At 32.3% G+C, this 59,363-nt stretch overlaps 1 protein-coding gene, 1 long non-coding RNA gene and 1 pseudogene across 2 annotated transcripts; 1 reads left to right on the top strand and 2 right to left on the bottom strand.

Annotated features, from left to right (window-relative positions):
• The first annotated feature begins 1,014 nt into the window (after positions 1-1,014).
• On the top strand, positions 1,015-8,741 carry LOC132730089 (queuine tRNA-ribosyltransferase accessory subunit 2-like). Its single transcript, XM_060715945.1, has 4 exons — positions 1,015-1,069; positions 2,259-2,373; positions 6,323-6,448; positions 8,615-8,741. The coding sequence occupies exons 1-4, from the start codon at positions 1,030-1,032 to the stop codon at positions 8,733-8,735; spliced, it is 402 nt and encodes a 133-aa protein (XP_060571928.1). The 5' UTR covers positions 1,015-1,029; the 3' UTR covers positions 8,736-8,741.
• Positions 8,742-11,987: 3,246 nt separating this feature from the next.
• Positions 11,988-30,343, bottom strand: LOC132730090 (SNARE-associated protein Snapin-like; annotated as a pseudogene).
• Positions 18,768-20,416, bottom strand: LOC132730091 (uncharacterized). Its single transcript, XR_009625715.1, has 2 exons — positions 19,667-20,416; positions 18,768-19,212 (listed from the first exon to the last, which is right to left on the bottom strand). It is a non-coding gene; the product is annotated as an uncharacterized LOC132730091 (long non-coding RNA).
• Positions 30,344-59,363: the final 29,020 nt, after the last annotated feature.

Here is a 59,363-nt window from a genome sequence, read left to right as displayed (position 1 = left end):
GGCAGTATGGAGATTATGCACGTCTTTTTCTTTTCTTCCTATGTTGAAAATTCTGGTTGCTATGGCAACAAATAGACTGAAAATATGGCAAATTTTACACATAACCCGGATCCTAGTGATAACGCAAAAAAGTACAGAAAAATATGTTTATGAAAACTTGACATATTGGTAGATGGCAGTATGGAAATTATGCACATCCTTTTCTTATCTTCCTATGTTGAAAATTCTGGTTGCTATGGCAACAAATAGACTGAATTTCAAGATTTCTGAATCCAGTATTTAAGTTTTTTCACTATAAGTTCTTTATTTCTAAAGGTATTTTCTTCAAACTTTAAATATAAGTTGCTTGTCATCAACCACATCATATGTGACAAGGTTTACAACTCTAGCACAAAATTTATCAGAATTACCTCCTTTGAACTTAAAATTTTCATGAAAAAAACATTGTTTTTTTTTTTTTTTTTAATAACTTCTTTTTCTGAATGTATCTACTTCAAACTTCATATAAATGTTTCTTATTATCACTCAACATTTGTGAGTGTTCAATACTCTAGCAAGACTATTTCCAGAATTATGCCCCTTTTGAACTTAGACTTTTTTTTTTTGAGAAATTGGTAATTTTTACTCCAAGTTCTTCAATCATGATAGGATTTTAAAAATGTTATATTTTGATAACAGGGATGTTTAAAAAATAACTTTAGAGTGTCCTTCAGTCCGTCTGTCTGTACATAAAAACTGTTTCCTGTGATCACTTTTAAAGAACTTTTTCAACAAATTTACTTAAAATAGGAACATAAGTGAATGGCCAATGGCCCTTCAGAATGTTGATTGGGCTCTTACCGGTAGGGGACTTATGGATTGCTTGCAATACTATGATAATTGCTTGTTATACTGTACTTAAAGCTATAGGGCTTGGCATTGACATGTTTGACTCATCATATCCTTTTATTATACTGTACTTAAAGCTATAGGGCTTGGCATTGACATGTTTGACTCATCATATCCTTTTATTATACTGTACTTAAAGCTATGGGGCTTGGCATTGACATGTTTGACTCATCATATCCTTTTACTATACTGTATATGTTAATGCCAGAATGGACAATTTGATCTGGTTTTAATTCTACTTTTCAGCTTTGTTGGTTGAAATTCCACTAACCAGTGCATATGAGAGAGCTATCCAGCTAGCTCTCAAAATCAGGTGCTCACTCCGGCCTGAAATATTGCACAGAGGGTCTTCTTCCAACAATAAAGCTGAAAAGCTGCTGTATTACCATAACATCGATGGTGACGTAATAACCAACCAAAACTAAATGAACTTTTTCTCTTTATTTTCAAAACCAAACTTCAAATTACACTATTAAAATCAGTTATTGAGAAGCATATGTTTTCCAATGCAGTATGTCTATTGATAAACCTAATATCTGTGTCCATTTGGGCACTAAATATATTTTTCAGTAGGTAAACTTTTCATGTTTATCAATTATAGTAACCTGCATATCTATGTCAATTTGTAAACAACATATCTGAGCCAAATATGTGTACATAGGAAAACTAAATATTTTGTCAGTTGGTAAACTAAATATCTATGTCAATTGGTAAACTGAATACCTTTGTCAATTGGTAAACTAAATATCTATGTTAATTGGTAAACTAAATACCTTTGTCAATTGGTTAACTAAATATCTATGTTAATTGGCAAACTAAATATCTTTGTCAATTGGTAAACTAAATATCTATGTCAATTGGTAAACTGAATATCTTTGTCAATTAGAAACCGAATACCTTTGTCAATTGGTAAACTAAATATCTATGTTAATTGGTAAACTAAATACCTTTGTCAATTGGTTAACTAAATATCTATGTAAATTGCTAAACTAAATATCTTTGTCAATTGGTAACTAAATATCTACTTAAATTTGTAAACTAAATATCTTTTTCAGTTGGAGAAATAAATTATAAGGTCAGAAATGTTGACAAGTTGTTTTAATTGATGTAGTTATTTGAATACAAATTGAACATCTTGACTTCTGGAACCAAAAGTGATTGGCCTAGTATAACACGATGGCGACGAGGCCAACCAGCACATTTGTTCAGTCTGAGCAGACTGTATGCTGCCAGTAGACAGTAGCTTAATTTTTGTATTTCAATATTGAAATCCCTTAAACTTAGACTGTTTCAACTTCAAAACTGGGTAAATTCATTTTACAAATTCAGGAGGAAAAAGTTAAATACCTTAACATATTGAATATATCCTTATATGGTGACGGAGAGGGGACATGCTCTTGTGTTCAAGTATGATTACAAATATAACCCAGAGGAACAGGACTGTAGCATGCCAACCAGTCTGTCAATAAATATCAATGATCAAACGTAAGTTGCTTGATTTAAGATTTTTTATGCTTCCCGAAAAATTTCGGGGGAGCATATAGTCGGCGCCTTGTCCGTCTGTCCGTCCGTTGTCTTGTCCGGAGCATAACTTGAAAACCCATGGAGATAATTTGTTGAAACTTCATACACTGGTAGAGGGCATTGAGGGGGAGTGCAGTGTCAAAAAACCATAACTGTATTTTGCCCGATTTTTGAATTATCTCCCCTTTAAGAAAAATCATGTCCTGGATATAACTCTATAACTATAAGAGATATCGACATGAAACTTTGTAGGTAAATAGATCTCAATGGGTAGATGTGCAGTGTACATGAACCATAACACTTTTCCCCCTAATTTTGGAGTTATTGCCCTTTGTTAATTTTAACACTTTGAACTTTATTCTGAACATAACTCTAAAATTATAAAAGATATCAAGATGAAACATTGTAGGAAGATAGATCTCATTGAGTAGAGGTGCAGTGCAAAAGAACCATAACTCTGTTAAGCCTCACTTTTAGCTCACCTGTAACAAAGTGACAGGGTGAGCTTTTGTGATCGCTTTTCGTCCGTCGTCCATCCGTCCGTCGTCCGTCCGTAAACTTTTACTTTAAATGACATCTCCTCATAAACCACTAAGCCAATTTCATCCAAACTTCACAGGAATGTTCCTTTGGTGGTCACCTTTAAAAATTGTTCAAAGAATTTAATTCCATGCAGAACTCTGGTTGCCGTGGCGACCGAAAGAAAAAACTTTAAATATCTTCTTTTAAAAAACCATAAGAGCTAGAGCTTAGATATTTGGCATGAAACATCTTCTAGTGAATGTCTACCAAGTTTGTTCAAATTAAAGCCCTGGGGTCAAAATTGGCCCCGCCCCGTGGGGTCATTGATTTTCTCTATTTACATATAGTAAAAACTTAAAATATCTTCTTTTAAAGGTTTTTGTTTGTTTGTTTGTTTCATTTTACGCCTTTTTCCAACAGTATTTCAGTCATATAGGCGGGTAGTTTCCTAACCATCGTTCCTGGAGAGTTACACCAGTACTAGACTACCTTCTTCCGCGCTAAACTACCAAAGCATCTCCTGGGGATCGAACCCACGCCAGAGAGGTAACTGGATTAGAAGTCATCGACTGTAACCCCTCGACCACGGAGGCGGTACTTCTTTTAAAGAACCAAAAACCAAAAGAGCTACAGCTAAGATATTTAGCATGAAACATGTTCTAATGGGTGTGTACCAAGTTTGTTCAAATAAAAGCTCTTGGGTCAAAATTGGCCCCGCCCCGGGGGGTCATTGATTTTCCCTATATGCATATAGTAAAAACTTAAAAAATCTTCTTTTAAAGAACCAAAAGAGCTAGAGCTAAGATTTTTAGCATGAAACATGTTCTAATAGGTGTCTATCAAGTTTGTTCAAATAAAAGCCCTGGGATAAAAATTGGCCCCGCCCCGTGGGGTCATTGATTTTCCGTATATGCATATAGTAAAATCATAAGAAATCTTCTTTTAAAGAACCAAAAGAGCTAGAGCTAAGATAATTTAGCATGAAACATGTTTTAATGGGTGTCTACCAAGTTTGTTCAAATAAAAGCCCTGGGGTCAAAAATGGCCCCGCCCCAGAGGGTCATTGATTTTCCCTATATGCATATAGTACAAACTCAAAAAATCTTCTTTTAAAGAACTCAAAGAGCTATGGCTAAGATATTGAGCATCAAACATGTTCTAATAGGTGTCTACCAAGTTTGTTCAAATAAAAGCCCTGGGGTCAAAATTGGCCCCACCCAAGGGGGTCATTGGTTTTCCCTATATGCATATAGTAAAAACTTAAAAAATCTTCTTTTAAAGAACCAAAAGAGTTAAAGCTAAGATATTTAGCATGAAACATTTTCTAATAAGTGTCTACCAAGTTTGTTCAAATAAAAGCCTTGGGGTCAAAATTGGCCCGGCCCCGGGGGATCATTGATTTTCCCTATATGCATATAGTAAAAACTTAAAAAATCTTCTTTTAAAGAACTCAAAGAGCTATGGCTAAGAAATTTAGCATCAAGCATTTTCTAATAGGTGTCTACCAAGTTTGTTCAAATAAAAGCCCTGGGGTCAAAATTGGCACCGCCCAGGGGGTCATTGATTTTCCTTATATGTGTATATCAAAAACTTAAAAAATCTTCTTTGAAAAAACCCAAATAGCTAGAGTTAAGATATTAAGCATGAAACATCTTTTAGTGAATGTCTACAAAGTTTGTTCAAATAAAAGACCTGGGGTCAAAATTGGCCCCGCCCCAGGGGGTCATTGATTTTCCCTCTATATGCATATAGTAAAAACTTAAAAAATCTTCTTTGAAAAAACCCAAATAGCTAGAGTTTATATATTAAGCATGAAACATCTTTAAGTAAATATCTACAAAGTTTGTTCAAATAAAAGCCCGGGGGTCAAAACTGGTCCTGCCCCAGGGGTGTCATTGTTTTTAACTATATGTGTATAGTAAAAACCTTAAAAAATCTTCTTTTAAAAAACCCAATGAGCTAGAACTTAGATGTTTAGCATGAAACATCTTCTTATGGGTGTCTACCAAGTCTGTTCAAATAAACAAATAAAAGCCCTTGGGTAAAAATTGGCCCGGGGTGGGGTGGGGCCTATATACAGGTGAGCGACCTCAGAGCCATCATGGCCCTCTTGTTATTTTATATTTTCAGATATCTGTATGATCTCTAGCTTCCCCCTGATTATTGTAAAGTTTGCTATTTGATGACCCCCACTCACCTTCCCAACACCTGTTTATCTAATATTTTCAGAAATGTTGATGATTTATCTCCCCTGTTAATTAATTATGTTAGATATTTGGATGTATTATCTACCCTGTTTATGATACATTAGACGTATGTGGATGACTTAAATGTCTTCTGCTGTTTTATATATTTTAGATATGCAAGTGATTTCTCTCCCTTGCCTATCATGTACTTAAAATATCAATTGCATCTACTTGGCCCTTTCAGTCAGTCTTAGGATAAGGACCTTGAATAGTATGAATACACAGAACAGATACGGTATTTCGGTGTAACCTACGCAAAGAAACTAGACATGTAAACAAATAGTATTTAATGCTGGTAGTTGTTAAGTTTATTTCCAATATATCAAGTAAACACCTAAAATAAGTGAATTCATAGATACAAAAGCAAACAATTCATTATTTGTATATCTATTATTGTAGAAACCGAAGTACTAAATGCCGACCTATTGACATTTACTCGCATTTGTTTAGAATTGTACACCAGTGTGCATATTTAAATTAAAAATGGTTGTCAGTCATAATTTCTATCATAATTGTACTGAAACAGACTTAATTTTCTTTTGGATGTCAATTGAATTATATGAACATTTGTTTTACATCTCTCTCTTAATGTTTACATCTGAAACCATGTGGTAGAACTACTTTCACTATGTATTGTTTCCGAGTTTATTATAGATAATAGGCGAGGCAGTTCTGAATGCTTGAATATGTGGCTAATTATCTTCCCTGTTCATTATATATTTTAGATATGTGGAGGACCTCTCTCCCTTGCATATTATGTTGTTGAAATATGTTGTTAATAATCTCCCCTGTTCATTATATATATTTCAGATATATGGATGACTTCTCTCCATTGCTTGTAAAATTCTTGAAATATGTTGTTAATTGTCTCCCCTGTTTATTATATATTTCAGATATATGGATGACTTCTCTCCCTTGCTTGTAAAATTCTTGAAATATGTTGTTAATTGTCTCTCCGGTTTATTATATATTTCAGATATATGGATGACTTCTCTCCCTTGCTTGTAAAATTCTTGAAATATGTTGTTAATTGTCTCCCCTGTTTATTATATATTTCAGATATATGGATGACTTCTCTCCCTTGCTTGTAAAATTCTTGAAATATGTTGTTAATTGTCTCCCCTGTTTATTATATATTTCAGATATGTGGAGGACTTCTCTCCCCTGTTGGCAGACTGTAAATGCTATGCATGTGAAAATTTTACCAAGGCTTACATAAATCATTTACTAAATACATCTGAACTTCTGGCATCAACATTATTAATGATGTAAGTATTAAATAGTAACATAAGTGTTATTGACTTATCTGGGTTACATACAAACTTGGTTATACTGTAACTAAAGGGGTTTCTTTCATTAATCCTTGATAAAATTTAGTGGTTAAGGGAACAAAAGTTTAATGTTTGACCTGTAACCTGATCAATTTGTGTAATTGACCCACCATTTTCTCTGCAACAAATATGACATTACTGTAAGGGGTTTAGATTTTTATTATGCTCCCCGAAAAAATTTCGGGGGAGCATATAGTCGCCGCCTTGTCCGTCCGTCCGTCCATCCGTCCGTCCGTCTTTCCGTCCGTCCGTCCGTCCCCTTTTCTTGTCCGGGACATAACTTTGAAACAACAAGAGGTATCAACATGAAACTTTGTAGGTAGATAGATCTCATTGAGTAGGTGTGCAGTGCACAAGAACCGTAACTCTGCCTTGCCTAATTTTTGAATTATCCCCCTTTGTTTATTTTTACACTTTGAAGTTTGTCCGGGACATAACTCTAAAAGTATAAGAGGTATCAACATGAAATTTTGTAGGTAGATAGATCTCATTGAGTAGGTGTGCAGTGCACAAGAACCGTAACTCTGCCTTGCCTAATTTTTGAATTATCCCCCTTTGTTTATTTTACACTTTGAAGTTTGTCCGGGACATAACTCTAAAAGTATAAGAGGTATCAACATGAAACTGTGTAGGTAGATAGAGCTCATTGAGTAGGTGTGCAGTGCACAAGAACCGTAACTCTGCCTTGCCTAATTTCTGAATTATCCCCCTTTGTTTATTTTACACTTTGAAGTTTGTCCGGGACATAACTCTAAAAGTATAAGAGGTATCAACATGAAACTGTGTAGGTAGATAGAGCTCATTGAGTAGGTGTGCAGTGCACAAGAACCGTAACTCTGCCTTGCCTAATTTTTGAATTATCCCCCTTTGTTTATTTTACACTTTGAAATTTGTCCGGGACATAACTTTGAAACAACAAGAGGTATCAACATGAAACTTTGTAGGTAGATAGATCTCATTGAGTAAGTTTGCAGTGCACAAGAACTGTAACACTGTCTTGCCTAATTTTTGAATTATCCCCTTTGTTTATTTTACACTTTGAACTTTGTCCGGGTACTCTTAAAATATAAGAGGTATCAACATGAAACTTTTTAGATAGATAGGTCTCATTGGGTGGAAGTGCAGTGCTTAAGAATCATTACTCTGCCTTGCCTTATTTTGAAGTAATTGCCCTTTGTTTATTTTTACTTTTTGATTTTTGTCTGTGACATAACTTTAAAACTATAAGAGATATCAACATGAAACTTTGTAGGTAGCTAGATATAATTTGATAGAACTGCAATGCTTAAAGAACCTAAACAAAGCCTGGTCTAATTTTGGAGTTATTGCCCTTTGTTCATTTTTACACTTTGAATTTTACCCGGGACATAACTCTGATATCATCAGGAAACTTTATAGATAGATAGATTTTATTGAATAGAAGTGCAGTGCCAAAAAACATAACTCCCCCTTGCGTAATTTTGGAGTTTTTTGCCCTTTGTTCATTTTTTTATACTTTCCTGTGTCCAGAACCTCCTCGGGGAGCATCACCCGGTTCAACCGGTTCTTGTTAGGACAATGATGAAATAATGTAACCAGTCCCTTGTGGCTGAGGGGTGGCATTTTAAGGCACCAGAATTGCAGCCACCGTTTATCCCTCCATTGTATATCATTCAGAGGGCAGGGGAAAAAAAGGTATTGAACCTTTTTTAGGGGTGGGGATGGAGGTTGGGTTTTATGATGTACCATACACAGAAACGGTCATACAGCTACTTTCCAGCTTTGGAGGAAGACCTAAGGTGCCCCTCCATGCATTAATTCAGGCATGAGTGGATACCTGAGTAGAACCACTGATGTTCCATGGTCCCTGGTGGGACTTGAACCCACAGTATTGAAGGGGCAACTGGTTTGAAGCTTGTGACCTTAGCCACACCCGTTTTTGAACAACCTTTTCTCAGTAATATCTTAAAGTTATTTGTTTATAAGTCAATTGTTCATAGACATGTATTTTCTTTTGATATTCATTCATAAGACTAGTTTTTCAATGTTGCCCCTATATTACTCTGACAACAGATGGGTCATTATGAGGGATGTAGTTTGTTTTTACTTGTCTTTTTATTTCAGACATAATTTTCACCACTATTTTCAATTCTTCAAGACAATAAGAGAAGCTCTGGCAGAGAACAGATTTCAAGACTTGCAAATATTGATTGAAAAACAGACTCCAATAAAGGAAACATCTTAAAATATATTCAGGGCTTTTTTATACTTTTTCCAACAGACATATCATAAAGAATTGTGCTAACCAAAAGTAAATTATTTTCCATATGATAACTTAACTTAATGTTTAGGTATATACTGTCACACTAAAACGTAATAGTTATTGTACTGTAACCCCCTTGTTTGAGGAAGTCAGTCTATTAGAAAGATATAAATAGCTAAAATGGCCCCAAACGGCAAAATTAGAAATGTTACAGGCTCAATTTGACTAAGCCTGTTCATGGATGGGATGAAAAGAGCAAGGTACCGTCCATGCCGCCTACATGTAGCATCAGTTTAAGTATAATTCAACATTTAACATGAAAAAGTAAATATTTTGAATATAAATATAGAAACATCCACAAATGTGTTTATATGGATTATCATGTGACACTTTTGTGCAATTTTCATGACAAGTGGCATAGGGTCTTCAAGATAAAGCACATGTGTCCTGTACAAGAAAACAATGGATGAAACTAAATAAATGAAATTTTTTGAAGAGGGTCAGATGTTAAAAAACATCAGTTGAAATTAATATTTTATTAGAATCATAGTATTACATGTATTATACAATCATGTATTTAATAATAAAAAAAGTTTCTGGAAACTTAAGACATGTATTTATCTTTACAACAGTTACAGGGGATAAAATATGTTAGTTTATGGAAACATAAGACATGCATTTATCTTTACAACAGTTACAGGGGATAAAATATGTTAGTTTATGGAAACATAAGACATGCATTTATCTTTACAACAGTTACAGGGGATAAAATATGTTAGTTTATGGAAACATAAGACATGCATTTATCTTTACAACAGTTACAGGGGATAAAATATGTTAGTTTATGGAAACATAAGACATGCATTTATCTTTACAACAGTTACAGGGGATAAAATATGTTAATGATTGAATACATTCTGAGCTTGCTTGTTTGTTCACAAAATTCATACACAATTAAAGATCCTGTATGTTGTAATTAAGGTTGTTACCACTCTTTAAGTGAAATTTTATATACAGAATGTATATAATTATGCTTCTTAAACAATTTTCAAACATCGAAGAATATGTAAAATATGTACTGCAAATATTTGTCTGCATTATCTGAGCCACCTCACGACAAAACCAACATAGTGCATGGGACCAGCATGGATCCAGACCAGTCTGATCAGGATCCATGCTGTTCACTGTCAGTTTCTCCACTTGTAATATAGTTGGTAAGCGAACAGCATGGATCCTGATCAGACTGCGCGGATGCGCAGGCTGGTCTAGATCCATGCTGGTCGCAAACCCACTAGGTTGGTTTAGACGTGACGCGGCTCATATGTAATCATATAAATACACATGTATATGCATTCATTTCTTAATTAAAATTTGACTTAGACTTTATAGAAAAGAAATTTCTAATTACCTCCCTTTATTTATTTGAAATGTAAATTCGGTGATATCTTAACAAGAACTGCTTTTTGGAACTTACAATATTGATAAATCTACACTTGGGCATTATATTTATGATATAAAACCATAAAAAAATTGAGTTACAGGATCTTTAAAAGCTCATGAATGGTGCATATTAATGTACAAATAATATGGTTCTTGTGCACTGCACACCTACTCAATGAGATCTATCTACCTACAAAGTTTCATGTTGATACCTCTTGTTGTTTCAAAGTTATGTCCCGGACAAGAAAAGCAGACAAACGGCTAAGAGGCGACTATATGCTCACCCTTTGGGGGGCATAAAAAAATAAAGCTGAAAATAATGGTACTTATAGTTACAAAATATTAGTGTGAAACAAAATTTTGTTGATTTGTATGGGGGGAGCTGTATAAATGATTTTGGTATAATTTTATATGTTTCCTAGTATTCTTGTATTCTGTATACCATTTTATTATAACAGGAAATACTTTAAGTTACACTTGATTGTAATTTGATCCCATTTAATATGTAAAATTACAGATTACAAATTGCTTCCGTCAAATTTCTGTCTGTGGTCAGGAAAAGGAAAAGTAATTACCAAATTACCTTTACTTAATAAATAGAGTTTGTTTTCGTGGATTTACAAGTCACATGGACAATATAAATGTCATATGGCGAACACTCCAGTTTTACTGATGGAGAAAGACCGCTGGTAGCTCCTTTTTCAGACACAAGCAGGCACGTGAGAAGAACCACCAACCTTCTGAAAGCTATCTGGATAGCTGTCTTGTATCAAAGAATCCAAAGACCCTAAAACAGGATTTTTAACCAGCTAGAAATGAGGAGCTGGCAATGATAACCACTTGGTCAAAGAGGTCCCACATTTATCAATTCATATTAATTTCATAGGCACTCCTTGACATTTTATCTGTGTAACTGACAGTACTTGCGCAAATTAGTTAATTACATGGGTTTTAAGGAAGAATGATTTTTGCCCGAGTTATCGCCTTTGGAGAAAAACGCGTTTTAGCTTGTTAATGATTTTTGTATCTCCTGCTACACAGTAGCTGTAACATACAATTGACTATCATGAGGCCACACATCTGATCACTGATCACTATTGTTTATTGAAGGGCCATAACTCAGCCAAAAGTCATTCAACAGGAAAACCTGTATAATATGTGCAAAAACTTGAGCTAAATATCAATCTTGTATAGTTTCTTTTAAATTTTATAAGCGGTATAGGTGAAGTGCAGACCAACTTTGAAATTAAAAATCATTAAAGGTCCATAACTCTGACAAAAATCATTGGACTGTAAATGCTGACAATAAGCACAACTAGACTTAGTCCTGATCAGTCCTGTAAAGTTTGGATGAAATTTCACCCGTGTCCAGTAGTTTCTGAGTAAAGTCCAGACAAGAGTTTCGTGACGGATATATGGACAGATGAAGAAGTGATCCCTATATGTCTCAATGCAACTACTCTGCATGTAGAGGCGGCGCAAAATCTTGGTTATCTGATAAGTGTAAGTCGGGCGGTTGTCAAAGGTCAATACCTTAAGTTCAGATTGACTTAACTTAAAAAACTTGGTATATTTATAAATTCTATTTGTAGCAAGTTATGTGAAGACCTCTCTTTGGACTCTAGGGTCAAGGTCGGTGCTACTAAAAACATAAAACTGCTTCTGGTTAGGAATAAATATTTCAATAATACTTGGTAGCTTACATGAAGACCCAGCTTGGATTTGCTTTTGTTGACCCCCACCCCCTCATCATGGATCAAGGTCAATACAACATCAATTTTTCAAACTACAAAATGCTTGCTATTGTTTATTTTTCATTTATATTGCACATAGTTATATTGTTCATTGTTTGTTTTGTACTCAAGCTAGTACAAAATCTTCTACAATGGTTTAACTTTTAATGTACACAGTAACATATACTCATATTATCTTAACAATATGTAAGAATGTGTGGTGGGTTATTGGCACAAAAATCTATATATACAATTACTGGTTATTTTTTATTATAAATAGCATTATTCATAAAACACAACACTAATTCACCACAAATAATTTAAACAAGAGGGCCATGATGGCCCTGAGGTCGCTCACCTGTATATAGCCCCCCCCCCCCCCCCGGCCCAATTTTTACCCAAGGGCTTTTATTTGTTTATTTGAACAGACTTGGTAGACACCCATAAGAAGATGTTTCATGCAAAACATCTAAGTTCTAGCTCATTGGGTTTTTTAAAAGAAGATTTTTTAAGTTTTTACTATACACATATAGTTAAAAACAATGACACCCCTCGGGCAGGGCCAGTTTTGACCCCTGGGCTTTTATTTGAACAAACTTTGTAGATATTTACTTAAAGATGTTTCATGCTTAATATCTAAACTCTAGTTATTTGGGTTTTTTCAAAGAAGATTTTTAAGTTTTTGCTATATGCATATAGGGAAAATCAATGACCCCCCGGGGCGGGGCCAATTTTGACCCCAGGGCTCTTATTTGAACAAACTTGGTAGACATTCACTAGAAGATGTTTCATGCCAAATATATTTGCTCTAGCTCTTTGGGTCCTTTAAAAGAAGATTTTTTAAGTTTTTACTTTATGCATATAGGGAAAATCAATGACCCCCTGGGGCGGGGCCAATTTGGACCCCAGGGCTTTTATTTGAAAAAACTTGGTAGACATTCACTAGAAGATGTTTCATGCCAAATATCTAAGCTCCAGCTCTTACAGTTCTTTAAAAGAAGATTTTTAAGTTTTTACTATATGCATATAGTGAAAATCAATGACCCCCTGGGGCGGGGCCAATTTTGACCCCAGGGCTTTTATTTGAACAAACTTGGTAAACATTCATTAGAAGATGTTTTATGCCAAATATCTTAGCTCTAGCTCTTACGGTTCTTTAAAAGAAGATTTTTTAAGTTTTTACTATATGCATATAGGGAAAATCAATTACCCCCCAGGGCGGGGCCAATTTTGACCCCAGGGCTTTTATTTGAACAAACTTGGTAGACATTCACTAGAAGATGTTTCATGCCAAATATCTTAGCTCTAGCTTTTTGGGTTCTTTAAAAAAAGATTTTTAAGTTTTTACTATATGCATATAGGGAAAATCAATGACCCCCTGGGGCGGGGCCAATTTTGACCCCAGGGCTTTTATTTGAACAAACTTGGTAGACATTCACTAGAAGATGTTTCATGCCAAATATCTAAGCTCTAGCTCTTACAGTTCTTTAAAAGAAGATTTTTTAAGTTTTTACTATATGCATATAGGGAAAATCAATGACCCCCCAGGGCGGGGCCAATTTTGACCCCAGGGCTTTTATTTGAACAAACTTGGTAGACACTTACTAGAAGATGTTCCATGCCAAATATCTTAGCTCTAGCTCTAACAGTTCTTTAAAAGAAGATTTTTTAAGTTTTTACTATATGCATATAGGGAAAATCAATGACCCCCCGGGGCGGGGCCAATTTTGACCCCAGGGCTTTTATTTGAACAAACTTGGTAGACACTCATTAGAAGATGTTTCATGCCAAATATCTAAGCTCTAGCTCTTAGGGTTGTTTAAAAGAAGATATTTAAAGATTTTTCTTTTGGTTGCCATGGCAACCAGAGTTCTGCATGGAATTAAATTCTTTGAACAATTTTTAAAGGTGACCACCAAAGGAACATTCCTGTGAAGTTTGGATGAAATTGGCTCAGTGGTTTATGAGGAGATGTCATTTAAAGCAAAAGTTTACGGACGGACGCCGGATGAAAAGCGATCACAAAAGCTCACCCTGTCACTTTGTGACAGGTGAGCAAAAAATAACATTGTTCCACCAAGAGTGATTTATAAAATAACATTGTTCCACCAAGAGTGATTTATAAAATAACATTGTTCCACCAAAAGTGATTTATAAAATAACATTGTTCCACCAAGAGTGATTTATAAAATAACATTGTTCCACCTAGAGTGATTTATAAAATAACATTGTTCCACCAAGAGTGATTTATAAAATAACATTGTTCCACTAAGAGTGCTTTATAAAATAACATTGTTCCACTAAGAGTGAATTATAAAATAACATTGTTCCACCAAGAGTGATTTATAAAATAACATTGTTCAACCAAGAGTGATTTATAAAATACCATTGTTCCACCAAGAGTGATTTATAAAATAACATTGTTTTGCCACAAGTGATTCATAAAATAACGTTGTTCCACCAAGAGTGATTTATAAAATAACATTGTTTTGCCACAATTGATTCATAAAATAAGGTTGTTCCACCAAGAGTGATTTATAAAATAACATTGTTTCGCCACAAGTGATTCATAAAATACATGTAACATTGATTCACCACAAGTGATTCATACAATAACATTGATTTGCCACAAGTTATTCCTAAAATAAACATTGATTCACCACAAGTTATTCATATTTTTTTTACATTGATTCGCCACAAGTTATTCATAAAATAACATTGATTCGCCACAAGCTATTCATAAAATAAAATTGATTCCCCACAAGTTATTCATAATATTACATTGATTCACCACAAGTTATTCATAAAATAACATTGATTCGCCACAAGTGATTCATAGAATAACATTGATTCACCACAAATGATTTATAATATAACATTGATTCGCCACAGGAACATTGATTCGCCACAAGTGATTTAAAAAATAACACTTATTAAGCACAAATTATTTATAAAATAACAAAACGAAATAAAAACTTGTCACTTCAGTATATATTTCTTATCATCATACACCCAGATTTTGCGACTCCGTAAATATGGTATTGCACGACTGTGCATATATTTTGACGTGACATCATTAGCGTTACACAAACATTGTGTAAAGACGCGTTAAATGTTAGCGTTATACTATAGGCGAGTCAATGAAAAAAGGCTCGCATAATATAATTTTATTCAACTCGTGCAATAAATTCAGTATTGAACTTACACTCATTCAATATCCTCTATATATTTGAAACAAAATTGATGCTAAATCCACAGTTATCAAAAATGATTAAATAAAATGTACTTATTACATGTATTATCATGTTGTTATAATTAAAAAAGATAATCTTCTCCTGTAAATTTGCCATCTCATTGTGGCCTGAAATTACAAAAATATTATTATCATTTATCATGACTTTATTATCACCTAGAGCATTTACTTTCATTATCCCCTAAAATCATGATTTGTAATATCTTAACAATACCATAATTATCACTCGGAATATACAACCTTAACAACACTTTAAGCATAAAATATCTTTACCCCTCTTAATGATAATTTGTAATTTCTTTATCAACAATAAAGAAAATTGCACATTGATAAACAGTTTCATGGAATGAATATCACATATTAATTTATAAGCATGGAAGAATGGCGTTCAATGGCTTATTTTGGTCTGCCTGCCCCTGGTGGATCTAGTAATACTTTCCGTCTAGCAGTCTCACGAGAAACATTGTTATATAATTTGGTCAATCTCTCCTACAAAAAACAAAGGATATCAAATTATGAGATTTAACATATAAGAGGTTTATATACAAAGTGTAGGACAGGAAGGTGAAAATCAGCCACCTAAATAAGTAAAGGCCTGAGGGCTTTAGCCAGAGGGTCAATATTTATTGAGGGCCAATTGTCACTTTCAGCCCAACTCTAACAAGTATCAATGTATTCAATAGTTGAAATACATTTTACAATAACTTTTGATATATACTCCAGAGCCCTCTAAAGATAAGACAGAGTTGCTTCCCTTCATAGATACAAATTCCAGTAGAATCAATTTGCAAGTGCTTTATCTCTCAAAATCAAGCCATCCTGACTATAAAGCCCACTTTTACTTTCCAGCCAGCCTGTTTTGAGGATGTCAACTTACATGTCACATTTGATTATTTTTGCACTTATTTAGCAGACTGATTATGATTTTGCAAATCATTTTTGCACTTGCCTATGTTCAGCTATGATTTTCTAGCCATTAATGCCCCAATAAACTTTTAAACCATCACTTACACTCAGAACCAATAAAAAATTTATCATTGTGAATTTTTTTTCTATATATAGTAACAAATGTATCAAGCATATATATTAATCACATGATGCTGGTTGTTTTCAATACTTATTTCTTTTTATCATATAAAACACAGCACAGGAGTGTAATAAAGCCATTAAATAAAAACGATATTACACTAGTGTAAATACTCTTTGATGTGACGTCATTTGTGCTAAATATAAACATAGCGTTTAAGCGCGCTAATGAAAGCATTACACTATAGGCGCTTTTTATCAGTTTACCATTCTTATTTTATATGTGATAAATAGAATATTTATAATATTTGTGAAGAATTGTAGATTCATACTAAATTTATTGAAAACGTTCAAAAAACTATACAATATGATTTTATTCAACTTGTTCAATAACTTTAGCATTAAACCTACACTCATTCAATATCCTCTTTATACAGTCATATTATAAATAAATATATGAAAAAGCGAAATCCCGTGTCAGAAAGCAACGGGTTGAGTTACTACTACTAGTATCTTTTATTAACTTAGGCTAAAATGCATGACAGCACTAAGGCAGTATCAAAAGTTAAAATATTCTAGAAGATTATAAGTCACTCTTACCTGAACATTTTGTAAAATATTATTGACTAACATAACACGCCTTCTTGAATTGTTTAACTTTTTTCACATGTGATTCCAAGTCTACTGATATAGTCTGGCTATCGGATATTACCTGCAAATCTGAAAAGCAACCATATAATAATTCATTAATGTCACATGCTTTAAAGCTATACAACTCTAGATAAAAATTTAAGAAAAAAACTTTAGCAGCAAATTTACATCTAGAGATACTATCTGATAGTATAAAATATACATAAATCACAAACATTTAGCAGGTATATCACCAAGCGGGAACATATCTAGTTTTGTACAACACAGGAGATATAACCAATATACAATATACAGAAACCATAAACATTCAGCAGGTATATAACCAAGTGGGAACATATTTAGTTTTGCACTACACTGAAGATATAACCAATATAAAATATACATAAACCATAAACATTCAGCAGGTATATAACCAAGTGGGAACATATTTAGTTTTGCACTACACTGAAGATATAACCAATATAAAATATACATAAACCATAAACATTCAGCAGGTATATAACCAAGTGGGAACATATCTAGTTTTGCACAACACAGGAGATATAACCAATATAAAATCATACAGAAACCATAAACATTCAGCAGGTATATAACCAAGTGGGAACATATCTAGTTTTGCACAACACAAGAGATATAACAAATATAAGCAGGGTTTTTTCAATGGGGGCCTTGAAACTGGGGCTTTTGTCTACATATCCCAACTTAGTCGAATATTTTGTTTTACTGAAAATAAAACAAAATTCAGAAAGATGGCATGCACACTTGATTATTTCAATGCTCTATTTACTTTGATCTGACTGTGATTAGTATTTTCCTATTCATATAATTAGCCAGTCACACAAATACTTTTGGAGTAGGAGTAACTTTTACATATTTTAACAAATGTGTATCAATTATTCCATGTGACAGTGTAGCATTCTGAGTGATTTGAATAGAAATTATGGATTAACTCAGGATTTCATCACTGATGAGTAGATTTCTTCCAAATAAAAAACCAGGGGTGGGGGCTTTATTATTATGGGATGGGGCATTTTTTAGGAATTTTACGGTAATTTCATTGTTTTTTAAAACTTCTGTTTAATTTTTCATCAGATATTCAGTTTATATAGTTCAAGAAACTTACTGTTTATTTTGAATCACATGTATATCAAACATACATTTTTCTTAACAGTAAGTCAGTTAGTCTACACACAGGAACTTGAAATTCTATCAATATTTAAATGATAATATCCAAAATGTACCCCCTAAACAGTATAAATTATTTATACTATATAGGGGGTATGTTTTGGATATTATCATTAACAGATTAATATTGATAGAATTTCAAGTTCCTGTGGTCTACATAGCATTCTATCTGCTATACAAAACCTATGACAGCTTTTATGTTAACTGAGATTGTTTACATATAAAATACTTAAAAAATGAAAACTTACACCCAAACATTATTACTCTTACCTCCAGCTAAGCTGTCAATTTGCTGGCGTAGTTCAACTTGGCTTTCTCTAAAAGTGAAAAGAAAATAACCTCACTTTAGTTAACTGACAATTCACTAAAAATTCTGCAATGTATGTCTATTCCATCTTTTATAAATGGGCTTCTATAGAAAATGACAAAAAATGTCCATTGTAAATATCATCTTGTATTTACATGAATTTGTTTTGAGTCCTGCAATTTTGTTTTGGAGATTCAATGATGTACACTATGATGTTACTATTAATAAAGTCAGAACCAATAATTTGCATGCGAAATTTCACATTCTGTTTGATAATTTTGATATTGAAAATGACTAAAAACAAGAGCTGTCAGTAGGACAGCAATGCTCGACTATTCTTAGTGCTTGATAGTAAACAAGAGCACCGCTAGGCGGAGCATTATATGCCCGAAAGTGTGTTTTTTTTTTAGTAAAGATGAAGCATTTGTAAGACATGGGACTAAAATAAAGTATTACCTCCTTCAAATAACAATCCTCCTTTGAAGTTTCAATATTGTGGTCCAAATGGAACTTTAAGTTATGTCCCAGAAACTGTTTTCAATTCTAAGGTAAAAGTGACCTTGACCTTTGACCTTGTGACCCCAAAATCATTAGGGGTCTTTTATCCAATATGGACAATCATACTATGAAATTTTTGAATATTGTGGGCTAAATGGAACTAAAGTTATGCTCAAGAAACTGTTTTCAATTTCTAAGTAATAGTGACCTTGACCTTTGACCTTGTGACCCCAAAATCAATAGGGGTCTTCTACCCAATATCGTCAATCATCCTATGAAGTTTGAACACTGTGGGCCAAATGGAACTTAAGTTATGCTCCGGAAACTGTTTTCAGTTTTAAGGTAATAGTGACCTTGACCTTTGACCTTATGACCCCAAAATCTAGAGGGGTCTTCTACCAAATATGGACAATCATCCTATGAAGTTTGAACACTGTAGGACAAATGGAACTTAAGTTATGCTCCGGAAACTGTTTTCAGTTTTAAGGTCATAGTGACCTTGACCTTTGACCTTGTGACCCCAAAATCAATAGGGGTCTTCTACCAAATATGGACAATCATCCTATGAAGTTTGAACACTGTGGGCCAAATGGAACTTAAGTTATGCTCCAAAAACTGTTTTCAGTTTTAAGGTCATAGTGACCTTGACCTTTGACTTTGTGACCCCAAAATCAATAGGGGTCTTCTACCCAATATGGACAATCATCCTATGGAGTTTGAATATTGTGGGCCAAATGGAACTTAAGTTATGCTCCGGAAACCAAATTGCTAACGTTTTCAGTTTTAAGGTCAAAGTGACCTTGACCTTTGACCTTATGACCCCAAAATCAATAGGGGTCTTCTACCCAATATGGACAATCATCCTATGAAGTTTGAATATTGTGGGCCAAATGGAACTTCAGTTATGCTCCGGAAACCAAATTGCTAACGGACGGACAGACGGACGGACAGACGCCAGGGGGTATAACATAATATGTCCGAAATTCTTTCGGGCATATAAAAAAGCCTTCATTAAAAGGTAAAATTTTCTCAGTAAAGAAAAAGGCAAAATATTTCTTTGATTAAAGGCCTTGGAGAGAGTCCTATTATGCTCTAAAGAAGAGTATACAATTTCAACATGTTTCAAAGCCTTATGTCAATGAACTTTGAAAATATTTGATGTATTACAAAAACTTTAAAAACTTAAATTCTAAGTCAAAAAAGGGGCATAATTCTGTCAAAATGCTTGATAGAGTTACCTCCTCCTGTTAACAGGTTGGGGTCATGACGGTCAACAAGTACATGCAAATTTTTAAGGCCATATGTCAATGGACTTTGAAAATATTTGAGGTATTACAAAAACTTTAACGTAAATTCTAAGTTGAAAAAGGGGAATAATTCTGTCAAAATGCTTGATAGAGTTACCTTCCCCTGTCTACAGGTTGGGGTCATGATGGTGAACAAGTGTGCAAAGTTTCAAAGCCATATGTCAATGGACTTTGAAAATATTTGAGGTATTACAAAACTTTAACGTATTAAGTGGTTACGCCGACGCTCGGGTGACTACAATAGCTCTACTTATTCTTATCGAATAGTCGAGCTAAAAAGGTAAGCGTTGAAATGTTTTTCACCCAATTCCAGCTATAAATAAATTAAATGAATTCCTAAAGACTCTAAACATATGATATCTATATTTGTTTTTATATCAAAAAGTACATCATCAATGGAAATCAAATGCAAATTTTTAGTTCCTATAAACACTTGGGTTCAACTTAGAAGGCCCTTTCATCTTCTATGTCTTTTCTTGATTGATAATTTGCATATTACTTTGATACAGAAATTTGGCTGCAAGCCCTTACAGATATGAGGTAAGAAAATGTGCAAATTCCAATAGATAAAATCATAATATTTTCAATATTCCAATAGCCAGTCTGGCTCCCATGTAAGATTTTATTGATTTTTCAAGGCTAATAGCAATTACTCATTGTCATATTATCCCATCCACTAATTAGCATATAATGGCTGACAGTGACTGTTGTATATCCTGATTTTGTAAATTTATAAGTAAAATACAATGCTTTTGTTATTGTTTTTGTGTGCAACAATATTTTTGCCTATCATTTTTATATTTTATGTAATTTACCTGGTACAGTTAGGTGTAGAGACTTTGATATCTTTTAAAGGCATTGCAGGTTTAACAGAACAAATATTTTCTATACAAATACAAATGTACATTTAATTGAAGAATCTAACAAAATTTCTAGCATTTATGGACAAAAGACAGAAATATACAAGTATGTTGACTGCTAAAATAGTGGGGGTGCTGACCATGCCTAGGTAAAGAATCTTCAGCAAATATGTTTTATACCGGGAAGTCAAAGGCCAGGATAGTGAAGCAGGCCCGGGCTTTGGCTTGCCCGGCTATAGACTACAAATGTATATTTAAAAGAAAATCAAATAAACAATCAATTAAAGAATATAATATAGAATTTATACTATCAGGGCCAAAAAAACAAACCTTTTGAACAGGCCGAATATAGGCTGCTTTCCCAACCAAACCTAAGCCTCTTTTTTTCCCCAGCCTGGTCCTCAATTAACTCCCTAGTTTGTTTTACTGTCCCATAGAATTTAGAACAAAATTAAATGATGGTGTTGAATAAAGGTCTTTTACTGCCTTATTAGTATTTCCCAATGCTTTTCTATTTTGAAGAATCTGTTAAAAGTTTGTGTTAAATTTGAGACCCCTTTTCCGAAAGTATGCCAAAATCACGTATATTTTCCCCAAGAATAAGGCTGAGGCCTCTTCCCCAAAAATGATGTTTTGGCCCTATCAATGAAATTTTCAGCGTCAGTCCTAGTCGGGCTTTCAATGTTAATAGGCAGGGTATTCCCAGAATGAACAATCGCAACATTTCAGATTTAAATATTAGTTGTTGAGTGTTGAGTGAAAATGAAAGCGGTGTATGAAATGACATCTTTAAAACGGACCCTCACGGCTCTGTCACTCAATGTCAAAATAAAAGGGATATTTAAAGGTACTATATATAAGCCAGTGGCTAGCCGTACCGGCCCGTATTGCTATAAAACACTTTGTTTGTTTTTTTTTGCAATTATTTTGCTGGAAGTGTTTCAATCATAAATTTGTTTCAAATGTTTCTTATTATTTAAATTACTATTTCTTTAATCCATGTCTGTTTTAAGTCCACTGCCTGTGTTTCCTAGAACTTCTTGTGGTTGTGCTCACCTTTAATAATAAAATTCATAATTAATTAAACAAATATTTTGTAATGAATTGAGCCATGTCATGACAAAACCAACATAATGGGTTTGCGACCAGCATGGATCCAGACCAGCCTGCGCATCCGCGCGGTCTCATCAGGATCCATGCTGTTCGCTTACAATCCCTATTACAAGTAGAGAAACTGATAGCGAACAGCATGGATCCTGATAAGACTGCGCTGAGGCGCAGGCTGGTCTGGATCCATGCTGGTCGCAAACCCATTATGTTGGTTTTGTCATGACATGGCTCAATTATGTTTTATTGCATAATTATATGCAGTTATATGTTATATTTTTTAATAATATCAAATTTTATGTTTCAACAGTATTAAATATTAACTATGCTTATAAAGCATAATTATTCAAAAATAGTAAAGCAACACAGAATCAGTTATTCAAGTGTACAAGTGTTTAAGAATTGCTCTGTATAAGAATTAACTGACTGCTTTATGTGTGACACTATTTAATACTGGTTATGTATTTTTCAAGGAAAGATGTTGAATAGTTAAGTATAGAGATTTAAAAATATACCTTTCCAGGATTAATACTGCACATCATTATTAAACACCTGGCATCTCACAGTCAGCACTTAGTCCCTGAGCAGCCTGCAAATTATGAGTGTAAAATGTAATTTTAGATTGTTCCATAGGAAAGACAACACAAACATGTAAAATAATAAATGATTATGATGACCCTGTTCAACTGTACAAAACTACTGATTGTACCATTTAGTCCTATTTAATCAAATTTATTTAACTTGTTTAATTTCCAGGAAATGCAAAAGATATACTTACATGCTATTTATACAATATAGATTTACACAACCATTATATTAACAAAAAAATCATTGAATAATTTTAACTTGCAAATTATACATGTATTAAAGATTTAAAACAATTATCAGAAAAAAAAACAAATGTATGAAGTTGAAAATACTAAAACAACAATGACCTCTTGTTACAAATTTTAGTTGGCTTACTAAGTATTGATAGTCGTCATATAAAATTAATGTAACTAAAAGTTAATAATTACCTGATTATGTTATACATCTCCTTGTCCCATGTTATCATACCAATTACTTTAACACTTTGAGATCTTAAACAAAACTTTACTCCAAAATTGTTAAAATATCAAGTACACCCTCCACTCTTTTTGCTGACCCAGATATCTTAGAATTCAAAATTCACAACAGTTTACTAGCTGTATAATGGACCGGTCCATCATTATGTAAAACAGGGTTAATTTACTCATCATCTTAACTTTCATTCATTGAATGTAAAAGAAAAATCAAATAACAAATAGATATATATAAGTTTTAAAAAACAATTACAAATTTTTGTACAAAAAAATTGCAATATGTCCTAGACAAATTCTACATATGCAATTTATAATGTAATCTCTCCCCAAAATAAATACATGGAACAGCCTGATCTGTTGGAATGACCAGTCATGCGTAGATGATGGGAAACTGCTGGTCAGTAGAGTTTTATCAGAGCTCTGATCTGTGTAGTGTAAAATCTGGGTGAATATAATCTCAGTGAGAATATACATTGTAGTATTTATTTTAACCTACGGTAAATAAAAGCAATTATTGGGCATATTGGTTGATCAATTTTATATAGATTAAAAGGGCATTATATATGAGATTATTTCATGCACTGTTTTGTTTTGTTTATATTTTTTATAACAAAATCATGAATTCTTAGAATTTAAAATGGCAAGCACACTTATAATCTTGTCCCTATGTGACTGCCCTATATTCTATAGTATATTCAAATTTAAAAAGCATTCTTATTTTAATGTTGCTTTTAGATGATGTCCTAAAATCATATTTAAAATTCATAATACAGTAAATGTATTATAATACAAGCTGTATGAAAAATCTTTATATTATAAACTTAAGCATTTTGGAGGTGAATGTTTTCAAATTCTACACTAAGATTATTACAGTTGTTTTTCAGTACAAAAAATATAAATTAGTCTGACAATATATTATTTAATGCCACATTTTTATCTAAAAAGAAGGCCTATTTTAATGTCTAAAAAAATAATATATTTATTCTAAAAATACACCTGTAATTATTGGTTCAGCAAAAAAAATAAGTACAGTAGGTAAAATTTCAATGTCTGCAAGTGCAAAAACAGGAGTACAATAAATTATTATGATTTGGACATCTTATATGCGAAATTCTGTTCAAGAAAAATGTTTAAGTATAGAATTCCGCCCATAGTGAAGACTATTCCTACCCAAAAAAAATTCAAAGTTGAAAATTCTGTCCAAGATCAAATGTTTAAGTATAAATTCTGCTCAAAATGAAATTCCAGCCGGAATTTTTCTAGTTTTCCGCCCAGAAAAGTGAGCAAAATATTTTTCTTGTGAGACAGAATGGCACGGATTTTGCGTTTCCGTCCCTGGTCCGCCCAGAAATCACTGATTCCGTGCCAATTCCGTGCCAATTCCTCCCAGAATCCGTGCCAAAATTTCGTACAGGCCTGAGGGCTCATCCAGGGGGAAATTTTAGGAAGAAGTGACTTCCTCGCGAAAAATATGTGAGTTACGTACAACTAGCCTATTCATACTGTTGAGGCTACCTTTATGGCATTTTTAATATAAATAACCTAAAACAATATTGAATATGCAAACTTGTGTTTCTAAATGAAGATTTTATACATTATAAAGAACAAGAGCTGTCAGAAGGACAGCGCGCTCGACTGTTTTAGTGCTTGCCTATAAAACAAAACTTTGACAGTTAAGGGCACACAAGACTTTAACTAGGAATTTCTAAGTACAAATCAAGAAACATTTTCACAGAGTTATCTTCTCTTGCTTACAGATAGGTCTCATGATGGCACATAAGAACTCCAACTTCCAAAGTAATATCTCAAATGGTTAAGTCAACAAGTGGACAAGAATGAAAATCTTAACTGAGTTTCTAAGTCAAAAAGGGCCATAATTCAAATAAAATCCTTAACAGAATTACCTTCTCCTGCCCATGTTTTGGGACCATGATGGTAAACAAGTATTCCAACTTTCAAATTAATATCTCAAACAGTTCAGTCAAAAAGTGGACTGGTACTAAAAACTTAACCAAGATTCTAAGTCGATAAAAGGCCTTAATTTTTAAAACAAATCCTTGACAGAGTTACCTTCTCTTGCGTACAGATGGGGGTAATGATGTGAAATAGCATTAAAAGTTTCAAAGCAATATCTCAAAGGGTTAAGGCAATAAGTGGATTTTACCCATATTCAATGTATTTTCTAAGTCAAAAAGGGGCATAATTCTGTCAAAAACCTTGACAGAGTTATGTCCTCTTGTCTGTTGATGAAGGTCGTGATGGTAAACAAGTATGGTCAGTTTCAAAGCAATACCTCCAATGGTTTTGAAATAAAGTGAGGTGGTACAAAAAACTTAACCAAGCTCAATACACTTTCTAAGTCAAAAAAGGGCCATAATTCTGTCAAAAACCTTGACAGAGTTATGTACTCTTGTCTGTAGATGGAGGTTATGATGGTGAACAAGTATGGTAAGTTTCAAAGCCATACTTGTAATACTTCTGAAATAAAGTGGGGTGGTACGAAAAACTTAACCAAGGTGTGACGCCAACGCCGACGCCGACGCCGGGGCGAGTAGGATAGCTCCCCTTTTCATAGAAAAGTCGAGCTAAAAACTTTATCAACAACAGTAGGTATATATTTAATTTTTAGTGTTTGATGTCATCATGTCAATAACACTTACATAATTTCAAATGGCTCAATTAGACTCTTAAATACCATAATTTTAAGTAAATTTATTTCTGGAAGATCTACCAAATATATTCATTATTGAATAAAAAAATGTCTTAGGGCTAGCTAGCCTTAACAGTGGATATCTATAGGCTAGACCAACATGACTCAGGTTTGGCTAGAATGGGACGGTATGGTATTTTAAGGTCCTTAAATGTGCCTACTTAGCAGTCATTTGTGCCTCTCAGCAGTCCTTAGCAGCCCTGTAACTTATTGAAAGCGTGAATTTTATCACGAAAATCATATATTTGATATATATATAAATAATACATTTTTTTATCACTAAACTTACTGTTATAAGAATGCCTACATGTAGGAGGTATTTTAAGCTAATAAGCCTATTTTTAGATATCATACACAACACTTAATCAGAATTGTTGGATGTCTATCACTGATAAAACAATACAGGAAGAGGGTTAATTTGCATGGCGATAGTCTAATCAGATGTTGGGGTTTAAAATAATAGTTTTTTTTAATAGTAAATAGATCGATACAACGGGGTTCCAGGCTATACCGTGCTGGTTATACCCAATTCCTTGTGATTGATGGGAAACTTTATATGGCCCACTTGACGGCAGACTTGACCCGTTTGCTCAAAAACATCCTTCTTGAGACTAGCTAAAGAAACTTCAGCGAACAGGTTTTATAGTATTGCTAGTAGACCTGTTCGCTGAAGCCAACCCCGTATCGAAAGTCAACCTGAACCGTGACATTTTTATGTCATGCTGTAATTCAATAAATTTGCGCGATCTGGACAAAAACTATTTTAATACAGGTAGTTAGATATATTTGGGACCCTTCAGTCTATATTTTTGAACACAGAATGTTAGATTGATGAAATATTGCCTCAAAGTTTATCAGCGGGTTCACATTTCATGAAATTCGCCACCATTGCTGCCCTAATTATCACGTGACCAGCGAGAATTTAGGTTTTGATACCTTTGCATGACACGTGACCCAAATGCTATTTTTAATTGAAAACATGGCTTTGCAATTATGAATAACGGTGTATTTATTCAATAACAGACATTGTACCAAAAACATGTTGAATTGATATTGTTTTGAGTGATGATTCATGAATTATTTGTTTGTTTTTATACAAAATCATACACTTACTAAAAATAGTGTATATGGTCCGTTACTAAAAATAGATGCTAGAATTTCCAAAACATGAAGTACCGCGAGATCTCATTTCAAAGCAGACTCCATATTGGTAAACATCCTCTACACATTTCTCTAAAAAATAGTTAGGTACACAATGTCATTGAAGTTTCATTTAAAAACAAAACATGAACTGGTTCAAAATTGATTTGTTTATCAAATGGTATTTTTATTTGACCCAAATTTGATTGATAAGGGTGATTTTAGTAGGTTTTTATGTACGGCGCACAAACTGTCAAATTCTGGTAGCCTTTGCAAATAGGGTTGACCCATAACTTTACTGTCGCAACGTCAAAATAAAAGCGACATATAAAGTTATGGAAGCCAGAACTATCTTGAGACAAGATGATTACAAAATGTCTCGTGTGTAGCAAATGTTCTTCTAATTTGATGAAGCGTCTGTTGACACAGATCACAATATCACGGACTAAATAAGAATTAATACGTTTGAAATATACTTTACGTCACAGTTTTAACTCTGTCATCAATCTCTTCAACTGTTGGCTTCAGAAGATCTATAATGCCATCTGATATTGCGTCTCTTCGATCATATTGGTTAGCATTTTCAGATGAATTAGGAAATGGGCCGTAACTGTCAGTCATCATGATTTTCTTGTCTAAATTCTGTTCCAATACATGGTTTGGGAACATCCCGGGATCCGGGAAGACGGAATCCTTGTTCGGCCCATTTAATTTCGCTCTATTTATCCTACGGTAAATCCATCACACCTATATAAGGCCAAATATTGGACACAGCATACCCGGTAGACGCATTTGATGGATATGACTTTTCTACAACAGTACTTTCCAACTAAAATTAGATTAGAAAATAATACATTAGTCCTTTTTCTGCAGTTTTTATTTTTGTGTAGTCACTAATAATTCAAACAACAATTGGTGTGTATTCTGGTGCATGGTGGGTAGTACTTCCTAAAACCTTCCACCCAGAAGATTTTTTAAAAAAGTTCCATTTTTTTTCAATAAATGGGGCTTCCTTCTTGTGGACCCCTCAGAATGATTAATATGATTAAAATAGCACTTTAGTTTAATAATATATTTATAATATTTTACTGCGACAATACTGTATAATTTGTAAGATATGAAAAACACAAAAACAAATGTACATATATGAGTATAGTGCAAATGGGTTAGGTTCCAACAAAGTCTAACTATTATAATATATATTTTCGGGATAGAAATGACGTTTCATCACGCACGGAGATCAATTGATGTATATTTAAATCGTACCCCTATTTGGCGACGTTTTCATGAGTCCTAAGTATCTCTATATGAATATCACATTTCGTGTTCCATATGGCCTCTATTTATATGAAATCCTTAATGATATTGTGTGTAATAATATAAACCATGTTATATGTAAGCAGCAAATATGAATCACAGCTGCTTTTTTATGTAAATTCATATGTGTTATAAATTTACCTTGAGTTATTTAAGATTATAAGTGGAGTCGACTGTAATTAAAATATTGGATTTTTTCAAAGGAAAGTAAAAGACGGGGTTCTATGAATAAATATTAGTAATACATGTAGTTACACCGTTATGTAAGTTGGGTTTTGTTGCTTGAAAAATAATCTTTGAAATATATGACAGAACGACCAGCTTTAACAAAAGAAAGACAGTAGACATTCATGATCAATTGAGTGTGCACATTAAGTTTTTTGTGTTTGTTTTTTTGTGTGTTTTGCCAAAGCAAAATAAGACACGATATTCGTCTTTAAAGGGCGATTGTTTTTCTTAATCTATTCAATGATATGCATACAATTTATAAATAAACAATTTAGTATTGTATTGTCTTAAGTTGTTTAATTTTTAATTTTCATTGGCTTACAGGTTTTACATTTTCTTTAAACCGTAAAGTGAATATAATTGAGATTACATTTATGTTTTAAAACAGATTAAATTCAAATCCGATGAGGGAATATATTTCACTTATTTGTGATACAACGGGGTTCCAGGCTATACCGTGCTGGTTATACCCAATTCCTTGTGATTGATGGGAAACTTTATATGGCCCACTTGACGGCAGACTTGACCCGTTTGCTCAAAAACATCCTTCTTGAGACTAGCTAAAGAAACTTCAGCGAACAGGTTTTATAGTATTGCTAGACCTGTTCGCTGAAGCCAACCCCGTATCGAAAGTCAACCTGAACCGTGACATTTTTATGTCATGCTGTAATTCAATAAATTTGCGCGATCTGGACAAAAACTATTTTAATACAGGTAGTTAGATATATTTGGGACCCTTCAGTCTATATTTTTGAACACAGAATGTTAGATTGATGAAATATTGCCTCAAAGTTTATCAGCGGGTTCACATTTCATGAAATTCGCCGCCATTGCTGCCCTAATTATCACGTGACCAGCGAGAATTTAGGTTCGGATACCTTTGCATGACACGTGACCCAAATGCTATTTTTAATTGAAAACATGGCTTTGCAATTATGAATAACGGTGTATTTATTCAATAACAGACATTGTACCAAAAACATGTTGAATTTATATTGTTTTGAGTGATGATTCATGAATTATTTGTTTGTTTTTATACAAAATCATACACTTACTAAAAATAGTGTATATGGTCCGTTACTAAAAATAGATGCTAGAATTTCCAAAACATGAAGTACCGCGAGATCTCATTTCAAAGCAGTCTCCATATTGGTAAACATCCTCTACACATTTCTCTAAAAAATAGTTAGGTACACAATGTCATTGAAGTTTCATTTAAAAAAAAATATGAACTGGTTCAAAATTGATTTGTTTATCAAATGGTAATTTTTATTTGACCCAAATTTGATTGATAAGGGTGATTTTTTAGTAGGTTTTTTATGTACGGCGCACAAAACTGTCAAATTCTGGTAGCCTTTGCAAATAGGGTTGACCCATAACTTTACTGTCGCAACGTCAAAATAAAAGCGACATATAAAGTTATGGAAGCCAGAACTATCGTGAGACAAGATGATTACAAAATGTCTCGTGTGTAGCAAATGTTGTTCTTCTAATTTGATGAAGCGTCTGTTGATACAGATCACAATATCACGGACTAAATAAGAATTAATACGTTTGAAATATACTTTACGTCACAGTTTTAAATCTGTCATCAATCTCTTCAACTGTTGGCTTCAGAAGATCTATAATGCCATCTGATATTGCGTCTCTTCGATCATATTGGTTAGCATTTTCAGATGAATTAGGAAATGGGCCGTCACTGTCAGCCATCATGATTTTTCTTGTCTAAATTCTGTTCCGGGAAGACGGAATCCTTGTTCGGCCCATTTAATTTCGCTCTATTTATCCTACGGTAAATCCATCACACCTATATAAGGCCAAATATTGGACACAGCATACCCGGTAGACGCATTTGATGGATATGACTTTCTACAACAGTACTTTCCAACTAAAATTAGATTAGAAAATAATACATTAGTCCTTTTTCTGCAAGTTTTTATTTTTGTGTAGTCACTAATAATTCAAACAACAATTGGTGTGTATTCTGGTGCATGGTGGGTAGTACTTCCTAAAACCTTCCACCCAGAAGATTTTTTTAAAAAAGTTCCATTTTTTTTTTCAATAAATGGGGCTTCCTTCTTGTGGACCCCTCAGAATGATTAATATGATTAAAATAGCACTTTAGTTTTAATAATATATTTTATAATATTTTACTGCGACAATACTGTATAATTTGTAAGATATGAAAAACACAAAAACAAATGTACATATTATGAGTATAGTGCAAATGGGTTTAGGTTCCAACAAAGTCTAACTATTATAATATATATTTTCGGGATAGAAATGACGTTTCATCACGCACGGAGATCAATTGATGTATATTTTTAAATCGTACCCCTATTTTGCGACGTTTTCATGAGTCCTAAGTATCTCTATATGAATATCAAATACATTTCGTGCTCCATATGGCCTCTATTTATATGAAATCCTTAATGATATTGTGTGTAATAATATAAACCATGTTATATGTAATCAGCAAATATGAATCACAGCTGCTTTTTTATGTAAATTCATATGTGTTATAAATTTACCTTGAGTTATTTAAGATAATTATGCTGAAGTCTGTACGTTCTGTTCATATTTTACAACAAACAAACATACATGCACATTATTAATATTGATTGTTATTGACTAGTTTATAACATGGAAACATATTGTTTTTGTTGTTACATAAATATAACAAAACAAACAATATTTCTTTTATTGTAACAGCTAGAAACTGAATGTAAAATTTACATTATTTCATGGATCAAATATATCAAGAAAAAACGTTATTTCAATAACATGTTAGCGTTACGCTTTAAGACGTGTAAATATAAAAAAGAGATAATCTTTACTATAAACACATTTTATCTTATGTATGTGATAAATAAAATATTATATTCGTGTAGGTTATTACTATCTTGAGCTAACTCGTTGAATAAAATGTCATAATGTTCATGAGAGGGCCGCATAATATAAATACATGTATAACTGTGTTCAATTTATTCAGTGTTGGACCTTTGTTAATTCGTATCCTTATTTAGCATTTTTATTGTATGCATGAATTATGAGGTAATTGACATGAATTTTCTTGTATTAATAAAATGTTTTTGTGAAAATTTTATTTAACTACAATTTTGGAACTTATAAGTTATTAGCATAACTTAATTTTTAAATTTGAATTTTAAAACGCTTTTAGTTCAAAGTTTATTTGATTTAATAATCCATTTTCTATGATCTTTTACAAATTTTCATTTCAGAATCAAACATTAGGCTTTTTTTTTTCATTGAATACGACCTTCAAAACAGCTTAAATTTTTAAAACCATTTATTTCGCGACATTTGAACATAACTGGTAATTACAGATGGTCCTCGGTAGAATAAAGTGAAGGACACTTGATAAGGAATCTGTAGGGGATGACTACAGCCAAAGAGGTCCTCGAAAATTGTATTATATCATCATGATTCAAGTATAATGATTAAACACAAAAAATACTATATTATCATTACCATTTTCCCTGCTGGGACCGAAAATGCATAGCTTTTGCCAGGTTAGTCTACACATCTGTACGTGTAACTTGACCGGGCTCTTTACTGTCTGTAGCGCAATATATGTAACTGTTTCAGTATTTTGATATTGAAACGAACGAACTGTTCCAAACTTAGATATTGGCAAAGCAATAATATAAAAATTCACTGACAACGAACTAAATATGTATCTTAATAAATATCAAAAATAGTCGGGGAAAAAAACTTGAAAAGAATTCGAAAAGATCGACAACTTTACAAAAAGCATGCTATATATGAACAGCGTGTCATGAAAAACTTTCTTATTAAAATTAACAAATAAATTTTCCTTTTACTTTTTTTTCTTAAAGCAATCAATTTATAAAAAAATAATTTTAAAAATTTAGTTTTCTTTTCCCTTTTTTATACTTTTACAGAAACTTTTCGTAATAATAATTCTTAAAATTTTAAAGATACAACCATTGTACATACGTATACATATGCAATAGAAAATTCACAATGATACAATTATTGATTGCGTCCCTTTAAACGGTACTAACCATTGTACGTATACATATACAATAGAATTTTCATGAATAACTCGTCAATACTAATTTCATATACTAAATATATTGCGTCCCTTTAAACGGTACTTACCATTGTTATTTTTAAACCTTTTCGTTATTTTATACATTTGGCGAGGCGTGGCGACATTAGTCATATAAATGAATCATAAAGTACTCGCTGTTTAAATTATGTTTTTAAATCATTCGAGATGACACATTTATCGTCTTTACTATTGCAAACATTATTTTAAAGAAAAATAAAACAAGAGATTAACGGCTAAAGTATCACTCTACGATATCGCATGACAGTACAGATTAAAGACTTGTCAAACGACTCATTAACCATTATGATTAAATCTTTTGTGAAAGATTTAAGTGTTTACTAGTAATTCAATGCTGAACATTACAAAAGAAAAGAATATTGTAATGAATTTTGAACGAGTGCATTATTTAAACATAAAATAGAACCATGGAGTGTTAAGATGAATAAATATAACAATTTAAATAATTTATGATGGGTTCGCATCATAAGATTCTGTTTTAGTAATAAACTGACATGTTTTTATCAAAATGTATTTTACACCACATAACTATCACGTCGTTTAATAGGGAACTGTCCAAGAAGGTAAAGAATATCACTTTCAAGGACAATATCTTGATTTAGATTTACTAAACCAAAATTAAGGAGAAAGGAAGGTTCTCTAAAATAGAAGTTTCCGTTTTATAAATCTGGCTGTTTATTGCTCTGTCTACTGACTACCTTCGCACTATATGACATACGCTTATATGAATGTTTGATTATATAGTTCATGTTTAAAAGTTATTGCTTAAATTTGTCAATTAGATTTCTTTATAAAGAGATGATATGTCAGTATTCGAAAAGTTGATTGTATCTGTACGATAAAGAGCTGTACTAATATTTGTACGCTCCGTACTTTGTGCGTGAGTAGCAAAACTAGTAATTTTGATTAATTGGAAACTCGTATTGAGATTGAAAAGAAACGGAGGACAAAATGAACATTGACGACGGCGTAATATGTTACACTTTCTTGTAAGGATTGTATAGAACTTTTCATTTTGGTTCACGGTATAGTGTATATATCCTGTCTCGTCGTTTTAGTAACTTATAACTTATAGCTTATAACTTCTGATACTCTTTTTTTTTACTTTAAGGTATCTCTTTTCATAATGAATGTTCTCTAATGTCACAGCCATATGTGCATCTTCGGAAGCTCTATTGCAAAGTTTAACCATTTTAATGTTTAATGTTTAATGTTGCTCAAGCCGATCCCAGGGGGCATAGACAGTTACTTAACTACCGTAAAGGAAAACGAATTCGCAACAGTTATCAAGTTTTATTTGTTGTATATCCTTTAGGGTTCTGTATTTTACAATTCTATTGCAATATCCCGAGGACCAGTCACAGACATGGTTCCTTTTCTAAATTGAACTTTTGATCGAAATTATTTTTAACTGTAATGTGCAAGTTCACAATCCATTTAACCAATGTACACATATTTAACCACGCACTATAGCAGACGATAATAATACAGTACTATTGTCATTTAAATTATTAGATTACATATTATGTGATATTAATAACAAAAAATACGAGAAATAGACCAAAAAAAGCAAATTATAATCTTTCAGCTTTTAATATGTTACTATTCACGGGGGGGGGGGGGATCACGTGACTTTGTATAGTAATACCCACGAGAAAATGGCTACTGCGGAGCCCCGGTAAGTACCTTATTATGTTAAATTAAGGTGACAAACGTTTCTTAAATCAACACAAAACCTAGTGTATCATATGCGCGGTAATTTTCTTCAAATGACAATACATCTTTTTTTATGCGTTTATTTAAGGTCGCCGCCGGAAAGCCCATATGGGCGACCGTACACTCAAGTCGGGTCATCCTAGAGCGTCCCGCCAAGATTTTTCGTCGATTTTTTTCCAGCTTTATTGGTGGAGGAAGACCCCAGGTGCCCCTCCGAGCATTATTTCAGGCACGAGCCGGCACCTGGGTAGAACCTCCGACCTTCCGTAAGCCAGCTGGATGGCTTCCTCACATGAAAGATTTCGACCCGAGTGAGGATCGAACCTACAGTGGTGAGGGACCTGTGATCTCAAGTCAACGACATTAACCACTCGGCCACAGAGGCCCCCTAATGACAATACAAAGTGCATTATCCTACGTTTTGTGGTTTTTGAGAATATTGTTTGAATTGTGTGAAAATTGAACATTCAGCGATAGTAATTCTCACGAAGCGATATAATTTGGTACCTAAATAAATGAAAATAAGCTTACTTTCTGCATTTAGGCCACAAAATCAATCATTTTATTGACATCTGTTATCGTAGAAGTCCATATAAAATATATTTTTGAAGGTCTGTAGCCTACAAATGTTTTTGCAAGTGTATAGTAAGTAAAACGAACAATTTCTGGATAGTAAGTTGCACGAAAACAAAATAGTAAGTTTCACGCACAGTTTCCTTTAGCATACATATACATTAAAAGAAAGGTAAAGTTCATATGTAAAGAGATAGAAAATACTTATTTCAATTATTCAAGATCAAATATTTCACTTTTTGTCTATAGGACGAATGTTTAATTGGTTGTTTTTATATTATATCAAATGAACTTTTGAAAAGATTTAATATTACACGGCTCAATGTTATTTTTCTGTTGCGATAGTAGTTCTTTGACCTCTGCAGTGTCAGGTGTGTCTTGGCCCTCATTTTAATGTAATTATAAAAAAGATGAACAAATATAATTGCTTGTTATTTGGTATGGTGGTGTTTATTAACTGAACGCTTATGTTTTTATATGGCGGTATTTGTTACATTTAGTCACTATGTATAGGTTAGTGTTTAATAATATATGCGGCAGGCTTGACCAATTATTTTTGTTAATGCATATTATTAAACATTAACCTATTTAATGATCAACATTATTTTTTCAACCAAAAACAACGCATTTCACTAAATCACCGATAGTTCCGCCCTTTCGCTATACAAGATGTCTACACCTTGTCAAGTTTCTAACATATCATATTTAGATTTAGATGTCACAGAATTTATACCTTTATCTACAGTAAGACTATCATGTCTCTATAGCATATCTGGTGGGGGGGGGGGGGTGATGCAATTAGGTTAAAACAATGGAGTTAATGAAATGTGTGCAGCCTTTATAAATAAATGGAAAATGTGAGAAAATACATAAGAATAATAATTTATACAAATTTGTTATAAGCTTTAAGATATTCACTAACATTTAAAATCCGTATTGATTTGAAAAACAGTTTTTCTGTGTGTCAGTCTAGGTTTACAGGTAGAGGGAGTTTTCCAGCCAAAAATGATATCATTGTATTCTTAATATCAAGGATTGTTAATGCAGTTCATTCCTATCAACTGAAAGAAAATTATGTTTTGGTTACTTTTTCAAAAAAAACGGAGTTTAAAACAGTCAGCAATTTATACATTTTGCTTGGAGTTAAAAGGATATAAAAAAGTTACTATGTAATCATTTGTCTCTGCATGCCCCACATGTATTATCTATGTAATAAATTAATTGATTGTATCCTTACATTTAGAAACATCTGACCTAGCTTAATTGTTTTTTACGTTGGCATTGTTTTGCTAACCTAGATATTTTACAACTCAGAGTGCAAATATCACACCTAACTCCTCCCTAATTTAATGATCAACATTATTTTTTGTTCAATCACATTGTAATATTTTTCAAATTTCTGCTAAGTCTGTGTATTAACTAAATAAAATTTACTTAATCTGTCGTCTAACCAGTCTAACAAATTTCAATAATGCATTATATTAGGGAGGAGTTTAAGGTGTGATTTGCACTCTGAATTATTGGTTGAAAAAATAATGTTGATCATTAAATAGGTTAATGTTTAATAATATGCATTAACAAAAATAATTGGTCGCCTGCCTGTGGCAGGCTTGACCAATTATTTTTGTTAATACATATTATTAAACACTAACCTATACATAATGCATTATTGAAATTTGTTAGACTGGTTAGACGACAGATTAAGTAAATTTTATTTAGTTAGTACACATTAACCAAAATTAACAAAAAAAAAACAATGATACAGTGATTCAAGTTATAATTAAAGGCACATTGTGCCTCAGAAATCCATATTGTTTTAATTCTTTAGAAATGTCAAACATGTGTTTGATAATGTTCAAATAATGGATGAAACGCATGATAGTAATTTATTACAACTGAAAACGGTAGCACTGAGCATTAAGTGATGTGTCGTAAAGGTAGCAAAATGTAAACAAAATGGTATTTTGACTTCCATACAAAATGCTTATTCACTAAAGGTATACCAATTGCGATGCAAAAGATAGTTTGAGTATCTAGTGAATGATTATTTTTTCGGAAACTGTAACAAGATACCAAAAATAAACATTTTTTTAAATGAAAATGATAGCATTTCAGAGGCATAATGGACCTTTAAAGAAAAACGAATATTTGAAATCAAACGGTCAAAGATATTTATAATTTTTAAAGTGAAGGCAAGTGGAGTAAACATATGAGTTAAAGCACAGACGTTTTGTTAGCTAGTTTGATGAAAGAATTCAAGGACTCTGGTGGGACTAGAATCCACAGCAGTGAGAAGCATGTGTATAAAAATCAGGGACTTTAACCACTCGGCCATGGAAGCCCTGAATATCTTATTTACTTATTCAATCACTAACAAAAAGTAAGAGTTTACGAGGCAACACATTTGCAGATGGTAAGAAAATAAGCGAAAAGTAATGCATAACGTTTTAACAAAACTTATTGCGTTTATTTATAAAATATGCCAGTGTATAAAGGAATAAATTTAACAAAAACTTTGTATACCAGTTCTATGATGGCATTAAATATCAATGTGATATGGCGAATGCCTTCTCCTTTGCGTTTTTGGTCCAAATTGCAAATACTGAAAAGCAAATGATGGTGTTGTAATATTTCTTTCTGCACAGTTATTTCTTTATATATCTTGTTCTACAGATAAAGGATGTGGGTCCAGTCTAAAGTGAAAAAGGGCCAAGTGTAACGTACATTGTTGAGTATCAATGTCAATGTCTCATTTTTTTTTTTAAAATTAAGTGATCTTTTATGAAATTATATGAATACATGTATTATGAAATAATATGAATTATAATTAAAATACTTTCTCGACATTTGTTTGTCTGTCAGCATAGACGGAATATACTTGCAAATTGGTAACCAAAAGAATTATAAGATAGTTTCGTCACATTTTAGTAAGCTATTGGAAACTGTGCGTGAAACTTACTATTTTGTTTTCGTGCAACTTACTATCCAGAAATTGTTCGTTTTGCTTACTAAACACTTGCAAAGAACATTTGTAGGCTACATACCTTCGAACAAAATTTTATATGGAATTCTACAAGAACAGATGTTAATAAAATGATTGATTTGGTGTCTTTAGTGGAAAAAGAAGGCTTATTTTCATTTATTTTGGTACCAAGTTATATAGCTTCGTGCGAATTACTATCGCTAAATGTGCAATTTTCACACAATTCAAACACTGCTCTCAAAAACCACAAAACGTAGGATAATGCACTTTGTATTGTCATTTGAAGAAAATTACCGCGCATATGATACGCTAGGTTTTGTTTTGATTTAAGAAACGTTTGTCACCTTAATTTAACATAATAAGGTACTTACCGGGGCTCCGCAGTAGCCATTTTCTCGTGGGTATTACTATACAAAGTCACGTGATTCCCCCCGTGCTATTGGTAACCGTTGAGCATATACATGCATGGGAGTTGGACCCATATTTGTTCATTTTTATTGTAAAGCCTCTTTAGATAAAGGAAAACAAGATATTTTGTTTATTAAATTTTATAAAATCGTATAATTTGGCAGAAATGAATAAATAAATAAATATAAATAAATTAATAAATAAATACAAATAAATAAATTTAAATAAATAGATAAATAAATAAATAAATAAATAAATATGCGACCTGCTTAAGGTTTCTTTAAAATATTTCTTTTGTTCACTCAATATCTAAATTATTACAAAACTAATAATTTAAACGATAACGTTTGCAAAACAAGGTTATATTTTAAGTCGTGTGTATTTTAAATATAAGAGTGGAACAAAGCAATTTGAAGAAAATGAACCATTTACACGATTAATGCATTTGATCAATTGAAGTATTAAATTATGTTCAATTAATACATGTGTCTTACAGCAATCATAATACGTTAAATCAGGTGTTTTATTTTCTAAATGACTTAAGGAAAAATGATCGCATACCAGTATAATTACAAAATCGATTGACTTAATATTCAACCTTGTGAATACACTCTTTGAATGATTTTAACAAGGCAAATAGAAACACGATATTCAACGTTCAATATTTATTTTTGGTAATTCCTTCATACGTAATAAAAATAAATAGATCATTTGATATTATTTGCCTTAAAGTATGAGTTGTTGAAATTTCATTGGCTAAGAAGCAAGCGGCTTATTCAACCGTATCGCGAATACCGTAGCGCGAATATAATAGGGTTAAAACTTATAAGGAGGCAAGGTATTGAACTTAATTCTTTAGGAGAATATGAGAATAGTGTTATAAATTTTCAAACGTATCACTCAGATTACATTGAAACATTTGAAATTAAAACATTTTAGAAATGAATATTGTGCAAAGTTTCTATATCACTTGATTCAAAACAATATAAATGGATTAAAGAAGATACTTAACCGTAAGTAATACATTTTAAAACGTCTATCATTAATGTTTCTGTATCAGTTAACTCATGCAGTCTTTTTATTTGTACTGTATTTTCACATTTTTAACCAGACATATTCTGTTCATACATATGTTATTTAGATATTCAAATACATTTTCTCGGTCACTTTCGGTTTTCCAAAATCACGCCATTTTCGGCTCATTGTCAATGAACTGAAGCAAGCGTTTATTTGAAAGAAAAATTGTCCATAAAACAATTTTATGAAGGATGTTGGTGTGTTCTAATGGATGCCAAAGCCAAACAGTAAATCAAATCATGCATGCGTAAAACAATTTTGGTTTGTTCAACCTAGCGTTAAACTGTAATACTGGAATATATATTTTTTACAAACGAACCACAGAATTTGTTACCGAAACTTAATTGGTATTAATTTAGTTGTTAATCTAGACAGATAGGGATCCTTACTTTATTTATATAAAAAGCCACTTTTTATGTATACATTGTTAATCAATACACGGTAGCAGACGATATATAACAAAATAATGCCGAACTCAATTTTACAAACCAATTACAGAAATCATAACGCGTATCAACAATAGAGGCCTTTATCCCTTTACTCTTATGAACATTACTGGTTTCCTAGCAGTTTCCAGCCCAAATTCGCACTTTATAACAAATAAAATAAAACTCTGTCTACGGACGAGTATTTACTGTTCAAAGGAATTGATTACCTGGAAAAGGGTTCAGTTATTGCACATGGGCATTAAAAGTAGATTTCCCCAGGTGTTGCTTATTATTAAATGTCGCAAGTTCTCTTATGTAACTTTAAGCAACAGAAAAAAAATATATATACATTGCTGTACTATTTAACTGCTGTGTTACATAACAAACAAATGTCTCTCTGATTTGCTAAAGTAACATACATGTAGATGCCCTACTGGTAAAAATAACCATAAAGGGTCGGAAAACTGCCAGGGGCCGGAAACTGCAAGGAAACCAGTAACGGATGCAAACTTTATACTGTTGAACATTAAATTATACATGTACCATGTTCTAGCCAGGAATATCTGAATGCAGTGTGTAGGGAAGGGGAAAATGTGTTAGAAATATGAGCTAATTAAGTATCTGTCAGTTTTGCATTTAAGTAATACCGAGACTTCTATATAAAACAAAAAAAAGAAAAGATTGCTCATCTACATATACTCTCATGTAGATTTACTGTATAACCCTTTTATGTAGATGTGTTTACAAAATCAAAACAGAAGTGAAAGCATTTGACAGGAACTAAATGTGTTTGTCTTTACTCTATTTCTATAAACTTATTTTGTCAGACATGGAAAACAATAAAATAATTAGACTACATTGTAGCGTAATTATTTGAACTGTTCGTTACAATATTCGATACAAAGATTTAACTGAGCACGTTAAAGCGAAACTGTATTCATATTGTTATAATTTTACCCCGATTTTCATATTCAATGGATAATAGGAGCTACTGTTTATACAAAGAGCATAGAAGGATATCATTTTAAAAAGCCTGGCAAATTTTTAATGTAAATCGATCATACAAAAAGGTATTTAATACATTCAACATTAACGTGTTATGTTTTTATGGAATAAAATAAGCTAATAACGATTTCAATGAGTTTTCATTCATCCCAGATTAAAAAAAGTTGCGGATTACGACAAGAACAAAACCGTTTCGGTAAAACTTTACAACAGTACGATATTAAAATATGCATCCGAACAAATAACCATTTTTAAAGAATAACCTCTAAATTGTCCCTTTAAAAAAACTCACCGATTTTATTAGCCAATCTAAATATTTAGTACAAGATCAATGAAAAGCAAACGTGAACAATCTGATATGTAAACTTCTAGCTAAGATCCTTATAAGATTTACCAATACTTCAAGTCACATAATTATAATCACTTATTAAACACAATTCAATTACATGGCAAATATTTCGCGCGAAATTTGGCGTCTTCTGAGTATAGTGATATGCCGGCATTATAAACTCTAATCCATAATCTGTTATACAAAGTAAAGAAAAAGAACACAATAGAGTAACGGGTAAGGTATCACTCTATGATATCGCATGTCAGTACAGATAACACGCTAGTCAAACGACTCAACAACCAAACACAAGTCATGGATTAAATCTTCTATCAGATTATAGTGACTACTTATAATTCAATGCAAAACATGTCAAAAGGAAATGCATTCGTGATGTAATAGTTACCGTACGAGGAATAGGTCTGCATAGTATTTACAGACCCGGGTGGGGATTTGAAGACAGAGAGAGCGTAGCGATCGAGGTTTTTAAAAGGCCACCGGGTCTGTAAATACTATGCAGACCTATTCCGAGTGCGGTAACTATCTTACCTACATGCTCTTTTGTTTTTCTATCCATACATCAGTTTTAAAGTCAGTATTTATTAATATTACTCACAAGAAACATATTACTTATGTATTAATCATGATTCAGAAAACATTCCAAAGCCATCCAAATATACCATCCGCTACGCTCTTGTAATTCATTCGTGTTATTTGAATATTCTCGTGTTTCTCGTGGGGTTTCATTATGTAATAAGGTCAGGTAATGTACTTGTTGAGTTGAGTCACAGAAAATGAAAACAGAACTTGTCGAGTAGGCAAAGGTAAGGTCATTATTTTATAACATATTAATTAATAATATATACAAATATTGAGGAATATAAAAAAGTTTTCTATCATAAAAACGGAACACTTTATCTTTATATATAATAAATTTCATGGTAAATAGATGATCTGGCTATTTCTTATATACAGTCGACTCCGGTTATAACGAACTCAATGGGACATTAAAATATCGTTCGTTATATCCGAAGTTCGCTAAAAGCGAAGTAGCAACAACTTTCTGACTTGTTTGGATGGGGAAATTTGCCGTGAAAAAGCCATACTCTTCTCTGGTTACCTGTGTAACCGGTATTTTACTGCAGCGGTTATTTAATGGTTATTTAATGCAGGGCATTTTATTGAGCAATATATTATGTACATGGTATATAAATTTATTCATGTATTGTCTATGAAGTTCTTACCATTTGTTTTCTTTTGCTTTTTGTTTATTATCGTTTGGTTAATATTGCAAACACAAAAAATCGATTACTTGGCAATTATCGGGCATTTACATCAATCAACTGAGGGTGTGAAATACAAATTTTCCGTAACAAGTAGGAAATTATGTTGTGAGAACATTTTTCAAAATCTTTATTCCCTGAAGTCATAACTAACCTGTGCAATCATTCGATTGTTTAATAATCGGATATTGTTATTCGTGCACTGATCCTAATCGAGCGCATCCCGAAATTTCAATTATAACAGTTTGTTATAACCGAGGAAATTTAAATGTTTTCCGTCATTTGGGGCGTTGAAAAATGGTTCGTTATAGCCGAAAATTTGCTATAAGCGAGTACGTATTAAGCGATGTGATTTAATATAAAATAAAGAAGGAATCGGCCGGGGATGTCAGATTTAGTTCGCTATTAACGACTGTAATTAAAATATTGGATTTTTTCAAAGGAAAGTAAAAGACGGGGTTCTATGAATAAATATTAGTAATACATGTAGTTACACCGTTATGTAAGTTGGGTTTTGTTGCTTGAAAAATAATCTTTGAAATATATGACAGAACGACCAGCTTTAACAAAAGAAAGACAGTAGACATTCATGATCAATTGAGTGTGCACATTAAGTTTTTTGTGTTTGTTTTTTTTGTGTGTTTTGCCAAAGCAAAATAAGACACGATATTCGTCTTTAAAGGGCGATTGTTTTTCTTAAGGTGACAACGGAGTCAATTATCACTGAAAATACCTAAAATGAGATTTTTTGCTAAGTAGATTTATCAACCTTTTCTGAACACATTCGTGATTTAATTTTGGAAGCAGTTAGTCCGAAAAATGTGTTTTTAAACGTTTTAAAACGGTACCTATACTATTTGTATCTGCTATTCGCGTGACCTGTCGATTATCGATAACGCTCCGCCCCCTGTTGAGGCATCAATGAGGGAAATCGGTAGTTGCATATATCCGTGAATTACAGGTCCATACTGGTCCATACTTCTCGTAATACATGTATCGTACAACTACCGTACATCTTTTATGAATATCTCAACATTTAGCCTTTTTTATAAATTAAGAAATTGTCGGCCAACGTACGTAACATAATGTATGAAACATAAATAATTAAGCATAGCGGCAAATCGCACGACCACGGGGTTGATTAAAAATGTAGTTGCTATAATATCCATAATGTTTGAAAATAATTTGTCTGTCCCGTTAATCTGATAGATATTTCATTGAGTTGATAGACTTTTGTACGGATTCAAGGGCTTACTTTACATTCAACCTCGTTTTCTAACAATGTCAAGTAAAACAACAACAAAAACAGACAACATTTTTTATGTGAACGCCTATATGACTTGTGGTAAGGTGTTCCTGGCAAATTTATAAACCATTTTAGATTGTCTAAGGATGATTATTTCTCTATGAATAAAAAAAAAGATATTAAAATATATTCTCAGTGAAAATAAATTGTTCGCCAGTAAATCGGACACAGTACTAATAAATCTGGGACAAAGTATGTAATTTATTGTCTATCCCGGTAGAAACTGGATCTCTATGCCGTGCATAGATGATATTCATGATAATAGAAGTCAAGAAGGCCAGATCATATTGATCGAGTAATACCTTTTATTTCTATTAAATTGTGTGAAGCATTATCAATTTGGTGGAAAAAAATATATAACATCCCGTTCTTATTTGTACATCTACCATGGACTTTAAAAGACCGTCAGAAGCTCAGTTTGTTGTTATTTTATTTTATATTTTAACGGAATTTCATACACGAATACACAGGCAGAGGGACACTGGTATAATACAATAATACTGCTGCTGATAATAATAATACACTTCAAAAAGGAAACAATTAAATACCCCGCTAGCGGTGCGCAAATGCGTTCCATTTCCCCCCACTGAGTGCCTCAAATTTTACCGATAGTCACGTGACATGTGCGACAGATATCAGACGAACAGTAAATCACGTTAAAAATTGAAGAAATTTCGACTATAAACTGATATTAATCAGCAGCTTTTTAATTGGTCAGATGTCACTGGGTCATAAAATGTTGTTAGAGTATGTTACCGCAACTTGTGATCCTCTCTGGTGCGATATTTGTGTATTATGCAATTATTTAGCGTGAAACGTAGGGGTCCGAGAGAGAACAGCCGATTTATGACACTTCGTTTGATGCGTGTCGGGCTAACTTTGAATCGGCATAACTTTTTTAAGAATCAAGCAATTAACATGCGGTTTAAAGCACATGAAAGGAAATTCATTTTCGGAGGGAACCGTGTCAGGGATTTTTGTTTGCTCAATCAGCCACTTAATTATCTTTGATTACGTAATATGTATGGTGAAAAAAGTCGCATAAAATGTTTGACGTTACGTAATATTTTTTTGAGAAAAGATAGAAAAAAATTGAGACACGGTTCCCTAGATAATATAAGTATGGTTATTTTCCAAAAATTTGATGACAAAAAAATAAAAAATGACTTTGATATGACGATTTAAAATTTTAGGATTTTTATTCAAAATCAATCATTTACAAAGGCATTTTTTTCAAATATGTTATTTTTTATGATGATCAACGACATTTAATGCACAAAGATTAAATAAATAACAATCATTACTAAAATAACTTGGTTTAAATGCCATTTATGTGAGTACCACGGCAAGTGTCTGTTGTCACCTTAATCTATTCAATGATATGCATACAATTTATAAATAAACAATTTAGTATTGTATTGTCTTAAGTTGTTTAATTTTTAATTTTCATTGGCTTACAGGTTTTACATTTTCTTTAAACCGTAAAGTGAATATAATTGAGATTACATTTATGTTTTAAAACAGATTAAATTCAAATCCGATGAGGGAATATATTTCACTTATTTGTGTTAAGGCATATGTGATTTATCTGTGGTCATTGTGATATTAATCGAATTTTATATGTAGACTTGAAGAGAAACTCAAAAACATTTGTTTCTAATACACTGACAATGGACTAAACTAGAACCTAATACGGTAACAATTTTATTACAAGTCATTCTTGACTAATAACTTATAGATCGTTCAAAACGACATAACTGTTGTATGTACAATTTTTTGTACTTTTAGTTCTTTCCAATTTGGTCGCTTGTTTTAGTCGGGTGAGTCTATTATTCCTTACTTGAATACTGTTACACCAACTTACGGATATGTTGCCTGCTTTTTATTATTGTCTTTTGACAGCTTATCTGTGATATGCAGGCTTCATAACCTGTGATCCCCTTTCAAAATTCCACTTTATTTAGTTTTGCCCATTGTTTCCTCTTACACGCATTTTGTTTTTTTCTTAGGGACCATATGCCGTTTTTCATGTAATGGTATGGAAAGCCATGGCTGTCTGATATTGTTCTTTTTCAATTTATTTAACCATTTGGATAATAAATGAGTTAACTTCGATAAGGACATCTGGTTCCATACATCACTACTTTGGTACATTATATTGAAGAATTGGAATCATATATTGAGAAAAATCAACTTTTATTGCTAACTCGGTTTCATACATTGACAGTATGGTTTCATATATTGTAACTGTGGATTAATATAATGGATTCCGGTTAAATAAGAAGGAATGTTCAATTCATATATAGTCGAAGTGAACTCATATAGTATCCAAATGGTTACATAAATTGAAAAAGAACAATATCAGACAGCCACGGCTTTTCATATAATGGCACTAATGTGTCGCATTGAAGGTTCTATGATAACCGCCATATGAGCACATCTGCAGGGTGTATCTGAATTCATAATTCACATTTTTTGTGTTCATTGTTGCATACTACGTATGCCGGTGCTAGAGTGCGTGGACGGTAACTTGCACTTTCCAGTACCGTGCATGAATAGACTCATTCAAACTAAGCCAGCAACATTTTTAATTTTGCCTTGTTGCATTTTCATCAGGAATTCTGTTTTTCTCCTTTCTTATATTATAACTATTCATTATCTGGCAATATTTAGCTGAGACGATTGTTTTATATTGAAATTATCTCTGCATTTACAAGTTTCCGAAGCTTTTACTTAAAATATTGTTTAACAGCATGTAGTATTTACAATCATAAACTGTAGTACTATGACAACAATACAATTATGTTTGAAGCTTCTTGCTATTGTTTTGAATAAGGGACATGTTTAGTATATTACCATGACACGTTGTCACTGCCCTTCATAGTTTATATGCAACACACAAACACTGAACGAATTCATACAAAAGCATATATTGATATTATTGATAACAATAAGAGAAAAAATCAAAAAGATCATCGTATTATCTATTTACGCTGCGAATATTGACAAAAGTATGGACTTAACAATTTTAAAAAAGAAGACGTTTGGCTACACTATTGATTCCATCTTTCATTTTGTAAATACAAAATACATGTAGTTGTGATCTACTTACAATTAGGCGATTGTACCTTCGTATTAACATAGAAATATCAAAATCATACCATCAGTATATTTTTATATGGGTGATTATATATATACGGAGACATGTGCCGACAATAAACAGGTATCATAAACAATCAAAATGTACCGACAATATTTTTTTGGGTTTAACTTTAAAATTATATCAAATTCAAAATGATGTATTTGATAACTTAATATTTACAAATATAATGCAAACTAAACTTTTGACCTCAAACTGAAACGGGAAACATTTTGTACAAAAACATGAACTTTTAAAGAAATGACGGTTAAGGTGCAATTTCTTTACAAAGGCAAAGGCAGATTATTTAAAACAAACGCCCTAGACATTTTTAAACTTTGCATATTAAAAAAAACGCATGATTTTAGCAAAAAAAATCGGTCACGTCTTTAAAAAAATAAAACTTTACAGAACACGAGTACTTACTACTATAGGAATTGGTACATTAATTGCATAGAAAGACAAAGTGTCATCTACTAGTTATGACAAATCAATATGTGAAATATGTAGACTACGTAATCAATACTTTCAGGACAATCATCGAAAAACATTTAAGGCCCCTGCGACTTTGACCTTTCATATGCCAAATTAGAATCCTGAATAAAATTATTTGCTTTTTTTTAAATGGGTTTTAATTAAAATTTAAACAAGTTTGCTTTCTATCCTTCAATACAAAATTTGGGTGGGTTTAATCTTGGGCCATCTGTAATGGGTCCAGTAAAATAAAGGGAAAATATATTTTTAATTTTTGCAAAATCAAAAATTATTGACCCTTTGAAGAAACTAGTACATTTTTTACAATAAAATCATAAATTTGAGTAAAACAAAATTTTTCTATCAAATTATGTTATTACCCTTTTTCTTGACAAGGTGGGTTAATAGTTTCCGCTGCATAGTTTTTTTGTAATGATGAATGGTGCAAGCGTTCAGGTACAAAAATTGATATAATCCGACCAATGTTTTTTGATATCAACAACTAAATTAAATTAGGAAATTTCAAGTATTTACTCCATTCATATAAAATATGCACTATATTTTTTGGAGTTTTTTTGTGTTGAAGATTAAATACTGCTTAAACCAATTGGTCATGAGAGTGTTGCGGCTATCATTGTCCCTCATAAACATGTTCGATCAAATAATGTTAATTGTTTACATTGCTTCCCTAATTCAATCTCCTATTTTGACTGTGTCGAATACTAAAACAATAATGTCATCACGTTTTTCAAAGGACATATAACAAGGATTAAAATTAGAATAATTAAATTGCATCTTACAACTTGGCCAAAATTGCACCACTTTAACAATTTAAGTATATCAATACAATTCAATATATTAAACGATCAAATTGTAAAACTGAGCAGATTTGCAAATTTGGCTATCGTATGATAGTTATAAGTGTGAATGTATTGGTGGATGACATCATTAATTTCAAAACCAAATAACATTTGATACGGTTGTTGTTTAAAAAACACATTTTAATAAATGTCAATAAACAATGCATTTTGTTGGTACAAAATGAAAAGGAACTTATTTTAAATAATTTTAAATACTAATATCGGAAAAGTTGCATCTGAATCATTGATGAGAGATACTTGTTTTTTAGTAGCATATGGCTTTAATATATTTTAATTCATTTATATTATAAATATCCGGTTTAAAGTTATTAAGCAGCATGTATGAAAGGAGTGTTAAGGTGAATATGGTTGGCAATTATGTAAGAGAACAACTAACATTCGTGCAATCTACTTTTTGTTGCTTAGCCTAGATAATAACTTGAGCCGGGTTAAGACTTTTAATACTTCTTTTCTTGATAATTGTTTCTGTGAATTTAGTTTTGAAGGTTACACAAAATAATTTTTCATGTGATCGTAAACATGTGTGATAGATTGATTCAATGATTTTCTTCTAAGTAATGTATTGTTGAAATATTCCAAGGCAGGACAACATGCATTTGGCATGCATGTCACATAGGTTAAACTGAGTGGCATGGTTTGACATTTTTGTGAAGGAAGTTGTTTCACTTTTTTGTCTGTTCAAGCAGTGCAGACTAAATGTTTGATTTTTACATATTAATTTAATTGTTTACATTCGATGATATTACATGATATTAATTTTAACACTTTTCTACAACTGGTAGTATGCATCAAATGCATCAAAATCTTGAAACTGTATATGTACATATTTGTAAAGTAGGAGTTTGTTTGATATGACAGGATAATGCTTATCATGCCCATTAACTATGATTTTACATGATTGTTATGACAAAGAGTTTAATTTAATGTTTGCAAGTGTTCGCAAATCGTTTTTTTTTCTTTGGAAATTCATTGTTATCGTGAATATATATAAAAAAAATGACCAAAGATAAAGGAGAGAAACTGTTTGTCTGCAAAAACTACTTATGTGAATTCTTGAATTAGTTTGATTTTGATACAACTGTTAAATATCATTTCGATATCATCATTAAATGAAAACCCTCCCTCAAATAAATTGTAATAGAAGCAAACAGTAATTTAAAACTGTATTACAACATTGAAAAGAACCAAAACAGTAACGACAAATGTCTTCTCTGGTATTCGCTATGTGAAGAACAATGTAAGTAATGTCTATAAATCATCCAGATGACATATTTAATGTCTTTACTTTGATACACATTAATGAGAAAGAGGACAATAGATTAACGCCTAAGGTATTACTCTATGATATCGCATGACATTACAGATAAAATACTTGTCAAACGACTCATTAACCAGAACCAAACGTTAAATCTTTTATCAGGTTAAAATGACTACTGGTTATTCAATGCTAGACTGACAAGGAGAATGTCATTGTGATATATTTTGAATGAGTGCATAACCATTTGAATTCAATAGAACCATTCAATTTGATAGTTTAGATGAATAAATATAACAATTTCAATCGATTCGGTTGTGTTGCAGTCATTTGACTTTGTTTTAGTAATTTACCAATTTATTTACATATTTTGGATAACGCTCAACAATCGCATCTGAAATATTTTCCCATCTAAAGAAATAATGTGTCAGTGCTCGAATATTGTAATGTAGCTACAAGAAAATAGCCAAACTCTAACTAGCAAATTGTTCAAATAACTGTACGATCCGTTTTATGTGTATGAGTCGCGGAAACTTATAATTCTAATTAAATTGAAACTTGTATTGAGACTGAAAAGAAAGAAAAACAAAATGCAAATTATTTCGGGCGTAATTGCTACTATTCTATATAGAGGACTGTATAGAACTTATTTCATTTTTATTGATGTTTTGTTCATCGATTTGATATAGATTTCGATAACGTTACGAAAATTAAAATACTGTGAATCTCATGTCTCACTGTTGTAGAAGTTAGAATGTCTTGTTACTTCTGATATTATTTCAAATATTCGTTTTTAAGCTATCATTGTTTTCAAAATAAAGGTTATTAAATTACAGTCGTATGCTCATATTTTCAGATGCACTCAATTCGATGTATCACCATTTTTATTCTATGGAGGTTCTGTTTACCATTCTATTGCAATATTCCGGTGTCAGGTACAGACATGTTTCTTTATAAAAAGAGGTGTTGATCGAAATGTTTTTTTACTGTACCTGATTGATCTCCGATTTGTTGATATCACGTGACTTGTATTTATCACAGATAGCATTTGTTTACACTGAGAATGAATTGATTGAATAAAAGATCCTCTTTGTAAGTGCAAATAAATTGAAAATAATACGTATGCGGGGAAAATATATAAAGTATTTAAAATGAGGAAGTAATATAAAATCTGTCACGTTTTGATACTTTCTTTGGATTTATAAACCATTTTTCCATTTGTTTACTATCATCTTTAAATCTTTTCATTCATTTTCATGCATTTATTTATTAATTTGCTTATGTTAAAATCTTTTTTTATTTATTTACCTGTTTATCTATGTTATTGGAGATATACAAGTTGTCCGTTATTTTTGTGTTCATTTTCTTTTGATACCCTATATTTTTGTTTCTTATTTTTATAGACACACAATTGCAAATAAAGTGATATAATATGAAAGTTTTTTTACATATACGCCGTATTTAACTTCCAACTTATAAAACTCTTTGGAGTGCTAATGGTGATGCTGTGGTTATGATGGTTATGGTCTTAGATTATCATAAATTATAAGATAATGGTATTGATGACAATGGAGTTGGTGATCTTTTGAGACTTGATGATGATGATGGTACAACTTAATTTTTGACATGGTGGCAATGTCAGACCTCTCTATGGCCATATACTTTATCTATGATTAAATTTCATCATGGTTATGTTTTGACATTATAATAGACAACATTAAAACATTTATTTTAGGGTATCAAAAAGGTGACCACTGTCAATTTAATATTTTTGTCTAGAATTAAAAAGATATATATTCATATGCAAGAGGAGGGAGATTATACCATCTATACAAGGCCTCGTCTAACATCTTCAATAGTTAGTTATACAAAAGTTAAAAAATCTATGTACTCATAAGTTGATATGATAGCAAATAGATAGAACTTTTTTTGAATTAACAGACAACATGCGGGCAAAAGTTGTGTTTGATAAAGTGAATTTCAATTTTAGTATTGGTTGTTCTTCCACGTCACAGGAGTGTGTTTCTAAGTGATTCTACAGTGGCGCTAGAATTTTTCCCTAAAAGATTCATGACCTCAACTTTCCTCAACATTTTATTTCCGTTTTACAGAACTCTTTTAAAATGGGATAAGAATATGTTTAGCTATGTTTTGTAACTCTTTTGGAAAAGTTCAGTTTTATAAATGGTACACCATTTAGGGATATATGGCATCAAAGGATTTTCTTGTGTTGTAATACGAGATGCAAAGCGAGACGCGAGATTCCGGCGAGATGCAAAACAAGTCACGACATTGTATAATTCAAAAATCGCCCGATTACGGTGTTCCGTTTAGACACGAGTAAAATATTTTGTTTATCTGAACTGCGATGCACGATGGTACAATGGTGAAAGCACGATTGAACGATGATGAAAGCATAATGACACGATGTCAAGCAACAATGACACGAAAGTGAAACCAAGATGATGCGATAACCACATGGTGAAAAATAATATTGCGTTTTCATCATCATGCCAACGCAGTTTCATCATCGTGCAATTGTGTTTACACCATCGTATGCAGGCGTCACATTGTCCCGAAATTGACACAATATGGAGACACGAATAAGGAAATTTGGATCTGATCGTAATAAAGTCGTGCCATTCGTGATGGCACCTTGTGCCATCGTATGATCCACAAATTTTTCAGGCTGCGGTAGTAACTTTGTGAGCGGTCGCAAAATATTGTGTATGCCAAAAGGCGAATGTTCATTTTCGTGTTGAATTCGTATGCCTGCATTGCGCCTTGTCAAGCCGTCGTAAAGCAAACTTGCCAAATCGTGTTGTCTTCGTCTTTACTTTGTGTGATCATTTGACAGTTTTCGCCTTAAGAAGACAATACGAAGAAAACAATAAGATACCTGATTGTCTTAGGAAGGCAACACGACTACGTGAAGCCCCCGCAATACAAACTTGTCGCAATCATTTTTTGGTACTATGACATCGAGATGGGACCACGATGTGGACGAGAAATTTTAATTTGAGTTGCTAAAGCGTTGCATATGTACCATGGTGGACATATAAAAGGCTAGCCCAAGACCATCTTCTATGGAGGGTTATTTATGCCAAAATTACATCTTGCTTTCTTACGTTACATCGTGCTTTCTAACTTGTACATTGTGCTTTCTAACTTGTACATTGTGCATTCTGACATATACATCTTGCATTCCGACTTTTACATGTTGATTTCTTACATGCACATTATGCTTTCTGCTGTGTGCGACTTGCTTAATTTTATGTTGATGTCGTTATTTAACGATCCATACTCTTTCTCTCATCTGTTAGTTTTACACAACTCTACAGTGTCTTCAAAAGCTTCGATTTTTTGCATTTTAATTACAATTACTTTCATTCTATTTCCTGCAGAATGGTATACTTTGATGATAAATCAACCAAGAAAAGGAAGGAAGCAGCATTGCTACTTTTGATAAACCTTAGAAAAAAACATGATAAACCATATTACAGGACCATCTTTGGTGGCATGATAAAGTACAATCAAACTTAAAATAAATGTTTAACGTACTTAATATGCCCTAAAATATCAGCAACTGAAATTTGCCGAGGTGGCAAAATGTTTTATACTACCCGGAGGTTATGAGACGCCTTAGTGACGTCGTTCGAACGCATTATTCTCAAGCATAACATCATGTTTTCACCATCGTACAATCCCGTTTTCATCATCGGACAATCGTTGTTTCACTACGATTGTTCACCATCGTACAATTGTTGTTTCACGTTTGTACCATTGTGTTTTCACCATCGTATCATCGCATTTTAATCATCGTGCCATCGTGTCATCGCGCATTCACTATTCGCCCCTTCAGGTTCAGCCAGTCAAATTTCTTGAATTAATAGTTACATTGTAGATTTTAGGTTAAAGATTTCATAAAAAAAGCATTAGCAAACCTATTGCTGATTACACTTGGCATGTTGTTAACCTCGATTCTAAGAATGTCTCTACAGTGGAAATAATTCATAAAAATGATAGGAGACAAATTTGCGTTATTTTCTTTTACAAACATGATACTAATTAATGTGCTTTATTGTGTCTTAAACTATTGATCGGAGCACATTTATCACACAAATGTGTTGTTTTTTGTTGTTGTTGTTTTTTTTTTTTTTGGGGGGGGGGGGGTGATTTGAGGTCGCATTTGGCTTATTTGGGACAATTTCGACCGCATCGGTCTAAAGTAACACAGATGTGCTCCGAGACAAATGTGCTCCTATATAGTTTTATTGCATTCATAAAGGTACGCTCACATTCAAAGACAAAACAATAACTGAAATATAAACATAAATGCAGAGGTTAGCCAGAGGCGGACTTATCACTTCACAGAGACAGGTTTATCAATACTAGGCTCCGATTGGCCACTTCAATAATAATACAAAATGTAATTATTTACAAGAGTCTTCTTTTAAACAAGTCGACTCATGATCGGAAATGCAAACGATACAGCAAGCAACCGAACAGTGACCACGCAAGCAACCGGACGACTTGTTTTTCATTTAATTAACGGACATTTTCTCTTCAAATATTCCTTTATTTTCTGTTGCCTATGCAGTTATTCTTTACAGAGTCAAGAGGGTTTGTACGAATATTATATGTAAAGCTTCGAATATGTTGCATGAAGTCGACGAATATTCTCTTGTTGAGAAATCGAAGTGAGAAATCGTATTCTTTTAATATAGATTTTTGCCACATAAAACATACTGGGAAAAAATCTGTTTTATGTAAGACCCACTCTTAAAATTAAAATTACTTCAATGATCGATCTTAACTGAACTTTTCTACCTATATTTTAGCCACAATACACGTTTTGCCGTGGATAAATCGCTCGCAAATTGAAAGTATAGCGACACTGGACTGTGCATTGTGTAATTGCAGATTTATTGTTATGATAAAAACAAACTATAAATCAAAACACAAATCACCGAATTTTTCAATCTCGAGTGTTTTAAAGATAAGATGTAAACTGAGCAACTAAAAGGAAATGAAATTTTACATGTCTGATAATTTTAACAAAACTATATGTAATAACTGTTTATATATTGTTCAAAAAACATGTATCGCACAGCATGTTAAACTCGTTATATCTATTGTTTAATAACATTTATAATCAATCTTGTACATAATCTATTTGATTGTTATTATCAAGACAAACCGAAACATGATAATCGTCTTTTAATTACTACTTTTTAAAGTTATTCATACGTAATATCTTTAAAAATACCACTAGATATTGTTTTGTCATTAGGTATGAGTTGTTGAATTTTTTCATTGGCTAACAAGCAAGAGGTTTCTTCAAGCGAAGCGCGAATTTAACATTGAAACAATTGATTTAAACTATTTAAATTCAAGCAAAGAAAGCAATTTATTGAAATGATTTCTTCAGAAGCATATTGTTATAAGTTTTTTCCTGTGATTAAATGTGCCGCTGTGGTTTCATTTAAACATTTTTAGGATGAACCTTTCGTACATTTTCAATACTACTATACACAAAACAATAAATTCGACATGGATTAAAGAACAAAAATGTCTATCATAAATGTTGTTGTATCAGATTATAAGTGATTTTGTATTTGTAATGCATTTTCTCATTTTTAAGTTGGAATGATAGATGTTACGTATCTGTTGGGTTTTCATATGTCATACGGATATTCAAATATATTTTCTCGGTCATTTCGGGTTTCCAAAGTTAGATATAATAGCAAAATACATAATTGTTTGCTCAGTGTCAATAAACTGAAGTAAGCGTTTATGTGAATGAACAGTTAGGTCCATACCATTCATGTAGGATCTCGATGAGTTCTATCGGGGAGAAAAGTCGAATATTAAAGATACGTATACCGCTGAATTTGTTACAAAAACTTGGTATTACTTGTTTGACAAGTAACAATTACTCGAAGACCTTCAAAAAAAGTAATAATAATAATAAAAAAAGAAATAAATAATTATCAGTCACACAATTATAACCACTATCCAGTGACCAATGGCATGGCTCCAAACCTAATTCGATGAAATGACAAAAAAAAAACCAATTGCTTCAAACTTTTTTGCACGAAATTCTGTATTTCATGAGTATCATCTTACTTTATTTATTTATTTACTTTATTTTAGCATTTAAGTAATGTATACACAATATTCCTATTCAAATAAGAAAATATTGTTTTCAGCATTCTAATAATTCACTATGTATAAACGTTCCTAAAATTGAATGTTAAATTTCTCTGAATTTTAGTAAGTTTTCTATTTAGGAAAGACTCCTAAATAAAATTGGAATATGTATTAAACTTTTATTTAGCAACTTTCCCTGAATGAGAGCTGACGTACTTCACGTTATAATTTTTAATCCTAAATTAATTGAATATTAGTCCAAAGAATCAAAACTTGATAAAAGCGTTGTCAACTTATATTTTGATAGGTAATTCTCAAATCACTTAACATAGCGCCTTATGAAATGATGCTGAAAACTATTTCTGTATATTAATGATAAAATATATTAAATGTTAATATATATGCAGTTTGTGTATACATAACTGATGTATACACTATTAAACCAAAGAATTGAAAGTTGACGAAAGCGTTGTATTGTTTTCCTGGAGATCCTAAAGAAAAGAGTCTACTAACATAATATTGAAACCAGGTGCTGTATATTATTGATGCTAAGCATATATGTTTATACAGTAAAACTTGTGGCGTATTTTCGAACAGCTATCCTGTCACTGCGGAAAAAGTACGTTACAATATTGAGACATCTTTTGTCTTCATTACATCAAAGGAGCGTGTGACCATCGTGTCATTGGTTCTATTGACGTCCGGGAAAAACATCTTTGATTGATTTCTAAGAGAATTGAGAATTTATGTAACCGTAAGAAATGTGAACCTCAAAAGTAAAAAAGAAAAAACTGTTGAAATTTAAAGTTGGTGCCGATGAACACAGAGTAATGCCCTTAGGGCAAAGATGTTACCATGCATCAATATGAAGAGGGACATAATTTAAAACAAGGTCCATATAATTCATATTCACTCTTGTCCTTTGGCAGAATGTTGGCTCTTACCTGATCGCAGAATATAACTTACCAAGCTTGTGTCGTTCAGCGAATAAGTATTTTGAAAATGAATTTACTTTAGATTCATCCTCCAATACGAAAAGATCTTGGACATATCTCAAAAATCAATTCCTGAAAAATATGCCAAACAAACAATATTTATACAGTTATTGCCTCAATTATGGAACAAATAATCAATGTCACAACAACTTATTGAAGAGGTTATAACTTATGCAGCATGTAGCGACAATACCAGTCTGATATACATGATGAAGAAATCTAAATCCGAAACTTAAAATTCATAAGTCTTTAAGTGCCACATTTGATGAAGTATATTCTTTGTAACGTGCAATTTAACCTCCATAAACTGTTTATTTAACGTAAAATTGTCATATTCATACTGACAGGTTATTCGAAGTTTAAGTTATGTGTATTTCTTGTTGTTGTTGTTGTTTTTTTGTTTTTTTTGTTAAAAAGCACAGAGACCATTAATCAATAATGTTTTATTTTGTCATGGCCATTGTTTTCTCATTGAAAAGCACAAGCAACTGTACTTCATATCTTTAACCGCTTTTATTGGATTGTCACGAAAAAAAACTATTTAAATTAAAACTGTTACCAATTTATATTTAAAATTTGAATTCTGCTTTAGCCTAGCCTAGAACATTGAAGATCGTTCAGCACAACATATGTTGTGGTATTTCTATTCGGTGATCTTAGTGTTTTCCCTTGGATACTCTTTGATGATTCTTAGGATATGTTGCCTGTTTTAAATTGTCTTTTGACTGCTTAACAACCTACGATCTTCTTTCAAAATTTCCTTCTATTCAGTTTGGCTCATTGTTTGTTAGTCTGTTTGTTTTCTTTTAAGGAACTAGCATTATGTATTTGGGGTAGATATAACGATTGACTGGTATGAACAGGTCACACTTTCAGTTCTATTATAACCACCAAATCAACACATTTCTTGTTTTTGTTGTTTTTACCAAAAACAAAATGCATTTCATATTTAAATGTTGAGATTTGCTTGAACCGTCGCAAGGGAACGTGGGCGGTATCTTCCAGTTACCAGTAGTATTCATGAATAGGTTCAATCAAATTGAGCCTGCAACATTTTTAATTCTGCCATCTCCAGCGTTCTTTGGTAAAAACGTTTTTCTCGATCCAATAAATTTATTTATTTTCATTACAAGCAAGTTAGATAGGCAAAGTGTGGTCGCTATCTTTAACATTCTTCACCACTAAATATCGACGATAAAAAATCCACATATTAAAAAAAAGTAAAAATGTCCAATGTTAAGTTTGTCCAGCAAAAAAAACCCACTGGCTTTATTCAATATTTTGCGTATTATTATACCCTTTTATATGAATCTGTTATGCTATTCCATCGAAATCGATGTAAACTCTCCACAAAAATAAGTGTGCGTGCCCTAAACAAGCAAGCAGTTGGCGGAACAAATCGTTATAGATTATTTAAAGGGAAAAACTTATATATTGTCTCAATGCAAGTAATGATATTTACATTATTACTTTAAACGTTTGTCTTTACTATGTCAGTTACGGACGAAAGACTATATCAACATAATTTTGAAGACACAATTTTTTTTTAATTTCGTTTCCTGTAATCCATCGCTGTTTAAGGCAACATATGCGTACTTCTTTATAACAGAATAATGTAGGATAATATTTAAAAGTTAAAAGAGTCGATATAGATATTTTGAATCATTGTACATATGTTTTATAAAACAGTACACATAAAGTGTGGTTATATATATGAACAGGTGCACTGACCTTGTAGACATCGATCATTGCTTTCGGCACATAAAATCTTTATGTTCGCTCTATAGTTTTATATTTTTACTTTGCTCGACTTAACTCATGTCCTTTCTGTGACTTAGCAACACACTTAAACAATACGAGTAACATTTGATTGGTCCAGAATAAAATGGCCACAATTTTCTCCAGGATTTAAGTCTTATTAAGAAATCTGGGGTATTTTCTTAACCATTTTAAGAGTCAAGCTAAACCAATCAAATTCATAAAGCTCTGTCAGGTTTTAATTGAATAAAAATGTTTAGATCGCAAACAAGTCAAATCGGTCACAAGTCAGATCGGCCCCAAGTCAAATCGGTCCCAAAATTAGTCAAATCGGTTCAAAGGAATCGGGTGTTTCATATTTTGATATTTTCATTCCTTAACTTAATATTATTAGACAACTGCATATTTCTTTATTTCTTCGTCAAAATAATGGGTTAGGACTAGGGTTAACCCTTACAGTTATAGTTATGTGCATTAAATATTTTTTTGCGAACGTACAAGATCAATAGACAATGACAAACTGTTCACTGTATGTGATCATTAGCTTGTTATAAAGCATAACCTTATTTTGAACAAACATAACATTGTTAATCGTGTTCGGTTTGCATTTGACATGACGCGTAAACTACCCAAAAAACTTCCAATTCTCAAAGAGATCATTCAGTTGATGAATATATCTGTCGTAAGACATAAATAGGTTTGGACACAATATAGTGTCAAAATTCCTTTTGGGTATTATTATCGTAATGATTGGAATATAAGCATTATACATTGCATGATGCAATTTATATCTTAAATTGTTTAAATTATTACATATAAATCATAAACTGTAAAAGTATTTTAATATCATACAATATAAACACAATTATAAGAATTTGTTTCATTTTGGCCAAAGCAACAGTTAAAAT

Source organism: Ruditapes philippinarum, unplaced genomic scaffold, assembly GCF_026571515.1.
Source record: "Ruditapes philippinarum isolate M1 unplaced genomic scaffold, ASM2657151v2 ctg2865_1_1_1_1, whole genome shotgun sequence".
NCBI lineage: Eukaryota > Metazoa > Mollusca > Bivalvia > Venerida > Veneridae > Ruditapes > Ruditapes philippinarum.
This window is presented reverse-complemented; position numbering and strand designations above follow the sequence as displayed.

Excerpts from the sequence above, each read along its gene's own strand:
- LOC132730089 (XM_060715945.1), top strand. The coding sequence starts at position 1,030 with ATGGGGCTTGGCATTGACATGTTTGACTCATCATATCCTT. Across the intron at positions 1,070-2,258 it reads GTTTGACTCATCATATCCTT|ATATGGTGACGGAGAGGGGA; the intron begins TTACTATACTGT and ends GAATATATCCTT. Across the intron at positions 6,449-8,614 it reads GCATCAACATTATTAATGAT|ACATAATTTTCACCACTATT; the intron begins GTAAGTATTAAA and ends TTTTTATTTCAG.